General features: G+C 39.8%; 1 pseudogene; it reads right to left on the minus strand.

The window, feature by feature from the left end:
- Window positions 1-33,852: 33,852 nt before the first annotated feature.
- LOC126690182 (cellulose synthase-like protein G2) lies at window positions 33,853-50,733 on the minus strand (annotated as a pseudogene).
- Between the last annotated feature and the right edge of the window lie 21,356 nt (window positions 50,734-72,089).

A 72,089-nucleotide genomic window follows, 5' to 3' on the forward strand; every position in this document is an offset into this window, starting at 1 on the left:
GGTTCTTTATTCCTAACTGTGAGCAAAAATCCCGGAAATGGTCGTTGTCGAACTGCCTCCCGTTGTCCGAGACAAAGACTCTAGGAATGCCAAACCTGCATATGATGCATCTCCAGACGAAGCTCCGCACGTTCTTCTCTGTAATTGTGGCCAAAGTTTCAGCTTCCACCCATTTCGTGAAATAGTCGATGCCCACTATCAGGAATTTCAGCTGTCGTACGGCTGTAGGGAATGGTCCCATAATGTCTAATCCCCATTGTGCGAACGGCCACGAGGTTGTCATCGGGGTCAGCTCTTCGGTTGGTTGTCTAATAATGTTGCCGAACTTTTGGCATTTGTCACAGGCCCTGACGTAGGCTTCGGCGTCCTTCTGCATGGTGGGCCAATAGTAACCTGCTCGCACAAGCTTGTGTACCAACGATCTAGACCCTGAGTGGTTTCCGCAGATTCCTTCATGTACTTCTCTCATAACGTAGTCTGCCTCTTCCGTACCCAAGCATCTCAGATATGGTCGGGAGAAACCTCTTTTATACAGGACGTCTTTTATCAGAACGAACCTCGCCGCCTGGACTTTAAGTTTCCTTGCGGCTTCTTTCTCGTCCGGTAAGATCCCGTTTTTTAGGTATGAGACTAACGGCGCTGTCCAGCTGCTGTCGGAGCATATTTCTTGCATGTTACTGAGATCTATCAGCGGGGAAAGCTGTACGAAAGAGAGTACATTACCAGGAATGACCATTTGTTCCGCTGAAGCGGCCTTCGCGAGACGGTCTGCTCGCTCGTTTTCTTCTCTGGGAATCTGGACGACTTTGGCTTCCAGGTCACCCACTCTTGCCCTTACTTCATCAAGGTACCTCTTCATCTTTTCGCCCTTGCACTCGTAGTCTCCATTTATTTGGTTAGTGATGACCTGTGAATCGCAGTGGATGACTACCCTTGTGGCTCCTGCTGCTTTGGCGAGGTCGAGTCCTGCTATTAGAGCCTCATATTCTGATTCATTGTTGGTGGCGGGGAAGTTGAGACGGACCATACATTCAATGGTGTCTCCTTCGGGCGATAGCAGCACAATGCCGGCCCCTGCGGCTTGCCTGTTGGACGATCCGTCCGTATGTATACTCCATTGAGGGGACTCTGCTGCCCCCTTGTCTTCGTCATGGGTGAACTCAGCTATAAAGTCGGCGACAACCTGTCCCTTGATGGCGGTCCGCGGGCGATACTGTATGTCAAATTCGCTCAGCTCGATTGCCCATAATGCTAGTCGCCCCGCGGCCTCGGGGCTGCTTATTGCCCGTCGTAAAGGCTTGTCAGTCAGGACGTTTACCGTATGAGCTTGGAAGTACGGTTTGAGCTTTCGGGCTGCCGTAACCAATGCGAAGGCAAGTTTTTCCATCAGCGGGTATCTTTCTTCGGCACCGTGAAGCGCTCGGCTCGCGTAGTACACGGGCTTTTGCACTTTCTCTTCTTCTCTGACCAAGGCTGCGCTAACGGTTGCGGGGGAGATGGCCAGATAGAGGAAAAGCTCTTCTCCCGGCTGCGACGGGCTCAACAACGGTGGGGAGGAGAGGTAAATCTTCAATTCTTCGAATGCTTGCTGGCATTCGTTGGTCCATTCGAAGGATTTTTTCAACGTTCGGAAGAAGGGCAAACACTTGTCCGTTGCTCTTGACACGAACCTGTTTAGCGCTGCTATTTTTCCATTGAGGCTTTGTACCTCCTTTACACTTCTTGGTGGTGCCATTTCCATAATGGCCCGGATCTTGTCCGGGTTCGCCTCGATTCCCCTTTGAGACACCATGAATCCTAAGAATTTTCCAATCGTCACTCCAAAGGCGCATTTCCCTGGGTTGAGCTTCATATTGTAGGAGCGGAGTGTATCAAATGTTTCTTTGAGATCTCCTAGATGATCTTCCTCCCTCCGGCTCTTGACTAGCATATCGTCCACGTAGACCTGGACATTCCTCCCAATCTGTTGCGCGAACATTTTGTTCATGAGCCTTTGGTACGTTGCGCCTGCGTTCTTCAGGCCGAAGGGCATGACCTTGTAACAGAATAGGCCTTGGCTGGTTACAAACGACGTTTTCTCCTGGTCGGCTTCGTGCATTCGGATTTGGTTGTATCCCGAGAAAGCGCCATGAAGCTCAGCAACTGGTGTCGGGCCGTAGAGTCTACTAGGACATCGACCCTCGGGAGGGGGTAGTTATCCTTGGGGCAGGCCTTGTTAAGGTCGGTGAAGTCCACACACATCTGCCATTTCTCGCTCGCTTTCTTCACCATTACTACATTTGCTAACCAGTCGGGATAGTATACTTCCCTAATGAAGCTCGCTTCTTGTAGCTTTCTGACTTCCTCTGCTATGGCTCGGTCTCGCTCGGGGGCAAACACCCTCTTCTTTTGTCTGATAGGTGGAAAGGCGGGCGACACATTCAACCTGTGCACCATGACTGAAGGATCTATTCCCGACATATCTTCATGACCCCACGCGAATACGTCTCGATTGCGTCTGAGGAAGGTTATGAGCTCCTGACGGACCGTGGGGTTAGCGAGTGTTCCAATTTTGGTCGTCCGGGCAGGATCGAAACTGTCAAGGGGTATCTCTTCTAACTTCTCAACCGGCTCCGTTACCGTCCGGTGCTCTTCAATGCTTAAAGCCTGAACCTGATCCTCCATTTCCATCATGGCTATGTAGCATTCGCGTGCGGCCATCTGACTTCCGCGCAGCTCCCCTACTCCGTAGTCAGTTGGGAATTTTATCATCAAGTGGTAAGTGGAGGTCACCGCCTTCCATGAGTTGAGCGTGGGTCGCCCGAGGATAGCGTTGTAGGCTGACGAGCAATCAACTACCAAGAATGTCACGTCCCTGGCTATCTGTTGAGGGTAATCACCCACAATTACGGATAATGTGACTGCTCCCAATGGGAATACTCGGCTTCCGCCAAAGCCAACAAGCGGGGCGTTTGTTGGGATCAGTCGCTCCTTATCGATCCTCATCTGCTGGAACGCTGTGTAGTACAAGATATCTGCTGAACTACCATTGTCGATCAGCACCCGGTGCATATTGTAATCTCCTACACGCAAGCTGACGACGAGTGCGTCGTCATGTGGATGGTGAAGGCGTCGCGCGTATTCCTCCGAGAATCCGATTATGGGACCTTCTCTCCGTACTATCTTCGGTACGACTCCCGTCAGCTGAACATTTTGTACCATTCGAAGATAGGTCTTGCGGGCCTTCTTGGATGACCCAGCGGCAGCCGTTCCTCCTACGATCATCCTAATATCCCCGATAGGGGGTCTCGGTCGCTCATTGTCCCGTCGGGGGTGTTGGTCTTGTGCGGGGGGATCCGCTTTCTCCTTGCTAACGAACCTCTGCAGCTTTCCTTGTCTGATAAGGGCCTCAATCTGCTGCTTGAGGTCGTAGCAATCGGCCGTGTCGTGTCCGTGGTCGCGGTGGAATCGGCAATACTTGTCCCGGGAACGTTTGTTGGGGTCACTTTTCAGCTTTCCTGGGAACGTCAGAGCCTCTTCGTCCTTAATTTGCATAAGGACTTGATTTATCGGTGCTGTTAGCGGAGTGAAGCTCGTGAACCTTCCTCCCAGGGGCTTAGGACGCCTTTCGTCCCTTCGGTCTGCGGTTCTTGCCTTCTTTCGGCCTTGGTCCTGCCGATTGTCTTCCTGCCGTTCTCTCTTCCTGGCCTCTCTTCCCGAGCTAACAGCGCATCTTCAGCGTTCATATACTTTGTGGCGCGATAAAGTACTTCCGACATGGTCTTTGGGTCGTTTTTGTATAGGGAAAACAAAAACTTGCCCTTCTTCAAGCCATTCGTGAATGTTGCAACAAGTATCTTATCGTCAGCTTCGTCGATCGAGAGCGCCTCTTTGTTGAAGCGGGAGATGTAGGCTCTTAAAGTTTCATCTTCTCGCTGCTTCATACTCATCAAGCAAGCTGTAGACTTCTTGTATCGATGGCCTCCGATGAAGTGTGCGGTAAACTGAGCGCTGAGTTCTTTGAAGGTGCTGATGGAGTTTGGTGCCAGTCGACTGAACCAAATTCTCGCTGCGCCCTTCAGCGTTGTAGGGAAGGCCCTACACATGATGGTGTCCGCTACTCCTTGAAGGTGCATTAGGGTCTTGAAGGTCTCCAGGTGGTCCAGTGGGTCCTTGACCCCGTCATAACTGTCTATCTGCGGCATGCGGAACTTACTTGGTAAAGGGTAGGAGTTGACGGTGGCGGTGAACGGCGAATCAGTTCGATTGACAAGGTCGTCAAGGTCGCTTGATACTTGCCCCTTGAGAGCATTCATCATAACCTCCATTTGTTCCTTCATGGCTTGCATCTCTGCGATAACAAGTGGCGGAGTGGTTTCTGCGAGGGAGGGGATGCTTGTGTTCTGTCGCTCTGGTTTGCTTGGGGCGTTGCTGGCCTGGGGTCCTTCCTGGTTTCTTCTGTCGGCGCTGGTTCCTTCTTGATCTGCTCCTTGATTGTTGGGGGCTGCGTTTTTCTGTCTCAGTTGCTCTTCTAGGTCGTGGTTTTGTTTTGTGAGGCGCTCCACGGCAGCGACGAGTGTCCTCACCTGTCTTTCAAGCGCAGTCGTAGGGGATTCTTCTTCTTGAACGTCGTTGGTGGTCGCCATTGAGCGAGTGAGTACCATGTAACTCTTTTGTCTTGGAAACGAGAATGTGCTAAAACGGTTCCCACAGACGGCGCCAACTGATGATGCCGGAAATAATACCACCAGTGAGTCACACGTTACTCGTACGTCGCCAACGGTACCTGCACAACGAAAAGGAAGAACCTAGCGGGGGGTACAAGGCCTATTCTGTTACAAGGCCTATTCTGTTACAAGGTCATGCCCTTCGGCCTGAAGAACGCAGGCGCAACGTACCAAAGGCTCATGAACAAAATGTTCGCGCAACAGATTGGGAGGAATGTCCAGGTCTACGTGGACGACATGCTAGTCAAGAGCCGAAGGGAGGAAGATCATCTAGGAGATCTCAAAGAAACATTTGATACACTCCGCTCCTACAACATGAAACTCAACCCAGGGAAATGCGCCTTTGGAGTGACGGCAGGAAAATTCTTAGGATTCATGGTGTCTCAAAGGGGAATCGAGGCGAACCCGGACAAGATCCGGGCCATTATGGAAATGGCACCACCAAGAAGTGTAAAGGAGGTACAAAGCCTCAATGGAAAAATAGCAGCGCTAAACAGGTTCGTGTCAAGAGCAACGGACAAGTGTTTGCCCTTCTTCCGAACGTTGAAAAAATCCTTCGAATGGACCAACGAATGCCAGCAAGCATTCGAAGAATTGAGGATTTACCTCTCCTCCCCACCGTTGTTGAGCCCGTCGCAGCCGGGAGAAGAGCTTTTCCTCTATCTGGCCGTCTCCCCCGTAGCCGTTAGCGCAGCCTTGGTCAGAGAAGAAGAGAAAGTGCAAAAGCCCGTGTACTACGCGAGCCGAGCGCTTCACGGTGCCGAAGAAAGATACCCGCCGATGGAAAAACTTGCCTTCGCATTGGTTACGGTAGCCCGAAAGCTCAAACCGTACTTTCAAGCTCATACGGTAAACGTCCTGACTAACAAGCCTTTACGACGGGCAATGAGCAGCCCCGAGGCCGTGGGGCAACTGGCATTATGGGCAATCGAGCTGAGCGAATTTGACATACAGTATCGCCCGCGGACCGCCATCAAGGGACAGGTTGTCGCCGACTTTATAACTGAGTTCACCCATGACGAAGACAAGGGGGCAGCAGAGTCCCCTCAATGGAGTATACATACGGACGGATCGTCCAACAAGCAAGCCGCAGGGGCCAGCATTGTGCTGCTATCGCCCGAAGGAGACACCATTGAATGTATGGTCCGTCTCAACTTCCCCGCCACCAACAATGAATCAGAATATGAGGCTCTGATAGCAGGACTCGACCTCGCCAAAGCAGCAGGAGCCACAAGGGTAGTCATCCATTGCGATTCACAGGTCATCACTAACCAAATAAATGGAGACTACGAGTGCAAGGGCGAAAAGATGAAGAGGTACCTTGATGAAGTAAGGCCAAGAGTGGGTGACCTGGAAGCCAAAGTCGTCCAGATTCCCAGAGAAGAAAACGAGCAAGCAGACCGTCTCGCGAAGGCCGCTTCAGCGGAACAAATGGTCATCCCTGGTAATGTACTCTCTTTCGTACAGCTTTCCCCGCTGATAGATCTCAGTAACATGCAAGAAATATGCTCCGACAGCAGCTGGACAGCGCCGTTAGTGTCGTACCTAAAAAACGGGATCTTACCGGACGAGAAGGAAGCCGCAAGGAAACTTAAAGTCCAGGCGGCGAGGTTCGTCCTGATAAAAGACGTCCTGTATAAAAGAGGTTTCTCCCGACCATATCTGAGATGCTTGGGTACGGAAGAGGCAGACTACGTTATGAGAGAAGTACATGAAGGAATCTGCGGAAACCACTCAGGGTCCAGATCGTTGGTACACAAGCTTGTGCGAGCAGGTTACTATTGGCCCACCATGCAGAAGGACGCCGAAGCCTACGTCAGGGCCTGTGACAAATGCCAAAGGTTCGGCAACATTATTAGACAACCAACCGAAGAGCTGACCCCGATGACAGCCCCATGGCCGTTCGCACAATGGGGATTAGACATTATGGGAACATTCCCTACAGCCGTACGACAGCTGAAATTCCTGGTAGTGGGCATCGACTATTTCACGAAATGGGTGGAAGTTGAAGCTTTGGCCACAATTACAGAGAAGAACGTGCGGAGCTTCGTCTGGAGATGCATCATATGCAGGTTTGGCATTCCTAGAGTCTTTGTCTCGGACAACGGGAGGCAGTTCGACAACGACCATTTCCGGGATTTTTGCTCACAGTTAGGAATAAAGAACCACTACTCCTCCCCCGCCCACCCTCAAGCTAATGGACAGGTCGAAGTCACAAACCGATCCTTGCTCAAGATCATCAAGACTCGGCTCGAGGGGACAAAGGGTATATGGCCTGAAGAATTGCTGAGTATACTATGGGCATACAAGACAACGGCAAGAACACCCACAGGAGAGACACCGTTCCGCCTGACGTACGGAGGCGAAGCAGTCATCCCGGCCGAAGTCGGACTCGCAAGCTACAGGGTACACAACCATGATGAGAACAGAAACGACGAGGCTATGCGGCTACAGCTAGACCTAGTGGACGAGATCAGGGCAGCAGCAGAACAAAGGCTCGCTAGGTACCAGGACCGCATGGCCAAATACTACAACTCTCGGGTTCGATACAGAGACTTCCAAGTTGGAGACCTTGTTCTTAGAAAGGTCATGGGTGCCGCTAGGGACCCTACCCAAGGGAAACTCGGCCCCAATTGAGAAGGTCCTTACCGAGTTTCGTCGTGGCAGAGAAAAGGTACCTACCACCTAGAAACGTTGGAGGGACAGAAACTACCACACCCATGGAACACCGAGCACCTGCGAAAGTACTACCAATAGGAGCGGCAGCATGAAGACCAACCTCTTTTCTATTTTCAGCAAATTATAGTTTTACTCCTCAGATTTATCATTTACTTTAGTTTTTTCGCAACAATACTTTTTAGCCCAAGGGGCAGGATTTGGTTTTAATTACTTTTATTTATATGCATGGCAATAAGAGGAGTTTTATTCAGAAATTGCTGAAGTGTATTTTTTCGACGGTCCACTAAGTTTGCGGCCAAAACGACTAAGTCCGTAACACACGGACTAAAGAAAAAACTGACGGACCAACAAAGATGTCAAAAGACATCAAGGCTAATGGCCAAGAAAATAACGGTCCGAAAAGGCTAAAGCTAAAAAGCTGACGGTCCAATAGATGAAGCTATCATCATATGGACCAGGCCTTAAAAACTGACGGACTAATGAAGATGTCAAAAGACATCAAGGCTAATGGCCAAGAAAATAACGGTCCGAAAAGGTTAAAGCTAAAAAGCTGACGGTCCAATAGATGAAGCTATCATCATATGGACCAGGCCTTAAAAACTGACGGACTAATGAAGATGTCAAAAGACATCAAGGCTAATGGCCAAGAAAATAACGGTCCGGAAAGGCTAAAGCTAAAAGCTGACGGTCCAATAGATAAAGTTATCATCATATGGACCGGGCCTTCAAAACTAACGGACCAACGGAGGTGTCGAAAGACATCAAGGCTAATGACCAAGGAAAATAATGGCCCAGAAAAGCTAAAGCTAAAAAACTGACGATCATCAAATGGATCATGCCTAAAAAACTAACGGACCAATAAAACAAGGCCAAGGCCAAGTGCATGACGGTCCGAAAAAGCCAACGCTGCAGAGCTGACGGTCCAATGGATGAAAATATCATCGAACTAAAGGACTTATAAAGTCGACGGTCAAATTGATTGGCGGTCTGACCAAAAATGAGACTACTTACAAACGAGGTTCTCTAGCCAACAAGCCTGTAAAGATGACGAGCTAATCGAAAAAGGCTAAAAAAACAAAGAGATAACGGTCTCATTGAAATTAAGTCAACAAAGGAATAAAAAACATCAATATACGTGTTCAAAGTGACGGATAACAAGCACCATATAAAAAATAAAAAGCCCAACAAACATAAGGGCACTTAAAAACATTGTTCAAAAATTACAATTAATAGCAAGGATTAAGTGGCAGGAGCGTCTTTGGAGACCCCGTCAGCTTTATCCTTGGCAATTTGATCTGAAGACTCGACAGGGGTAGGGACAGCAGGCTGGGCTAAAACAACCCCAGCATCATTAAGCAAAAAATCCAAACTGAGGGGTTCGTCATCTTTGTTAGCAGCAGGAGTCATCGGCACGGAGGCATCCATGGTGATTCTAGACAGATCCAACTCCGGATAAGCTGACGCTACTTGCTTCAGACAATCATCGAAACCTGTGCCATAATAGTCAGCATAGGAATCAATGAAGGACTGGGTTGTCTTGAATTTTTCGACTGCGTCAGTCCCAGCCGTCACTACTTGCGCACGCAAAGACGAAACCTCCTCCTCAAGTTTCTTCTGCTGGCCCTCAGCTTCTCCTAACTTCTCCTTCACATCCTTCAGATCTGAGTTTAAGAGACGGACGGCCTCCTTGTATTGCACCTGCTGATCCATCAGGTTGGAATTATGCCTCCTCACTCGAGAAACGACGCCTTCTTTGGCCACGCACCGGTCTTGAAGTGCTTTAACACGAACCAAGGCCTAAAGGAAACACAACCGTCAGCTATTAAGCAAGGTAAAGATCAAATTGTTCAAAGTAGGAAGCATACCCGTGCAATATCAAAGAAGGCTGACGCTCCCAGGTCCTCCGTCCCTAGCTGAGCACAAGGATCCAAATCCGTATGTTTAATGAGAGATTCCACCCCCTCGACAACGTAATCCTTGTGGGTCAACAAGCAACAGGGCCCCTCAATGACGGGACCAGAGGAGGTCATCACTCCTTTCCCAGCACCGTGACCAGACTTGGGGGGCGACTTCTTGGAGGGCACGTCCATAGGAGTGACGGTCACCTTCTTAGAAGGAGGATCATCCTTTCCGTCAGCCTTCCTCTTGATTGAACCCTTGAAAGAAGAATGAGGGGTTGACGCTCCTTCTTTCCCCTTGGCTTTGTCTTCCTCCTTCTTACGGGCAGCAGCGGCCCTCACCCTTTACTTCGCAGCTTCCATCTCTACACAAAGTAAACTGACGGATAAGTAAGAGCAGACGGAACAAATAAGCTGACGGATTAAATAATGCATTTACTTACGCTTTCTAGAAAATTCTTCCAACTACCGAGCCTCGACCGTCGGCTCAGGACCCCCACAATACAAATGAAGAGTGTCTAGGGTTATCAAATCCCTACACTTACGTTGCTCGAGCGGGATGCTAAGTATCTGACGGATGAATTCCCTTTGTTCGTCAGATACCTCCGGACGAGCGATAGCTGAAACAAAAGGGAATAGACGGTGTTAAAAGAGACGGTGAAAACTCCCTGGAAAGTGGAAAGGGACGATAAAAAGAAAGAGACGGGGGCAACCTGACTCCCTAATATAAGCCCAAGTGTTATCAAAATAACCCCCGGGCAACGTATCCCACTCATCCGAACGGCACACCCAGTCCGTCCCCTTAACAAAGAAAAATCTATTCTTCCAATTCCTATTCGAGTCCGGCATATCAAACACTAATCTTAAGTTCTTTTCACGAGGTGCAAAATGGTATGTCCCCTTGGCGGATACTTTATGCTGGGGTCTGTAGCAGTAAAAGAACTCGTCTAGCGAAAGTTGACGGTTCCCCCCACTCAAGCGACCCCAAAGGACCTCAGCACCAATAAAGATCCTCCAGGCATTCGGCGCAATCTGGCTGACGGACAATCCCAAGAAATCCGCCAGCTGACGATGTAAAGCCGTCAGTGGTAATCTAAGGCCAGCTGCGAACATGGCATCGTACATCCCCACATCAGCAGTCCTCCCTGTATAACACTTCTCATTTTTTCTAGGGAGACGGAGGGGAATGTGATCTGGGATTTGGAAACGAATACGCAACTCATTAAAAACTCTGTTGCTCATCTTTGGGAGAAATTTATTGACGGCCCATTCCTCCGGAAGGATGAAGGGACGATTACCTCCAGAACTCCCTGAAGTTCCCTCACTGGACTCTTCGTCACCTTCATCCTCATTCCCGTCACTACTAACCTCGTTACCGTCATCCCTATCCCCGTCACTATCAATCTCCTCGTCGCCTTCCTCCCAGTTCCCGTCATCAACAATTTCCTCGTCGATCCCCTCGACCTCAACCTCACTTAACACCTTTTCCCTAACTCCCTCGACACGGTCTTCTACGTCAATACTAAGGGATTGGGCTGACGTTTCTTTTCCTGACGACTCAGAAAAGCCGTCGGACTCTTGACCTGAGCGAAAAACTTCGTCGTAGCCCGCTCCGTCGCGGACTGACGACTGATCACTCGACGCGTCACTTGACATCTAACTACCTACAAGTGACGGATACACTCTAAGTTCCTAGACTGACGTTCTCAATAAAAAAAAAAATTTTGGGCAAAAGTAAAAATAAAAAAGAAGCAAAGAGAAAGGAAGAGGAACTTACAGGTGAAATAGATCTTGAATAAGTGAAACAACCTTAAGAATGACGGTATTGATAAAAGTTGACGGAACGAATCGTTAGTAAGAGCGACGGTTTCTCTCTTGAAAGATCTGCAAGGTTGAAATGGCGAAATGAAACAATGAGGCGTGATATTTATATAAGGGGGAAAACGCACGGAATGCGAGGCGACGCCCGTGCCCAAGAACGAGGCCAACGACTGCGCCCCACGTGACCTCGCATTAAATAGCTCGCGGCTTGAGGAGTCATTCATAATTCATTTTCTTTTTCAGAAATAACTCCACATGCTGACGGTTTTAAGCGTCGAACATGTAAAGTAGGGGGCAACTGATGAGGATAAAAGGAGAGCCTCAGACCGACGGTTTTGTGCAATCTTCCATACGTAAACAGACGGTGCGATAGCTGACGGTCATAGCTGACGGCCTCCAAGACTGACGGTCTCAATAGGTGACGCCCAAAAAGCTGACGGAAATAAATGGAGGCTGACGGACCGAGCATAAAGTTGACTTGCTTCCCACGTTATGAGTTAGGAGTTGTCTTGTTTCCCACGCTAGAGAATATTCAAAAGGACTCCTATAAGGAAAGGATCCCGAAAAATACGCCCAAAAGGACTCCTATAAGGAAAGGACTTCTACTCCAAGGAAAAAAGGGATGACCCTTGCTACTATAAAAACCTTAGCACCATCGTGACCCAAGGTACGCATAATTTTTACCCTCTCTAGCACTCTAGAGCAGTGAGAATAGTTCTAACTTAACTTTCGGAGGGTATTTGGCCGGTACCACACCGGTACCCCCCGCTAGGTTCTTCCTTTTCGTTGTGCAGGTACCGTTGGCGACGTACAAGTAACGTGTGACTCATTGGTGGTATTATTTCCGGTGTCATCAGTTGGATTTGGTTGTATCCCGAGAAAGCGTCCATGAAGCTCAGCAACTGGTGTCGGGCCGTAGAGTCTACTAGGACATCGACCCTCGGGAGGGGGTAGCTATCCTTGGGGCAGGCCTTGTTAAGGTCGGTGAAGTCCACACACATCCGCCATTTCCCGCTCGCTTTCTTCACCATTACTACATTTGCTAACCAGTCGGGATAGTATACTTCCCTAATGAAGCTCGCTTCTTGTAGCTTTCTGACTTCCTCTGCTATGGCTCGGTCTCGCTCGGGGGCAAACACCCTCTTCTTTTGTCTGATAGGTGGAAAGGCGGGCGACACATTCAACCTGTGCACCATGACTAAAGGATCTATTCCCGGCATATCTTCATGACCCCACGCGAATACGTCTCGATTGCGTCTGAGGAAGGTTATGAGCTCCTGACGGACCGTGGGGTTAGCGAGTGTTCCAATTTTGGTCGTCCGGGCAGGATCAGAACTGTCAAGGGGTATCTCTTCTAACTTTTCAACCGGCTCCGTTACCGTCCGGTGCTCTTCAATGCTTAAAGCCTGAACCTGATCTTCCATTTCCATCATGGCTATGTAGCATTCGCGTGCGGCCATCTGACTTCCGCGCAGCTCCCCTACTCCGTAGTCAGTTGGGAATTTTATCATCAGGTGGTAAGTGGAGGTCACCGCCTTCCATGAGTTAAGCGTGGGTCGCCCGAGGATAGCGTTGTAGGCTGACGAGCAATCAACTACCAAGAATGTCACGTCCCTGGCTATCTATTGAGGGTAATCACCCACAATTACGGATAATGTGACTGCTCCCAATGGGAATACTCGGCTTCCGCCAAAGCCAACAAGCGGGGCGTTTGTTGGGATCAGTCGCTCCTTATCGATCCTCATCTGCTGGAACGCTGTATAGTACAAGATATCTGCTGAACTACCATTGTCGATCAGCACCCGGTGCATATTGTAATCTCCTACATGCAAGCTGACGACGAGTGCGTCGTCATGTGGAGGGTGAAGGCGTCGCGCGTCTTCCTCCAAGAATCCGATTATGGGACCTTCTCTCCGTACTATCTTCGGTACGACTCCCGTCAGCTGAACATTTTGTACCATTCGAAGATAGGTCTTGCGGGCCTTCTTGGATGACCCAGCGGCAGCCGTTCCTCCTACGATCATCCTAATATCCCCGATAGGGGGTCTCGGTCGCTCATTGTCCCGTCGGGGGTGTTGGTCTTGTGCGGGGGGATCCGCTTTCTCCTTGCTAACGAACCGCTGCAGCTTTCCTTGTCTGATAAGGGCCTCAATCTGCTGCTTGAGGTCGTAGCAATCGGCCGTGTCGTGTCCGTGGTCGCGGTGGAATCGGCAATACTTGTCCCGGGAACGTTTGTTGGGGTCACTTTTCAGCTTTCCCGGGAACGTCAGAGCCTCTTCGTCCTTAATTTGTATAAGGACTTGATATATCGGTGCTGTTAGCGGAGTGAAGCTCGTGAACCTTCCTCCCAGGGGCTTAGGGCGCCTTTCGTCCCTTCGGTCTGCGGTTCTTGCCTTCTTTCGGCCTTGGTCCTGCCGATTGTCTTCCTACCGTTCTCTCTTCCTGGGCCTCTCTTCCCGAGCTAACAGCGCATCTTCAGCGTTCATATACTTTGTGGCGCGATAAAGTACTTCCGACATGGTCTTTGGGTCGTTTTTGTATAGGGAAAACAAAAACTTGCCCTTCTTCAAGCCATTCGTGAATGTTGCAACAAGTATCTTATCGTCAGCTTCGTCGATCTAGAGCGCCTCTTTGTTGAAGCGGGAGATGTAGGCTCTTAAAGTTTCATCTTCTCACTGCTTCATACTCATCAAGCAAGCTGTAGACTTCTTGTATCGATGGCCTCCGATGAAGTGTGCGGTAAACTGAGCGCTGAGTTCTTTGAAGGTGCTGATGGAGTTTGATGCCAGTCGACTGAACCAAATTCTCGCTGCGCCCTTCAGCGTTGTAGGGAAGGCCCTACACATGATGGTGTCCGCTACTCCTTGAAGGTGCATTAGGGTCTTGAAGGTCTCCAGGTGGTCCAGTGGGTCCTTGACCCTGTCATAACTGTCTATCTGCGGCATGCGGAACTTACTTGGTAAAGGGTAGGAGTTGACGGTGGCGGTGAACGGCGAATCAGTTCGATTGACAAGGTCGTCAAGGTCGCTTGATACTCGCCCGTTGAGAGCATTCATCATAACCTCCATTTGTTCCTTCATGGCTTGCATCTCCGCGATAACAAGTGGCGGAGTGGTTTCCGCGAGGGAGGGGATGCTTGTGTTCTGTCACTCTGGTTTGCTTGGGGCGTTGCTGGCCTGGGGTCCTTCCTGGTTTCTTCTGTCGGCGCTGGTTCCTTCTTGATCTGCTCCTTGATTGTTGGGGGCTGCGTTTTTCTGTCTCAGTTGCTCTTCTAGGTCGTGGTTTTGTTTTGTGAGGCGCTCCACGGCAGCGGCGAGTGTCCTCACCTGTCTTTCAAGCGCAGTCGTAGGGGCTTCTTCTTCTTGAACGTCGTTGGTGGTCGCCATTGAGCGAGTGAGTACCATGTAACTCTTTTGTCTTGGAAACGAGAATGTGCTAAAACGGTTCCCACAGACGGCGCCAACTGATGATGCCGGAAATAATACCACCAGTGAGTCACACGTTACTCGTACGTCGCCAATGGTACCTGCACAACGAAAAGGAAGAACCTAGCGGGGGGTACCGGTGTGGTACCGGCCAAATACCCTCAGAAGGTTAAGTTAGAACTATTCTCACTGCTCTAGAGTGCTAGAGAGGGTAAAATTATGCGTACCTTGGGTCACGAGGGTGCTAAGGTTTTTATAGTAGCAAGGGTCATCCCTCTTTTCCTTGGAGTAGAAGTCCTTTCCTTATAGGAGTCCTTTTGGGCGTATTTTCCGGGATCCTTTCCTTATAGGAGTCCTTTTGAATATTCTCTAGCGTGGGAAACAAGACAACTCCTAACTCATAACGTGGGAAGCAAGTCAACTTTATGCTCGGTCCGTCAGCCTCCATTTATTTCCTTCAGCTTTTTGGGCGTCACCTAGTGAGACCGTCAATCTTGGAGGCCGTCAGCTATGACCGTCAGTTATCGCACCGTCTGTTTACGTATGGAAGATTGCACAAAACCGTCGGTCTGAGGCTCTCCTTTTATCCTCATTAGTTTTGAAACAAAGTTTTCGTCCTAATCAAATCGAGGATAAACTATTCAAATAACCATGCCATATTTTTATTGTTTTAAAATATAGAATCTATTACAACTTGACGTCTTTCTTGAACACAACATCAATTGCGTCTATCCAATTTTTTTAAGAACAAGGTAAGTTAATTTAAATGACCTTGTCCACAGAACCCAAAAAAGAAAAGAAAGATCATTCCTTTTGTATCCATCATTTTTTAGTAAAGGAAATGTTAACGAGTATCCTTAGGGTACTGATTAAAAATCTAATTAAAGAAAGTTTTTATGGGGAAAAAAAAAAAAAACAATTAATGCTTTGAAATTTTTTTCATTTCCCATAAAAGTGATGTCAAAACTTTCTTAAAATTGATTCTTAAGTTAAGAATCTTAACCAGTGCTCTTAGGGCACTCGTTAGAAAAGAAAAATCATTCCTTTTGTATCCATCATTTTTTAGTAAATCACACTCAGGTTAAAAATAAAGACCAAGTGTGCATTTGGGATTTACTTTTTTTTTTTTTTTTTACATTTTTGTCTCTATTTTTTTTTTTTTTGGTACAAATAATTCAACTTTTAGTTTTTTTTTTTAAAGCAAATAAATTAGCTTGGTTTTTGTAACACATTTAACATTAAAGATTTCAAAAATCTTCCTCCAATTCACTATTTGGCAATTAAAGAGACTGTTCTTATATAATTTTAGTCACATAACTTTTTTTAATGAGCCACGTGACTTGTTTAAAAATACACATAAATAGTTTTATAAATTTCCACGTAGTGGTTGGAATTAAACTTTACTCGAGATTGAATAAATTTTGGAAAAATTAAGCTTCAAACTAGTTTGGAGTTATCTTCCTCTAACTCATTATGTAGTGATCAAAGAGATCATCCATGATTAGAATTAGTCACATAACTTTTTTAATGAATCATGTGACGTGTTTAAATAATATAATTAAATAGTCTCATAAATCACCATGTATATTTTGAAGAAGATTCCTCCAAGCTAGTTTGGAGCTAATCTTTGTCCTAAAATTTTTCTCTAAACCAAGCTAGAGGAGTGGCAGTTCAAATCATCATGCACATCTATTTTGTTTAGAGGAGAGCAGTTCTAATATCAATTGTGATATATTATGTGTTTAATTTTTTTTAAATTTTGATTATTTAGTAATAAAAATAAAAAGAATATGTAACAAGTTATAATTAAGATTTAAGAATATGAGACCAAAAAACAAAAAATTGTATAGTTGATGATAGCACAAAATGAGGCTCCATTATTAAGTCTTCTCAATATCCAAGACTTTTCTAGGACACAACCTATGTCCAGTGTCTAGTTCCACTGGTGACTGAAAATGAGCTCTTCCCTTTCTAGAAAGTTTTTAAATTTTCAACCCCTACCGGGAGTAAGAAAAGGTTATATGAGGATACTAATACACTTGTGTGGTGTAACGGTGTTTAGTAACGTAAATTAGAATATGGGCGGAAGAGAGAGGGGTAAGAACTTGATTATGAAATATTAATTCATAATTCAGGCTTTCCTCACCCAAAAAAAAAAAAAAAACATAATTCAGACACTCAAATAGCATTCAGTCCAAATACTTTTTCCATTAAGCAAGAAACTAAAATTGGATTTCATCTGACAGTGGGAACAATACAAATCTCTTATCATTTGCAATATGCACCCACAGCAGCCCAAAGTAACACAAATCTTGCACCAGTTTAGGCTGAGCTAATAGGAAGTGATTAAACAAGGTCTATAATTCCTATACTGTGCAAAGCATTTCTGGTTGACTCCGCCATTTTGCTAAACACTAAGCCAGATCTAATAAGAAGCTTATATCAGGTAGATCCAAATCTTTCATCGGAACTTTCAACCTTACGTGTAACGGTGTAAGCATTTTAAAACAAGTCCCACATGGATTTCGTATGAAGTTGTTTTAACTTTTAACTTCTTATATAGAATAACCTGAAGAGGATCTTGCATGTTTGCTTTAGATTATGTTGCCGATAGTCAAAGATATTTCAATCAATTATTATTGATTTCCTTTTCCTATTACTGAAAACTAGAGGATATATAATTCAGCTACAATGTCTGGTAAGCTTAAAAATTTTAGTGTCACTTATTGGTAAAGTTAATCGGGTGGTTTTAGAAATCAGTGATACAAACTGGACTGCTGGAGATCATAATAGGCCAGGCCCATATGAGAGAGTCCGTGTATAGCCTCAAATGGAATATTTTGGAAGCGTCAGGTATCTTTAGGGCAATTGTTAATAAGCTATATTAAAAAAGTTTTGACATTATTTTTATAAAAATATATTAAAAGTTGATAACAAAATTATTATTTTTCCATTTTTTATAAAATATTTCTAAAAATAGTTTCTAAACTAATGTCTTTAGAGCATTTTTTTAACATTTCCCATCAACTCGTTATTCAAGTAAAACATGATGCGTGATAAGGATAAAATTGTAAATATGAACACTCACGGATTGGAAAGGTGTAGAGCGACGTTCCAGTCAAACCCGTCAGTCCTGTATCCATTGACACTGTCGGGGGCGAAAAAGTTTTCCTTCCGGCAAATAAGATTTATATTGGGTTGGAGGTCTAAACCGAAACTCGACGATAGACTTGATGCACAGCCCAATGGCTATCGGGTAAAGATCCAAGAAATCCACTATATTTTATGCCTTGGGCTTAGATTGGAATTGACAAGAGTGGCCCATGAACAATCCCTACAATGGACATGTCAGCACGGTTAAAAAAAAAGCATACTGTAAGAAATGACCTAGCAGTAAAATGTTTCTGCAGGAAATGACCCAACCGTAAGGTTTTTCTACAGAAAATAGCCCAGCAGTAAAGTAGGATAAAACATAATAAACTTCCAGCTGTTAGCTACTTCACAGATTAAGGAAAATATCTACACTTTCAAACTCATCATCTGTTAGCTCTAGAAAGGAGTCTTCTAATACAACAATATGAGGGAAAAATTCTATAGTAACAGTTATACCTTAACCATTAATAGTAAATGAATAAGTAAAAATCATGGGTTCCATAATAACAAATAATGGAGAAAACTTAGTGTGAGATGAAGGGAGAGAGAGAGATCCCAACTAGCGCAGCAAGATCATTATGGTGCCATGGCATGCTCGTGAATATAATATATGTAGTGAGTGGAGAGAGTCATTTGTGAGTAGTATGAGTAATGAGTGAGAGTATATAGTAAGGCTGTTGGAGCTTTCTACTGGGGGTAGATAAATGTTTATGAGTAGAGCTATGAGAAGTGTGTTTGAGCTAGGAGCTCGGGAACTTAGTTCCTAAACTTGAAACTAAGAACTCAGTGACTTTTTCAGAGTTTAGGGAAAGCTTAAGCAAAGAGGTTAAGGAAGAATCTCTTCTGGTGTATGTCTGAGTGTATCTTGGTGTGTTAGTGTGTTGTTGAAGCATTAATGGAGAGTTCCATTTATATCAGGGTTTTTAGGGGGTGATTAGCAAATAATCTTTGCTAAATCTTTCTTAATCTTCAGAAAATCCTTAGAGAATCGTTCTTAGGATTTTAGCTAAGAGTAGTAAGTTCAACTTTCAAAAGGTTCTTGCTGTACTGGGCAATAATAGCTAGGATTCTGGCTTAGCATTGAATGCTGATTAGCCTTGGCTGATGGGATTAGAGTATGCTTTTAGGCTCATGATCTTGGTTATGCTGCTGCTAGAATCAGAGTTTTCTAAGGCAAATTGGACCACCCAAGCCAGGTGTCAACCTTGGAGCCCTTCTTGGAAACTCTGCTAGAATCCCCTTGATGCCCTCCAAACCACATTTCCCTAAGTTTTCCCATTTGGGGTTCATGTGCTTCGTCCATGAACCAGAGAATACACATTTTTTGTATGAGAATGAACTGATTTCATGTTACTTCAGGAGCTTTAAGGGCCTTGTCATGGCTGCTCTTGACTGGATGGGTTGGAGAAGAAAGAAAGGACAGCTGGCTGAAGCTTCCCAGCTTTCTGTCACATCAGTTTCAACTTTATGTCACATAAAAGATGATGGGATTTTAGCTTGTGGAGGAAGGGTTTAATCCTTGATGGACACGTGTCCTCTTCTGATCTGATTGGACAAGTTGGGACTTGATGGAAAGGGGCTCCAACTATTTAAGTTGTGTTGAAATTTGGCTGGTCAGCTCACGTGAGCTTCAATTGCTGGAACTTTGGGCTTGGTCATCCCTACAAAAATGAATGGTTTTTGTAACACCCCGACCCAATTTTATAATTAAACTATGTGTTTGAGTGGTTAATTATTATTTTTAAGCCACTTACTTTCTAAAATTAATATAAGAGTATTTAATAAGCATATTATTTTATAATACCTTTGAATAAGAATTGTAAAGATTATAAATAATTGAATGGCTATCGGTATTTTAAATATATACTAAGTATGTACAAAATTATATTAAGTGGTTTGAGTTATTAGATACATAATTGGTGTTTTAATTAAGCATGATGCATGAGATGTTATAGTGGAAATTCCACCCACCTGCAACCAATTGAAATCCAACACATGTAAAGCCAAAGAACCATGCATGTTGATAAGCCCCAAAGACCAAGACTTGGCCATGCAATGAACAAGCTCCACCTTACCTCTTGCTTGACTTTCTCAAGCAACTAGAGCATCCAAGAAGCTCCTTACCTCTCCATTTCCCACGGGTACACAAATCAGAATTTCTCACCCACTTTACACTCTTTTCTCTTAATGAAAGTGCTAGGAACTCTCTTATGTCCTTTTTTTCAAACCCATAGGTCCACACTTTGAAAGAAAGACAAGACTCCATCTTATTTCTTCTTCACACTCTCTCAAAGAAACTGAAAACTCAAGAAGCTCTCTCCCTCTTTCATGCCTACGGGTCCAACACCAAAAAGAAAGAAAACTCTCTCAAGCTCTCTACCTCTCATACTTTTGGGTGTAGCCACTAGAAAAGGGAAATCCTTTCATGCAAGAGAGATTCTATTCCTATTTTCCCCTTAAGAACCATAAACTTATTAAGGGTTCTAGCTACTCTCACCTTAGAATCCATGAATTCTTTGAAGAATTTTTAGTAATGGTATTTGTGGTTTATAAAATTAGGGTTTTTACTAATTAATGATTGTATATGATTAAGTAAGATAAAGTTAGAATGAGTACTTTTGATGCTGCTGTTGGGATTTTTGTTGTGTGTATTTTTGCTATAAATGGTTAAATGACTGTATATAAGTGTTTTCTAACATTTCTAATGAGTGTATAAAAATCCCCATATGAAAATACCATCGTTTGATAATTTTTTGTAAATTTACAAGAAAACATTGCAAAGCTGTCACTGTGACAGATTCTGTGTTCATGTATGGTAAATTATGTATTAAATTTTATACTGTGAATTTGGATGTTAGGGATATTTCCTATGGAATCTAAGACACATTATTGTTATGGAAGTGGTCTCACAGCATTTGAATCAATATAAAAATAATGGTTTAATTTCTAAGTTGTGCGAAACTCTGTCAAGACAGATTTGAGCACATTGTCTTGTATAATTTTTAATAAATCATGATTTTATTCTTTGACTCCGAAACTTTTATGGTATATACTGGCCATATAGGGGAGTGGTTTTGTAAAATTTCATGACATTTGGATGTGTATAGACAGCCCATTTGTATTTTACAAATGAGGCATATGCTACTGAAATGAGCAGTAAACAGTAAATGATAACTCTGACTTTGAAGATTTAATTCTAAAGTTAGGGTGAATGTTTTGAGTTATAATTTAATATGCTTATCTTTTGGTATGTCTAGATCATAGATTAATTTTGTGTAACTTAGTTTGAGGTTTAACACTCAAAGGAGGGGTTCTAAACCATGTGACGGTTATAATTTAATATGCTTATCTTTTGGTATGTCTAGAGATATGTTATTAATATGAGAATGATGTTTTTCTTTAGTTTGGTACATTATTTGTTGATGTGTGCATAATATGTTGTGGAAACCTCGTTGAGGTGGGATTAGGACTTCCTTGATTTTAAGAGATAGGTTTTGAGATGAATGTGTAAGTTTATAACAAGGAAATTATGGATAGTAATAAGTTTTGTTATTTGGCTTAGGTGTTACCAGTTCCCTATGTCTAAGTTCCTTTGACTGTAGGCTCTCAGTTCCTCTGCTTTCAAGTAAGGAATAAGTTATATGAGCATTTGGTAAGTCATAAGGTTATTTTAAAGTATATGAGCATTAAAAGGATTTTTGATTAGATGTATGGCATATAAGCATGTTTCAAATAAAGATATGTTCATGAGTTCTCGAAACCCTTTGTATATAATTTAAGCATATTGATGCCATTACTAATTTCCACGAACATGATGTTTAATGAAAAGAATGGAAATGTTATTATTATGAAATGTTATGCAAAATAAGAAATTTCAGTATGATGTAAAGTATGAAATGTTTTTGGGTTATGTCCTTTGGTGATCTGAACTCAGCTAGTAGGGGTTAATTACTGGCTTTCCATGGAAAATGTTATCTGTTTAGCCATTTAATGTAGAGGAAATAGGATTTTCCGTAATCTAGACCATTTAAAGTAGAGGAAATGGGGTTGCCCATAACTCTGATCTGAATAAGGCCTTCTCTCCAATGTGTACGAACGGCAGAGAAGGACAAAACCTTGAGGGGATGTGCCATCAGGCCTCCCAAAAAGGACAATATCATGCACATGAGGGTACCCAAATGTGATGAGGCCTTCTCTGTACAGACATATCAGATATGAACTAACCAATATGTTATGAACAGATATATTATTTTATTAATCATGAGAGAATGATTATGTTTAAATGCATGATGAAAAGTTAAAAGCTCTCATGAAAAGAAGAAGTTTCTAATGAAAAGAAAAACTGTTCTTTAAAGATAAGTGTTTCTGAAGTTCTGTTGTGCTATAAAGATAAAACTTCTGATGAAAGTACAAGTTTATGTTTAAAAGTTATTAAATATCTGTTCTTATGAAATGTTAAGTTTTATGACCATGAAAGTTATAATATTTTATGAGAAGAAGTTATAAAGAAAAGTTTTCTTATTCGACAAGTTGTTTCTAGTTTAAGACAAAGTTATCAATTATCTGATTTAAGCTAAAATGATTATTTTGTAATGAGAATACATTTATATTGATGTTAAACTATCAATATTATATTTGGTTACTTTGTAAGAAATGAAAAAAGTTCAATCTAAAAGGTTTTGGTAATATTATTCTAATAAGAAAAGGGAGAATAATTATTTTTCTATGAAGAGCGTATAATTTATTATTATGAGTAGTATAAAATACTATGCATGAAAAGATGTTCTCCTATTTGAATATTTATAGAATGAAATGATTGGATTTACATGCATCCTTATTAAATTCTCATATATCTTACCTTTATTAAGCTGTGTAGCTCACCCCTTCCACTCTTTTAGTCAACAGGTTTTATTTTGGAGCAGAGGGAACCTTAGTCGAGTTTTGGAAGGAGCTAGTTTTAGTTTTAAATGTATAGAACCCAAATTTGTATATGATGTTTAGTTTTGCAGTATTGTGTATTTTAGGATCTAATGAAAGTTATGTACCTTAAAGCATTAAGAGATGTATTATGTGAAATTCTAAATTTGAATAACTAGTGGATTATGTCAATCTTTGAGTACAGTGTAAATGCTCTGAATGTCAAGTGATAGGTTATATCAAGAAGTAAAGAAACAAGGATGTAAAATAAGAAAGAGGGAAGCTCTTGTAAAATTTAAGTTGGTTCTTGTTAATATCAGGTTTAAGCTTGATATTAACATGCTAGTCATAGTCATAAATTCGGGTATCGGGATTGGGGCGTGACAGTTTTGCCATGGGTAACATACATGGGCTTTTGTAGTTAGTTGATTATGGGAAACTAAGCATAATTCCCATGAGTTTTGTAAAAGAAATATTTTTTGAAAAATGAGTAATTATATTTCCCATGAGTGAGGGATTTAGTATATGTAAAACAAGTGTTAAGAATAATATTTGAGTTTTGTAAGCATGTGCCAAAATAGCATTTGGGCTTTTGTAGTTAGTTAATTATGGGAAACTAAGCATAATTCCCACGAGTTCTGTAAAAGAAATATTTTTTGATAGATGAGTAATTATATTTCCCATAAGTGAGGGATTTAGTATATGTAAAACAAGAGTTAAGAATAATATTTGAGTTTTGTAAGCATGTGCCAAAATAGCATTTGGGCTTTTAGAGATGGTTGCCAAATTATTATTTTAGGCTTTATGAAAATAGTGCCAAATTATCATTTGGGCTTTGTAAAAATAGTGCCAAATTAGCATTTGGGATCTTAGAGATGGTTGCCAAATTATTATTTGGGTTTTATGAAAACAGTGCCAAATTATCATTTGGGCTTTGTAAAAATAGTGTCAAATTAGCATTTGGGCTTTGTAGGATTTTGTAAAAATATTGCCATGTAGCAATGGGCTTAGTAGAGATGCCGCATCGTAGCAGGCTTTAGAGATGCCACATCGTAGTGGGCCTTGTATTTGCCATGTCGTAGTGGGCTTTGAAGTTGCCACATCGTAGTGGGCTTTGAGGTTGCCACATCGTAGTGAGCTTTGAGCTTTGAAGTTGCCACATCGTAGTGGGCTTTGAAGTTGCCGCATCGTAGTGGGTTTTGAATTTGCCACGTCGTAGTGAGCTTTGAATTTGCCACGTCGTAGTGGGCTTTAGAGAGTTTGGGCTTTCTTTAAGTTTTGCCCACAAGCTAAATGATGTTGGGCTTTTTATAGAGGTGGCATAATTTTGTGGCTTAATGTGGTGATGGTATGGTGAGTATTTTGTGTGAAAATCCAAGTTGGATAATATGTGGGATATAATGGGTAATATTTGTGAAAAGGCCCAAGGCAATTTATAGGCTTATGTGTGGAGTATTTGTCAAGGCCCAATAACGTGGAGAATATTTGGGTAATATATATAGGGAATATTTATGTGGGTTTAGAATAATGTGTGGGCCCATATGGGTATTTTTGTGAGTGGGCTAATAAAATTAAGGCCCGAAAATTTGTACCTCAACAGACACATGACAACAGTAGGGAGTCTACAGCTCCAAGCTGACGGGGTCAACTTGGGGCGAAGATGGAAAGCTGATGCCACTAAGCTAAAGGGGGCGCACAAGACTGACGGTTCTGGCTTGACCCTAACTTGGTCTCCACGCATACGTGTATAAGGAAATATCTTGTGCCCCACGCTCAGTGTTAATCAAAAAAGAATCCTACAAGGAAAGGATTCCAAATACATTCATGAAGGCTCCTATATGGAAAAGACTTCTAAACCAAGGAAGAAAATTCAACCCTCTGCTACTATAAAAGCCCCAAAACTCTCACTAACCAAAGTACACATAATTCACCCCAGCTTTAGTACTCTAGAGTTGTAAGAAGTTCTAACTTGACCTTCGAAGGGTATTTGGCTGGCACTACACCAATGCTGTCTATTAGGTCTTTTCTTTTTGTTGTGTAGATATTGTTTCAAGTACGTGAGGACTATGTGACTTACTATTGATTTTTTGGCATCATTAGTTGGCGTCATCTATGGGAAACATCGATTTGTAAGCCATATTATCGCCTCCCAGACAAAAAAGTTGCATGGTACTTACTCGTTTGATGGCAACCACCACCAACAATCAAGGCAACGAACCACGACCCACTGCTCTAGAGAGGCAAGTCCAAACCCTCACAGCAGCAGTGGAACATCTCACCAAATAGAATCATGACCTAGAGAAACGGCTAGGCCAGAAGAACGCAGCAATGGATACCCAAGAAGAAGACCAAGAAGGCACCTGCGCTAAGAGAAGGAACCAAGAAGGTCTGAAAGGGAGCAACACCCCAAGCAGGCCAGAACGATAAGACACGAGCTGGCCATCCGTCACTGATACGGTTCCACTTCACATAGTCGCCAAGATGCAAATGATGAAGGAATGGATGGACTTTATGATGAACGCCCTCAGAGGGTGGGTGTCTAGCAACCTCGATGACTTAGTCCACCGAACTGATTCGCCATTCACAGCCTCCATCACTTCATTCCCCCTTCTGCCGATGTTTCATATGCCGCAGGTGGAAAAATACGATGAATCCAAGGACCCCTTAGATCACTTGGAGTCTTTCAAGACCCTGATGCACCTACAGGGGATACTAAATGAGATCATGTGCAGAGGCTTCCCCACCATGCTGAAGGGATCCACAAGGATCTGGTTCAGTAGGCTGACGCCCAATTCCATTAGTACCTTCAAAGAGTTAAGCGCCTAATTCGCCTCACACTTCATCAGGGGACACAGGTATAAGAAGTCTATTGCATGCCTGATGAACATTAAGCAACGAGAGGACAAGACGTTGAGATCCTACATCACCCGCTTTAACAAAGAGGCTCTCTCGATCGATGAAACCGACGACAAGATACTCGTGGCTGCCTTTACAAACAAACTACAGAAGGGTAAGTTCCTATTTTTCCTATAAAAGAATTACCCGAAAATTATGTCAGATGTGTTGTACAAGGCAACAAAATACATGAATGCGGAGGATACATTGTTAGCCCAAGAAAAGAGGCCTAAGAAGAGGGAAAGACAAAAAGACATACAGATGGACAGGGGGTATAAGATGGCTAGGAGTGGAGAACAGGGGGAGGACAGACGCTCCAAACCCCCCATGAGGAAGTTCACGAGTTTCACCCCGCTAATCGCCCGATCGATCAAGTCTTAATACAAATCAAAAACAAAGGAGCCTTAGCATTCCCCGGGAAGCTGAAGGGAGATCCCAATAAAAGATCAAGTACTGCCGCTTTCACCGTGACTATGGCCATGACACTGCCGACTACTATGACTTGAAGCAGCAAATTGAAACTCTTATAAGGTAAGGAAAGCTGAAAAGGTTCATCAGTAAGGGGAGAGCAGACCTGCCTTAAAAGCATGCCCCTCGATGGAATAATGAGCGTCCTAGATCACCCATAGGAGATATAAGAATGATCATAAAGGGTACAACTACTGGGTCGTCCAAAAAAACCATAAGACTTACCTCATGATGGTTCAAAGCATCCAACTAACGGGTTCCGTACCAAAGATGGCACGGATTGACAACCCCACTCTCGGGTTCTCGGAAGAAGGTGCTCAACGTCTTCACCACCCGCATGACAACGCACTTATCATTAGCATACGGGTAAGGGATTACAATACGCACCGGGTTTTGGTTGACAACGGCAGTTCAGCCGAAATCCTTTACTATCCAGCATTCTAGCAGATGAGGATTGACAAAGAGCAACTAGTTCTAACAAACACTCCGCTCATTGGCTTTGGAGGAACAAGGGTATTCCCCTTGGGCGCGGTCACGTTGTCCGTTACGGTTGGCGACTACCCCCAACAGGTCACTAAGGACGTAACATTCCTGGTGGTCAACTATTCGTCCCCTTACAATGCCCTAGGACAACCTACCCTCAATTCATGAAAGGCGGTAACCTTAACCTACCACCTAATGATCAAATTCCATACAGATTATGGGGTAGGGGAGCTACGTGGAAATCAGGTAGCTAAACGTGAATGCTACATAGCTACAATGGAGATGAACGACCACCTTTAGGCCATGAATATAAAAGAACACCGGATGGTGACAGAACCCGTTGAAAGGCTTGAAGAGATAGTTCTTGACGACTCCAAGCCTGACCAAACAACAAAGATAGGTACCCTCGCCAGCCTGACAGTCCACTAAGCACTTACGAATTTTCTCAGAGATAATCGGGATGTATTTGCCTAGAGCCATTAAGATATGCTGGGAATAGACCCTTCAGTCATGGTACATAGACTAAATGTGTTGCCCTTCTTTCCATCCATCCGTCAAAAGAAATGAGTATTCGCCCCAGAACGAGATCAAGCAACAACAGAAGAAGTTCACAAACTACAAGAAGCAAACTTAATTAGGGAGGTTTACTACCCCGACTGGCTGGCAAATGTGGTGATGGTCAAGAAAGCCAGCGAGAAATGGAGGATATGCATAGACTTCACCGACCTAAACAAAGCATGCCCCAAAGATAGTTACCCCCTCCCGCAGGTTAACATCCTGGTTGACTTTATGGCTCAACACCAATTATTAAGCTTCATGGACGCTTTTTTGGGTTACAACCAAATCAGAATGCAAGAAACCGATCAGGAGAAGACTTCGTTCGTAACCAGCCAGGGCCTCTTCTGCTATAAAGTGATGTCATTTGGCCTCAAAAACACAGGCGCAACATATCAAAGGCTCATGAACAAGATGTTCGCACAATAGATTAGGAGAAAAGTTCTAGTCTATGTTGACAACATACTGGTAAAAAGCCGAAGGGAGAAAAATCACTTGGAACACCTCAGGGAAACATTGGACTCCCTACGTTCCTACAACATGAAGCTCAATCCCAGAAAGTGTGCCTTCAAAGTAACAATAGGAAAGTTCATAGGATTCATGGTGTCTCAGAGGGGTATCGAGGCCAACCCAGACAAGATCTGGGCCAAAATGGAGATGGCACCCCCGAGGAACGTAAAAGAAGTACAAAGCCTCAACGGCAAAATAGAAACCCTAAATAGGTTCGTGTCACGGGCAACGGACAAGTGTCTACCTTTCTTCCATACATTGAAAAATCTTTTGAATGGACAACCGAGTGTCAGTAGGCATTCGAAGACCTTAAGACCTACCTCTCGTCTCCCCCGTTGCTAAGCCCTTCCCAGCCTGGGGAAGAGCCATTCCTCTACTTAGCGGTATCCTCGACAGCCGTCAGTGCAGCCTTAGTCAGGGAAGAAGAAAAGGTGCAAAAGCCCATGTACTATGTAAGCCAAGCACTCCGAGGTGCAGAAGAAAGATACCCACCAATGGAGAAGCTCGCCTTCGCTTTAGTTACAGCAGCCCGTAAGCTCAAGCCATACTTCCAAGCCCACACGGTGATTGTCTTGACTGACAAACCTCTACAACGAGCAATGAGTAATCTCGAAGCTACTGGACGGATGGCATTATAGGCGATAAAGTTGAGTGAATTTAACATATAGTACCGCCCATGTACTACCATCAAAGGCCAGGTGGTTGCTAACTTCATCATGGAATTCACTAATATAGAATACTAGGTGGCAGGAAAGTATCCTCAGTGGAGCGTACACACGGACGGATCGTCCAATAGACGGGCTGGTAAAGCAAGCATCATACTTCACTCTCTAAAAGGTGACGAGATTGAATGCAAGGTTCTTCTTAACTTCCCTACGACCAACAATGAGGCGGAATATGAAGCACTAGTAGCAGGTCTAGATCTCGCCAAAGCAGCAGGAGCCACGAGTGTGGTTATTTATTATGACTCCCAGGTCATCACAAACCAAGTAAACGACAACTACGAGTGCAAGAACGAGAGGATGAAGAAATACTTGGAGCAAGCAAAGAAAAGGGTAAACGACCTACAGGCCAAGATTGTTCAAATCCCCAGAGAAGAGAACGAGCGAGCCGACCGTCTTGCCAGGGCCGCATCAATAGGGCACGTGGTCATTCTCGACAAGGTACTCTCCTTTATTCAGCTTATGCCATTGATAGATGTCATCAATGTGCAGGAAATAGGTTCCAAGAACGATTGGACCACCCCTGTAGTCTCCTATTTGAAAGACGGCACATTACCCGACGGTAAGGAAGCCACAAGGAAGCTGAAGGTCCAAACAGCATGATTCATTCTAATAAAGGACATATTGTACAAGAGAAGCTTCTCCCGCCCATACCTAAGGTGTTTGAGTCCTGAGGAAGCAAATTATGTCATGAGAGAAGTCCACGAAGGAATCTGCGGGAACCACTCAAGATCACGGTCATTAGTACACAAACTGATTCAGGTTAGATACTACTAGCCCACCATGCAAAAGGACACCCAAGCTTATGTCAAAGCCTGTGACAAATACCAGAGGTTCAGCAATGCCATCAAACAGCCGTCGGAAGAATTAATTTTGTTTGTTTTTAGACCCCTTAAAACACAACCAAATTAACCTAAGTAATTAGTCAAATGATTACTTAGTCAAATTATCAGATCTAGGTTAACACAAATATAATCATATCAATGTAAAGTGCAGAAAATAAATAATACAAAGATATGATGACCCAAGAAACCACACCAATAAAAACCTAAGGAGAATTTAACCTAGCTATCCTCAAGGTAAAAAGCAAATCCACTATGAAAGAATTGAAGTTTGCACAATAGCAACTTAGACCACTAACATCCTATTGCTACCTCGAGTAGAAAACTTACTACCATGACCCCATGATAGCTCTGAGTCCATGGACTACTTCTTTCTTTGGCATTTGCAAAACACAAATACCCACGTATGTGACTTTGAGATCCCACTCAAAGGTTTAGCAAACAATTGAAAGAATTAAATCAGGGACAAGTAAATAACACTTACCTTAGAAAATCTTTTCTCACCCATATAGCATGAGTCTTTGGCTTTGTAGGTGAAAATCCATGAAAGGCAGAGTGTATTTGAGGGATTACACCAATCTTTTGAGAGAGACTGAAATCCTACAAATTCCTTTCACAAGCGAACAAGCTCAAATTTTTCAAAAGAATATGAAACAATTTATATGGACTTCTGGCAGGAGAAATATCATCACATATCCAAGACTAAAACACAGAATGATTAAATTTCAATTTATGACAATTAGAATGAATGTGACCAGAGGCACCACAAAAGTGACAAACAGGAACAAATTTAGGAACATCAGTATTCCTAATAGCAAATCTAGTCTCAAATTTCGGTTTTTGCCTCAACAAAAAACAATTTGGTCTAGTATGACCAACAACACCACAAAGGTGACAAGTAGGCACAAAAACAGATTTATCATGCTCTCTAATAGTAGGTTTAGACATAGGTTTAGACATAGGTTTAGAAACTTCAATGTCTACATTAGAACTTTTACCTTTGTCTAATCTAGTAAAATAAGCCTTTTCTTTATTATTCCTCTTAAAAGGAGGGATATAAACTTTCTCAGTTTTAGGCTTAAGAGAAACAAAAACACTTCTATTATCAACAGCGGGCTTGGTACTAGTCAAATTTTCAATTTTAGCTTTAGATTCAACTAACTCTTGTTCCAAGCTTTTCATATTCTTATCTTGAGAGGAAATTTGATTTCTCAAAAATTCATTCTTTTTATTAGATTCATCTAATCTAACAACCAATTCCTCTTTTTCAAGATTAGCCAATTTTAACTCTTCCTAGAATTTCTTAGCAATTTTCATAGATTTCAATAATTCCTTACAGAGAGTTTCACAGGCATCAATAAGATCAACAGAAGCATGAGCAAAAACATAATCAGAAAGACACTTCAAATTATCCATGACAACAGGGGTCAATGATCAACTTTTATATCAAAAGATCTAAAACAAAAGAGCTACCTGCTCTGATACCACTTATTTGTTTTTAGACCCCTTAAAACACAATCAGATTAACCTAGGTAATTAGCCAAGTGATTACTTAGTCAAATTATCAGATATAGGTTAACACAAATATAAACATATCAATGTAAAATGCAGAAAATAAAGAACACAAAGAATTGAAGTTTACAAAATAGCAAACCCACTATGAAAGAATTGAAGTTTACAAAATAGCAACTTAGACCACTAACATTCTATTGCTACCTCAATTAGAAAACTTACTACCATGACCCCCATGATAGCTCTGAGTCCACGGACCAGTTCTTTCTTTGGCCTTTGCAAAACACAAACACCCACGTTTGTGACTTTGAGATCCCACTCAAAGGTTTAGCAACACAAACTCTCCTATTTGTGACTCCAAGACCACCCTTGAAAGCTTAGATCATCAACACCTTTGATGACTAGAGAAGGCAACAATTTCTACAATATCAAATCTTGAGATTTTTCAAGGAATAACACCGGTAGAAGACATGTGAGAGCTTTTTGGGTACAAAACCCTAAAAATACAAAAGAGGCACACTCTTCTCTCTCTAAAAAGCCTTATAAAACGTGCTTAGGGTTTTCTTTATATACTGGGAAAAGTAGATTAGAAACTCTAATCCTTAATGGGCTTGAACTGCTGTTTGGGCTTAATTAAAATCCTACAAATACGACTTTCGATTGGTCAAGCTTGTCTTTCGACCGATCGAACCAGGCAGATTATGAAATCTTCTTCCTGCAGCTTGTATGTTCTTGAATCGTGACTTGAATCACCTTAAGCATTGTCTAATAATACCTATAAACTCTAGGATCTATATCTAGACAAGTTTGTGTTCACTACTTGCCAATTTTTCTAATACTTTTAGAACCTAACAAATTCCACTGATGACTCAATGGCCATTTGCTCAGTAGGGATTAGACATCATGGGCCCATTTCCAATAGCAGCACGACAATTGAAATTCCTCATAGTAGGTATAGACTACTTCACGAAGTGGGTAGAAGCCAAATCCTTGGCCACCATCATAGAGAAGAACATGTGGAGCTTCATTTGGAGGTACATCATCTGTAGATACGGGATCCCTAGAGTCCTAGTCTTAGATAACGGATGCAATTCGAAAACAACTCCTTTTGGGACTTTTACTCGTAGTTGGGAATTAAGAACCACTACTCCTCTCCTGCCCACCCTCAAGCCAACAGACAGGTTGAAGTCACAAACTGATCCTTGCTTAAAATTATCAAGACTCGACTCGAGGGGGCAAAGGGTATATGGCGTAAAGAGCTTCCAAGCGTACTATGGACATACAAGATAACGGCCAAAACACCTACAGGGGAAACACTGTTTCAGCTAGCATATGGGAGCGAAATGATTATTCCAGCAGAGGTCAAGCTCATAAGCTACAAGGTGGATAATCACGATGAAAAGAAAAATGACAAAGCAAGGCGTCTATAGCTTAACCTACTGGACGAAATCAGGGCAATGGCAAAGCAGAGACTCGCACGATACCAGGACCTCATGGCCAAGCACTACAACTCTCGGGTCAAACAAAGAGACTTCAAGGTGGGAGACCTTGTCTTGAGAAGGGCAATGGGTGCCGCTAGAGACTCCGCCCAAGGAAAGTTCGGCCCTAATTAGGAGGGACCTTACAAAATCACGTCATGGTAGAGGAAAGGCACCTACAATCTAGAGACACTAGACGAACAGATGTTGCACCATCCGTGGAACACCAAGCACCTACGAAAGTACTACCAGTAGAGATGATAACATGGAGAGCAACACTTTTCGTCTTCGGTTTACTTTAATTAATTTTAGCTACACTCCTCAGTTTTATGGTTTACCTTAGTTAATTTTTGCTACAAATACTTTTTAAGCCCAAAGGGCGGGTTTTTTTTTTAGAGAACTACTTTTCTACAAATGCATGGTTTATCATAATAAGAGGAGTTTTATTCAGATATGACTAATGTGTTATTCTACAAAATATTATAAAGTCCATAAAGTGGACGAGTTCATCAGTCCATAAATTGGACAAGTTTAGTATCAAGTCCATAAAATGGACAAGTTTATAAAGTGGACGAGTTTATTACTAAGTCCCTAAAGTGGACAAGTTTAAAAGTCCATAAAGTGGATGAGTTTATTACTAAGTCCATAAAGTGGACGAGTTCATCACTCCATAAATTGGAAAAGTTAAGTATCAAGTCCATAAAATGGACGAGTTCATAAAGTGGACGAGTTTATTACTAAGTCCCTAAAGTGGATGAGTTCATTAGTCCATAAAATGGACGAGTTTATGACTAAGTCTATAAAGTGGAAGAGTTCATCAGTCCATAAATTGGACAAGTTTAGTATCAAGTCCATAAAATGGATGAGTTCATAAAGTGGACGAGTTCATTAGCCCATAAAATGGATGAGTTTATTACTAAGTCCATAAAGTGGATGAGTGCATCAATCCATAAGGTGGACAAGTTTATTATCAAGTCCATAAAATGGATGAGTTCATCAAATCCATAAAGTGGACAAGCTTGATGGCCCATAAAGTGGACGAGTTTATAAAATAGATGAGTTCATTCCAAAAGGATGAATTATTATTAGTCCGTGAAGAGGACAAGTTCTCTAGTAAGTCCATATAATAGACAAGCTCATCCCATAATTATAAGTTATTATCATAAAGTCCACTAATATAAGAAATCGTAAGTGGACGGGTTCATTCCACATATAGATAGGTTCAGGAGTTTATCCACAAGGTTGACGAATCCATAATTGATGTAAACGGACTTATAAAGTCCAAAAAAGAAGACAAATTCATTCCACAAAGATGGCTTAATCCATAATTAAGGTGGACAGGCCCACAAAGAAGGGTTCATAACTCAGTCAACAAAGCTGACGAGGTAATCCCCCAGTTTACAAATTCATCTTATTAAAGTTGACATGATCAATAGAGTAGACGGATTCATAAGAGCAAGAAGATGAACATACACACAACAATAAACATACTGAAAGAGACGGATATGAAATACCATAAATAAAATGAAGTTTTTACAAACAGAGCCTAAGAAAAAATAAAAAGGGCACTATCCGAAATTAGACTACATTTACAATAAAAAGGAAAGAAAAATGCTAAGTTCATGAAGCAGGGGGGTCTTGTGGGGCCTCGTCACCCTGTGGAGGAAGATCTGGGGCATCCCGAGCTAAAGGGTCGTCAGCAACTGGAGGATTGGCCGATGGAGTTATAGGAACGACAGGAGGATTCAAGGCAGGCTGAGCAAGGACAACGCTGTCATCTTAAGTATCCTACTCTGACTCAGTGGAGTCGTCGGTCTCTTCAGGAATAGCGTCGCCCACAAGTGTTGTTGGCAAGGGGTCAACCATTAAGACCTTCGCCAAGCCTAGGTGAGGGTAATTGGATTTGACCTGTTTAAGGCAATCCTTAAACCCCACACCATAATATTCAGTCCAGGAATCAATGAATGTCTGTGACTCCTTAAACTCTTTTACAGCGTTGGCCTTAACTGTTTCCACCTGGCCCAAGAGAGTTGCCAACTCCTTCTCTGCCGTCTCCTTGGCTTCTTGATCTTCTTTTCGCTGATAACCCTCCTCCTTCAACAGGCAATCACCCCTTCGTTGGCAACGCCCTTGACCTATAAAGCCTTCATACAAACCAATGCCTACAAGACAGAGCAACCGTTAACTGGTTAGCATGAAAATGAATGAGTAAAAGAAGGAATGGAAGAAACTTACCCGAGCAAGGTCAAAGAGGCCTGAATCCCCCAGCTCCCCTGTCGCCTGGCTAACACAAGGATCCTCGTCATTATCTTTGATAATGGATTCAAACATCTCGATAGCATAATCCTTGTGGGTAAGGAGACGACGCTCAGAATCTTAAGTGACGAGGTCGGGCGTCTTCATCAGCCCCTTGCCAGCCCGGTGCTTTGGAGGTGACGGCTTCTTAGGAAGCTTCTCTCCAAGAGTGACGGACGCCTTTTTTGACGAACGGTCGTCCTTCCCGTCACCTTTCCTCTCAATCGCCCCTTACTGACAGCCTTAAGGGCTAATGAGGACTCCCCCACCTTAGCTTTCTTCTCTTCCTCTTTCTTACGAGCAACAGCTGCCCTCACCCTCTATCTAGCTGCCTCCATTTCTACAAAGACAAATGAAGAGTATTTGCACAAGTGACGACCAAAAAGAAAACGAGTACAAAGACGACGGGAGAAATTAAGGGATACTTACGCCGCCGGGAATAGGTGTTTAGCTTACAAGCTACCGGCATCAACTCCGGACCTCCGTAGTAAAGGTGTAAAGTGTTAAGTGTAATAAGATCCCAACACTTTCGCTCCTCCAATGGGATCTCTGTTACTCGACGGATGAAGGCTTCTTACTCCTCTGTGATACGTGGACAAATGCTAGCTGAAAATAAGGGAAGGAGACGATGTTAGAAGTTTGAAACAAACAAACAAAGGAAAAGAACAGACAGGATTAACCTAAATCCTTGGTAAAAGCCCAAGTGTTGTCAAAACCGTAGGGCATCGCCTCCCATTCTTCTTGACGACACATCTAGTTCGTCCCTTTTACAAAGAAATACCTACCCTTCCAATTCCTATTAGAGTCAAGCATATCAGATACCAACTTCAACCCCTTCTTCCTCGCTGCAAAGTGGTATATCCCCTGAGACGAGACTATATGTTGGGGTCAATGGCACCAAAAGAACTTGTCAATGGTTAACTAACGGTTCCCACCACTTAGACAACCACACAAAATCTCAACCCCAATGAATATCCTCCAAGCGTTGGGGGCAATTTGGCTAACGAATAAACCAAAAAAATTGGCCAGCTAATGGTGAAGCGCCATCAACGGCAACCTCAATCCTACCACAAACATGGCATCATACATGCCAACGTCCACGGTCTTCCCCAAGTAGCATTTCTCAAACTTCCCAGGGAGATAGATTGGGATGTCGTCCGAAATCTGGTAACAGTCTCATAAGGTTTTGAAGACTTTGTCCAACATCGTCGACAAAAAGTCATTAACAGTCCATATCTTGGGAAGGATGAAAGGATGGTCATCTTCGGGGGCTCCCGAGGTGCTATCTAAAGCCTCCTCATCACCGTCATTATTATCCCCGTGACTCTCTCTCTCTCTCTCTTCCCCCTCATCTTCCTCATCACTCATCACTCCCTCATCTTCTCCTTTATAACTTTCCACTTCCTCATCAAAAGATTGGGCTGACATTTCCCTCTCTGATGACTAAGAGAAGCCCTCCTCGAGCTTGTGACCTGATGGGAAGACCTCGTCATAGCCAGCTCCATCGCGAACTAACAACTGTTCATTCGTCACTTCTCTAGACATCTGACTACCTACAAGCGACGAAAGTATTCAAAGAATCTAAGTTGACGGCCATTCTAAAAAATATATTTTTTCACAATCAAAAGAGAAGGATAAAAGTAAAAAACAAGAGGTAATAAGAGCAACGGTGACTTACCGAGTAAAATTGATGGACTCATGAAAGATGACGGTCTTAGCCAAAGCAAGATGACGTGGGCAAAGTTCCCAAAATGACAAGTTCGCTCTAATAATCAATAGCAGTAAAATAGAGGAAAATGAGGGGGGAGGTGAGGTATATATAAGGGAATATATGCACAGAAGATGAGGCGACGCCCTCGTCCAGATGCAAAGCCAATTGAGTTATGCCACGTGTCCAAGCATTAAATAAAGGCTACTCGAGGAGTTGCCCATAAATGATTTTCCCTTTCTCCTGAGCAAAAGAAAATTAGTAAATAAAGTTCATCTCCATAACCTGTCAGCTTAAGCTGACGAAGCTATAGAGTGGGGGTAGCTAATAAGGATAAAATTGTAAATACAAACACTCACTGATGGAAAGGCGTAGACCGACGTTCCAAACAAACCCGTCAATCCTGTATCCATTAACACATGACAACAGTAGGGGATGCACAAGATTGATGATTTTGGCTTGACAATCACTTTCTCCACACATGCATGTATAAGGAAATATATTGTGCCCCACACTCAGTGTTAATCAAAAAAGAATCCTATAAGGAAAGAATTCCGCAAAATACGCTCATGAGGGCTCCTATAAGGAAAAGACTTCTAAACCAAGGAAGTGATGTCAACCCTCTACTACTATAAAAGCCTCAAAACCCTCACTAACCAAGGTACGCATAATTCGACCTAGTTCTGGCACTCTAGAGTTGTGAGAAGTTCTAACTTGACCTTCGGAGGGTATTTGGCCAACATCACACCGGTACTCTCTATTAGGTCTTTTCTTTTTGTTGTGCAGGTATTATTTCAAGAACATGAAAGCCATGTGACTTATTGTTGATTTTTCAGCATCATCAATCCGCAACATCATTTGACCAAGAAAAGGGGATAGAACTAGAAATATAAAATTTTACATGATAATTCATCGGTGTATATCTTGTATACATCCTATGTATTAGGGTTGTTCCCCTATTTTCCTTTTTAGTGGCCGTTTGGATACAAACGTGTTAGCGTTTGTGCTTGTGCTAGCGTTTTTTGTGTAGGTCCTGTGCACTGTTCACAGGACCCGTAAGTATGGATTTCAACAAATTTTTATTTAAAACTAGGTCCCACAGCACTATTCATATATTTAAAAATTATTTTGCTACAATGTTTTCAATTTTTAGTTTTCAGCAATAAGCGGTATATAAACAGACTCTTAGTATAAAATTTTATTTATCAAAATGAACTGAAATGTATAAATTGGTACTTCTCTTCAGTCAACAGGAACTGTGGCTTATGAAGAGCACACATGGTCTTATTGCGTACACTTTGGTTTTAGTTTAAAAAGCATAGGCTAGCAGTTTTGGAGTTAGCGTGTTATTGTATGTTTGTGTATTATCAAAAAAAAAAAAAAAAGTTTAAAAAGCATAAGGATTTTGATGCGAGGGTATATTTCCCCTGTGCTGTATCAATAAAGAAATGTCGATGCACCACATGTGAACTCTTCCCACATTGACATAAATAATGGCCATGAGAGGTTTTGTAGGTATTACTGCCTACACCTGACAGGTGTCTCATAGCTATTAGTTATCCCTCACCTCTCAACCACCCCCAATTTTTTCTCTTAGGTCATGGATTTCTGGATTTTATTTATTTATTTTCTCCTCAAGTTAAGTCTTCAATAAAAAATTTTAAAAATACTGGATAAACAACACTTTTTTTTACATCTCATTCTTTTCTTCTTCTTTTTTCTGGAAATACATCTCATTCTTGAATCTAATAAAAATTTAGAATGGAATGATTATTTAGTGATTTCAATGCAAAGTGTGCAATAAACTGTGTGTATTAGTATTTATCCTATAAAGTAACGGGTAAGGTTTATATTCAAGTACAAGTACTTGATGCAACACTGGATTAACACATGATTATTTTAGCACAGATGTCATACCTTTGTTGATACTCAAAGGGTAGCTCAAGGCTTAGGCAAGTTAGGCTCCAATTTTTAAAATATTTTTCCCTAAAAAAAGGCTCCATTTTATTATAAAAATGCCTAAAATTATAGAATGATGTTAAAGATATTACAAATTTTTTGCGCCACCAATCAAAGAAAAAACAATTAAACATTCGTTATTAAGTGGTTGAAACTCACCAATAACATCCATTACCACATCAAATCACATTTATTATTACATCTATTTATGTGTTTTATGTAGTAATTTTTTTTTTTAGAAAAATTTTTATGTAGTAAGGTTTGTATTAATTTTAGCATTTTTCAAGATTATATGATAATAAGTGGTTTAAAAAAAAATGGTCGTTTACTATTTTTCTTAACTCCAAAATATTATACCAACAAAAACTCAACTCAATTGAAAATCATAAACATTTTGGGGAAATACAATTATAGTGATGGTATAATTTTTGTAAGCCAATGTTTATTTAATTGATATTTAAATACAAAGGCCCAAATAAAATTATTGCCTTTGGCCCCCAATTAGCTGGATTGAGCCGGCCTTGTTGATATCGTATTTTGTTCAGCCTTGATTGACATGTCAAAATACTGATTTAAGCCCTATAAAGAAAAAAAAAAAATGTGTTTTTAAACTTGAAAATATACACACACACACACACACACACACATATATATAAGAAATTACATAGAAAAATTTTATTTATCCCAATCAGAGATTGTATAAATTATTTTAATAATCCAAGAGTTCAAAATCTCGAATTTGCCATTTTTGCTAAGTTTGACCAACATCGACTAACCCTAACCAGGACTAGTAAAATATTTGACAAAAAAATCCAATCTTTCGATCAAGATAAATTTTTTTCATTTTAAAGATCATGAAATTCTATTTAAAATAACAGTTCACAAAACAAAATCATAGTTAAAATAGATAAGATGTCATGAAAATATCAAAATTCTAATTAAAAATACTATTTCATTATTTTTCAAGTTAAAAGTCTTTTTTTTTTTTGGGCGTTTTGCCAAATAAATTATACAAATCCATCCACAACGGGTGCAAAGGGCCTAAAACACATTAATGTATGACGGATTAGCTACACTACAAAAAAGGGGCTTGACGATATCCCCTTCAAATTAGGAGGAACTAATTTTGCAAGATAAGTGCTACACGATTTTCCCCTCCCTTTCAAGTGCAATATCTCAGTGATACTCTCATGTATTGGACCTCACTTATTAAGGAGGGGTTTTAGCCCCATACGTGAAGGCAGTGTTAGAATTATAATTAAATGAAGAGATTCATCATTTCCTAACATCTTAAACTTTTTGGACAATAGGTAATCTATCAATTATTACCGTCACACATGTCAGAGGGGTTATGCCTTTGCACTTGTTTGTACAACTATATTTTGGAAATCTTCTAAACAAGCATGTATTGCCAAGTTCACAACGGAATTAAAATTTATCTTATTGGATAAAGCAAGTAAAGATGTAGAGTGGCTTCATCATTTTTTGGATGATATGCCAATGTGGATGAAACTTGCGTCTCACATTTGTATACATTGTTATAGCAAATCAGCAATTGGTAGATCACAAAGTTGTACGTACAATGGTAAGTCTCAACATATATTTCATAGACATAAATCATGAGACAATTGCTCTCAAATGGAATTGTCTCCATTAACTAAATAAAGTCAAAAGATAATATAGAGGATCATCCTTTAACCAAAGATTTGAGTAGAGAACAAGTAAATATGCTCATCAAAAGGAATGGGTTTAAAGCCTATGACCTAAAAGTTCCATGATGGCAACCCTATCTAACTGATTAGAGATCCCAAGATCTAGGTTCAAAGGAACTGTAGAGACTAGTTTTATCACTATGGAGATAGCATCTCCTATCCATTGTCCATTGATTTTAATGATTCTTATATCTTGGAAATCCAAGTGGAGTATAGTAAAATACTCTTAATAAGAATTCACCTATATAAGTGCGAATTTGGCCAATTCTATCAAAGTTTCACAACTAAATCCTCTATAGCACTTCATGAAAAATCAAAAGTTGGTCAAGGTCAAATTGAACACAATCATAAAGAATGAACTGTGTTAAAAAAAGTTGTGTGAATTTTATTATCTTAGTATACACAAATGATTGAACACTTCAAGACATCATGTTCACTTATTAGCCAATATATTTGATTATCTTTCATGGAGGAAGGTTCAAGGCTAAAAGCTATATATCTTGATACAATGACCTTTCTTCTACTCTTTCTGTCTGCATAAACATTTGTATTGTGTTTTCTCAATTTTCATTCAATGTGGAGGATTGTTAGATAAATGTGGTTTGCAAGTGTTTAGGTGGCTAACTTTGAGCTAAGGTAAAACTGGGACCCACATGTTTTTTGCAGCGAGTACTCCTTTGTCAGGAAATTAAGGTCATGTGGTCACTTGGCCAAATTGACTACTATATATATAATTCCCATTTGAACATGATTTTAATTGGTGAAATCCTTAAGTACCACATTGAAGAGGAATTAGACATTTTATGAGTTTATATGCTTTCCGCCTACCCACACCAAGTCAAGTCAGATTGGGTTGAGCTACTTGTGTGTCTATAAATATTTCGTCTCTCATTCATTCTAGATTTTTTTTTTTTTTTTCCGTCGTTAATTTTCATTCTAGATAGTTTTTTTCTTCCTATAATTAATTCTCAAGCATAGAGTCTATGAGAAATAAAGATACACAATTTTGTTTGCTAAGCATTTAGATTAATATTGTTTGTGTTTCTTTTTGTTTATTGCTGTAGGATCCCAAATAATATTATCGACAATATTAGCAATCCAAAATAACAATCACACACAAGAACAAAAAATTTACGTGAAAAACCCTTTCTCTTTAAAGGGAAAAATCACAAGACAAATTCCAAATAATTTCACTATTATCAAATCAATTACAATAATTTTTTGTGTATGTCTCATGGCTAAGAAAAAAATCTCTCTTGTTTTCTTTGCTCTCACACACACTGATTATCTTTCTCAAATGTGACAACACTTTACTCTCTCCTTTTTTATTTTTCTTCTCCCTGCACAGCTCTCTCTTGACTGTCTTCTTTCTCTAAGCGGCTTGCTTTTGGCTGCTCTCTCAATCTAGTTGTGTGTACCACATTTTAGCGCCACACGCATGCCTTTTATATAAAAGCATGCCCTCACACTCTTAAATCAATACGTATGGTACTTGCAAGGAATTAGGACTCCTTGCTATTCTAGCCTATCGCAAACTCATTAAAGAGTAGTGATTAGATGCTGTCGGACTCCTAGAAACACACAAAGTACAAACTGACCATGATCTCTTATTTCAACTTGATATAGGAGTCTAAATCACTTGGGCTTTTATTCTTCATGGGCTGGACTATGGTGCATGTGCACCCAACAATTGCTAATGTATCAAGATAGACAGAAGACTAAAAGATTTGAAGACCCAATTTTGAGGGAAAAAATCTATCTTAATGAGATAGTATCGAATACTAGCATTGTTGTAGTCAGTGAGTATTTTTATTTGTTTTACAGAAATCCATTTGTTGAACTTGTATAAAAAATCTATTTATAAGTATTGTTTTTAAATATTTTTATGTTCCTATTTACTTAATCACAAAATTAAATTATTTCCTACAATTATTTCCAACATGGAATACAGATTTTACATTGTAAAATGGTTTGTACCAGAGACCTTGAACTACTTTTCTCCACATTCTAAAATCTCCCGAAGAAAGTGTTTCGAATAACTTACTATTTCCCCTTACATTTCGACACCATCCCTTCCAGAATCGGATAACTGAGAATTAGAAAGAAGAATGAAAGGAAAACTTGTCCAAACATCTCCTCCAAATTCTTCTCAATTGTCACTCTTCTTACTCCACAGAAGAAGCAAACAATATTTAATATGACCAATATAAACAGGGGACCATGAACATGGCAGCCCCTTCGAAATCAAATTTACCTTTTTCATATTTCTCAAGCTTTTCTTTGTCAACAGCTTTATTTGTTAAGCTTAAATTCACATTCTTTTTGCTTAAACACTTCATGATGGCGTCCAAAAATCCAAATAAGCACCCCGAAATTGACCTTATTATGTATATTCTTTGCTCATTCCACCAATCCTTAATTGAGCCATCACTTGAGAGGACCTCATATAAGTGCTGGAAAAGGCAGGACATGTAAATTGTTACAAACACAGCAAACCATGGGTCTGAAACCTGTAATAACAATTAAAAAAAGTATGTTAGATTCAAGAGGCACACTTGATGACTCATACCGTACGGGACAAGATTAAACAATTTATCCCTTCTGGATAATCATAGAGATAGTGGCTATTGCCTACTGGTCTTTTTTTTTTTTTTTTTTTTTAATAAAAAAATGTGGTCTCCAGTATGGCCTCATCGACCCTGCACCACATGACGACAATGAATAATATCATGTGTACCACATAGTCCTTGCTAAGGCTATTGTTCGATCCGCTCCTCTTTTAGTGCTGGAACAATAACTTCTACCATCAAGCCACATCCATGTGTGGTAGTGGCTATTGGTCTCTAGTCTAAAGGCCTATCACTTATGGTATAGGTATATTAAAAAATTTCAACTTACCAGATTAGTGTTTCTTTGGAGGCACCATAAAATCATTGCAAATTATTTATTTTTTACAGCATTAGGGTTTCTTTGGAGGCGCTATAAATTCATTGTAAGCACTTCAAAAATAATAATCCATTGGCAACCCTAGTTACCATTACTATTAGGATGTTTTTGGTGTGACAGATATACTTGTAAAATTACATCACAAGCCCTAATAATATAATTTTAAAACAACCATTAATGTGTCAAAGGACTTATATATATAGATTAGAACTTTGTTACGATATATAGTTTACCTTAGGGTACAAAGGAATGCCATTCAAGAGACACACTTGAGGAACTATGCCATATATGAGAAGAGCTATAGACGCAAGGGATGAGAATGTAAAGTATCCATAACACATGCTTTGAAGAACGGACATTCTTGACACCCCATATGTAAGAGGATTGAATTTCGAGAGCCCAACTTGTAACAAATTGGAGCTCCACTTCATAAGTTGGACCATACCATCCTTCATATCAATAGCGGTGCAGCCCAAAAAACTGTAAAGCCAGAGGAGTCTAAGGAGTCCAAGGCAGAGTCTAAACGACCTGTAGCAGTATAGCAGAACTATGAACTACATGTAGTATTAGTTAGTCCAGTCAGTTACTGACAAGAGTCCAAGTGTCAACATCCTATGCATCTGTCCACATGTCATCATCAAAGGAATTTCAGCTATAGGTTGTTAGGGCAGTTCCACAATCTTCGGCAGTAGTAAATATATATATCGAAAGTCTGTAACTATAATCAATGCTATTGAATTGAATGAATCAAGAACTGAGAATTTCACAAACTCTTTCTTCCTTCTTGGTTCTCTCTGTATTTCCTTTTCCTTGTTAGTACTGCTCTTCGTTTTCTTTTCATGGTATCAGAGCTCCATTAATGGCTTCAGCTCCAAGCTCTACTTCTTCAACCACTCCTTCCACTACAACTACTTCCATAGCTCCTATAGTGAATCCTTCGTTGCTACTCCTATCAAACATGGCGAGCATGATGACAATCAAGCTTGACTTTACCAACTATATGGTGTGCAAGCATCAGATTGTTGTGATTCTTGAAGCTTACTCCATGATTGGTTTTGTGGATGAGTCATGTGAAGCTCCTGCTCCATTTCTGAGAGATAGTTCTGGAAGTTTTACGAGGGAACCTAATCCTGAGTTTGTCAATTGGAAAAACAGAGAGCAGGCCTTATTCACCTTTATCTACTGTACTCTATCTCCTTCAGCTCTTGCCATCATTGTGGGTCAAAAATCTGCTAAAGGAGTTTGGCAAGTGCGTGAAAAGAGGTTTGCTTTTGTTTCTTGATCTCATGTTTTGAGTTTAAGGAATGAATTGCTTAGCATAAAGAAAGGTCCTGAGAGTATTGATACCTTCTTTCAAAGATTTAAAGAAGCTAGGGATAAACGAAGTTTTGTAGCTTTTTTCATTGATGAAGAAGAACTTATACATTTAGTTTTAGAAGTTTTACCTCGTGAATATGATGCTTTTTGCTCTGCCATAAGAAGTCGTAATGATGTGTTTACATTAGAAGAATGAAATACCTTATTGAATGCTGAAGAGAGAGCTATTAGGAAAAAGTCTGAATCTAGAGATACAACTATGGTGATAGGCCAAACACATATTGACCCCTTGTAATGAATTAATTGATTAATCAGCCAAGTTTATTAATTAATCAAATTAACATGCAATATACGTGGCAGCACAAACAAATCACCAATTAAACTAAGTGTGCAGCGGAAATTAAATTGACACAGTCATTTGTTTACGAATAGGAAAAACCTACACGACAAAAAACCCAACTGAGTGATTTTAAGGTCACCACTCCCAAGAATCCACTAGTATCAAAATAAGCGATTACAAGTAAATTATTAAAACAAGCGATTACAAGTAAAGGAATCTCAGTACCTTATACCAACCTACAGTTGAACTCTTACCCCAATACCCAATTGGATTTGTTTTGTAGTGACAATCTCTCCTTTCAATGCACGACTCCCAGTAGGTGACTAACCAATTGCGTGGATCCCAATACGCTACTTGATCACCAACTTGAGAAGGATGTTAGCTGCAAAATTCTTCAGTTCATCATATAATGAAGATCATGAAGTTACTTGGTCACAAAACTCTACGGTGTACAAAACATAGCAGCTTCTTAAAGAGAATGAAGAACTAGGGCAAACTAGGTTTCCAGTTACACTTTTCTTCACACTTGTGCAATTGTGCTCTTGTGCAACTTTTGTCACCCTTTTACGGCCCTTAAAATAATCCTTATATATGTTTAAAGTTGTGAGAAAAGAAAGCCCAAACATACATTCACGGATTAGATGGGAAACAATCCTAAAAAACTAAGTTTTATAAACCTCGATAGATAGTCATCTATCGAGTTAGCTATCAAGCCACGGGCTTCAGCAACTTTTAAACCTCGATATATGCTAGCTACCTAGTTTTAATGAAAAATTCTTTCTTCACTTAATTCTTGGACAAACTTGCATGGTTTTTACACTTGAACTTGAAACCTTATTTCTTGAAGCATCAAACACATCCTAGATCTACCCAATTACAAATAAAGTGTGTTTTGTCAAAGGATTAGCCATTTACATAAAAGATTGACATATGTTCCTATCATTGAATCACATATGTCCTAACATATGGCTATGCTGCTTCAAAGTGGGTTTAATCAGAACAACAATAGGGGTAGAGGTAGAAATGGCAATCCAAGAGGTCATGGAAAAGGATTTAACAATTTTGGTCCCAATTTTGGGTTCAATAATGGTAAATCTTCTAGTCATCCTACCTTTGGGTTTCATAATGGTTCTTTCTCTAGAAATGCCTCTAATCCTTCTCAATTTTCTGGACCTCAATCCAATTTTCAAGTCAAGCATGGTTCTGGTACTCCTACTACTCAAGTTCCAGGGCAGAATTTTCCTAATTCCAGGCCTTCTTATCAAATTTGTGGCAAGAATGGTCACATTTCCTTGGATTGTTATCATCGCATGGACTTTGCTTATTAAGGCAAACATGCTCCAACCAAGTTAGCCTCTATGGCAGCTAGCTCAATGGTAGCAGCTGCAAATTCTGCTTCAACATCTACATCTAATTGGCTCATTGATACAGGGTGTTCTGACCATGTAACTCCTTACCTCTCTCAACTTTCTTTGCTCTCTCAAGCTACAAATGGTAATGAGACTGAAACTATTGTAAATGGGCAAGAATTTCCTGTGACACATGTTGGAAATGGTAAGCTTATCACTCCTTCTCATCATTTTTGCTTAGATAACATTCTTAGGGTTCCTACTTTAGCTTCCAACTTGTTATCTGTCCATAAATTGTGTTTACGAAACAATGTCTTCTGTTATTTTGATGCCAATCAGTTCTTAATTATGGATTTACCTATGGTGAAGGTTCTTTATCAAGGCCTGAGTGAAGATGAAGTCTATCCAATCCCTCTTTCTTCTTCACTTACAACAGATCCTGGTTTCCCTTCATCTCTTGCTTTCAACTCCAACTCTTCAATCAAGCATGCTATCTCCAGTCAAGTAATACTGTGGCATCAAAGGCTTGGTCATCCTTGTTCCAAGCTTCTTCAATCTGCTTTAGCTTCTTTTCAATGTTACTATTTCTGTTAATAATGACATTTGTTCTCAATGTAAATACTACATAAGTGCTATAATGCACAGAATTCCTTTTCCAAAACATGACATGGCAAGTACCTCTCCTTTACAACTTGTTCATTTGATGTATGGGGTCCTGCCCTTGTGACTTTTGTACTTGGCTATAGAATCTATGTCATTTTTGTTAATGATTTCACTAGATTTACCTAGTTGTTTCATCTTAAACATAGATCTGAAGTGTTTATAGTTTTTCTGCACTTTAAAGCTCTTGTTGAAACTCAATTTGGATCTAAAATTAAAACTCTTAGGACTAATGGTGGTGATGAATACACCAATAATCATTTTAAGTCCTTTTGTTTGGACCATGGCATCTAACACCAATTGTCTTGTCCTTATACACCTCAGCAGAATGGTGTAGTTGAGAGGAAACATAGACAAATTGTTAAGAGTGGCCTTTCTAAGCTTCAACAATCTAGACTTCCCTCTTCCTATTGGTGCTATGCTTTTAGCACTACCACTTATCTAATAAATAGGGTTACCTCCTCTGTCCTTCAATTTCAATCTCCTTGGGAAAGGCTGTTTCACTCTCCCCCTTCTCTACAGTCCTTGAAAACTTTTGGGCGTGCTTGCTTCCCTTTCCTTAGGCCTTATACTAATCATAAACTTCAACCTAAGTCCACTCAGTGTATCTTCTTAGGATACCCTCCTTTAACCAAAGTATAGACCTGTCTTGACCCTCACACACAGAAGGTTTATATCACATCACATGTTATCTTTCATGAATCTGATTTTCTAGGTTTACCTGCTACTTTACCCTCTTCTTCCATCACTTCTGAGGTTCCTTGTCCTTCCTTTGATCTTTGGTTATCCACTCTTTTACCCAGTTCCTCCTCTAATTCTTTATCTGTTGTGTCAGCTGTTTTTCCTCCCTTGTAGCCTTCTGTTGTTGTGTCTGATGTACCTTCTAATGCTCTTTCTGATGTGTCCAGTCTTGTCACTTCTCCCAGTCCTGTTACTCCTACTAAACCTATGCCTCAGTCTTCCCTTCCTCCTACTCAGTCTGTGTCTACTTCTAATCCTAATACACACCCCATGCTTACCAAATCCAAACATGGTATTTTTAAGCCCAAAGCTTCCACAGTTGTGAAGGACTATTCTCAAGTTGAACCTCCTATTTTCAATGTTACTTCACTGCATTCCCAATGGGTTGAAGCTATGGATTCTAAGTATGCTTCTCTGTTAAAACAAAAAACTTAGTCTTTGGTACCTCTTCCAGCTGGTAAAAATGTAGTCTCTTGTAAATGGGTCTATAAGATTAAGAGAGGCAGTGATGGAGCTATTGCTAGGTACAAAGCTAGACTAGTGGCCAAAGGGTTCTTGCAACAATATGGGTTGGACTATGAGGAGACATTTAGTCCTGTTGTGAAACCTACAACTGTGAGGATTATTTTAGCTTTGGTTGTGCAGCACCATTGGTCATTGAAGCAATTAGATGTTTCTAATGCTTTCCTTCATAGGGTGCTTCATGAAGAGGTTTTTATGTCTCAACCTCCTGGATATGTTGATCCAGCCAATCCTTCTCTTGTTTGCTTTTTTCATAAGGCCATTTATGGACTGAAACAAGCACCGAGGGCCTAGTTTGAAAGATTCACCACCCAATTGTTTCATCTTGGCTATCTTGCATCATGGTTCCTGTGTGGTCTACCTCCTTCTTTATGTGGATGATATCATTGTCACTGGGAATGAGCCTTCTTTAATTGATTAGCTTATCACTAAACTTAGTGCTGTTTTTTATTTAAAGGATCTTGGTCCACTTGGATTCTTCCTTGGACTTCAGATTGAATACACTCCTCAGGGTTTGTTTGTGCATCAATCTAAGTATGCCACAAATTTGCTTACCAAGTTTAACATGATGGATTGCAAGCCTTGTCTCACACCTTGTTCACCCACTATGCATGTGAACTCTTAAAATAGTTTTGTCCTTGTTGATCCTACTTCCTATAAGAGCATGGTTGGTGCATTGCAGTACTTAACTTTCACTAGGCCTGATCTATCCTATTCAGTTCAACAAGCATGTCAATTCATGAGTCAGCCTACTCAACATCATTTGATTGCAACTAAAAGGATTCTTAGGTATCTTGGTATTCATTTTCAGCCTGGTTCTTTGGCCCTTTCAGCTTAATGTGATGCTGATTGGGCTAGTGATCCACTTGATAGAAAATCCATCACTGGTATGGTGGTCTTTTTGGGTAATTCTCCTATCACATGGTCAACTAACAATTGACAGTGGCTAGGTCCTCTATTGAGGCTGAATATAGGGCTTTAGCTGCAACAGCTACTGAGTTGTCTTGGATTAGGCAAATTCTTAAGGATTTGGGTGTTTATTTATCTATGCCTCTTAAGTTGTGGTGTGATAATGTGTCTGCTTTGGCTTTGGCTTCAAATCCTGTCTTCCATGCTTGTACAAAGCATATTGAGGTGGATTATCATTACATTCGAGAGAAGGTTATGGCTAAGGACTTGTAGGTTCACTTTATCTCTACTCAGGATCAGCTAGCTGACATATTTACCAAGGCTCTTTATTCTCCTAAGTTCCAAGCTCTTGTCTTCAACCTGATGGGAGTTCCTCCCTTCAGTTTGAGGAGGGATGTAAAGCCAAAGGAGTCTAAGGAGTCCAAGGCAGAGTCTAAATGACCTGTAGTAGTATAGTAGAACTATGAACTACTTGTAGTATTAGTTAGTTCAGTCTGTTATTGATAAGAGTCCAAGTGTCAGCATCCTATGCATTTGTCCACGTGTCAGCAGCAGAGGAATTTTAGCTATAGATTGTTAGGGCAGTTCCACAATCTTTGGCAGTAGTTAATATATATATCCAAAGTCTGCAATTGTAATCAATGCTATTGAATTGAATGAATCAAGAACTGAGAATTTCACAAACTCTTTCTTCCTTCTTGGTTCTCTCTATATTTCCTTTTCCTTCTTAGTACTACTCTTCGTTTTCTTTTCAAAAACATGGTCTCTTGGGGTAAAGATACACTGATATCCATCCTTTGCAATTCAAAAGATACCCAGTGAATGTACCGTGACTACCGTCCAATAAACAAGCATACGAGAATCCTATCTGTATCCAATTAAGGAATAACAAATTAAAAACATTAATGTCATATATGTACAACTTGAATAACAGACTTTCAAAATGAGTTTCATTCTCACATTCAATACAACTAAGCTACTTCATGAAAAATCTACAATACCTTCATGATTAGGTTTCCCATATAATGCCTTCCTTTTCAAGTAAAAGCCCGTTCCTAAGAGTAATGGCCCTCTTAGCCCATCCATGCCTTTGAACTTGGTCTAAGTTGGATCGAGAACATGTAATATATATGTTAGCATGAAGAGTAATGCTAGGGATACTATATTTTTTTTTTTTAGTAGAGGGATATACTACAAATTTTAGATGTGTCATTGGTCAAAAAAAAGTAATGTAGATATTTATTTAAGATATTATTGAGATCCATTGATCACATTTATTGTAACATTGTCTGATTGTGAAACAATAAGTATAATCACAATAAATTTCAAATATTTTTAACAAAGATTGAGGTAGTAAGTTGTGATTGGTATATAATATTGATGTCATATAGGTGGTCTCATGTGAATAGGTTGTTGCACTAATTGTAGTTTGCCACCTCAACATGTGGAAAAAAAAATTGTGAAATTTGTTGAGTTTATAATATTTTTGAATATAAAAACCAATATCTCAACAATATAAATATATATATATATATATATATATGTATATATATTACTCACTATATTTCAACAATCTAAATTGGCTTAAGAACACGTGCACGCATGCAAAACATTTTGCTTTTTCATTTACCGCGAAAGCTGATCTTGCTTGGCCATCATATTTGTCTTTCTTGTTAATATTGTAGAAAATTTGTGGGTATTGAACGAAGGCAAGTGAGTGAGATAACTGGGAGTCAAGATGGAAGCATATTGCCTGGCGAGCAGATGTAGGATCATTGCAGTACATGTCACAGTCTAGCACCAATAAGTAAGGGCAATTGCTGATTACTCCCGAAACTCGAAGCTGCAGTTGTACTGTTTTTTAGTGCTACTATTTGTGTTTAACTAAATGCTTTCATGCCAAAGAAATAGAGATAGTTTACTTACTAAGGTGTTGAGGGCTCCAGCTTTAAAACTATGAGGCCATGATGGTCTTCTTTCCCGAGAGATATAGACAAGAAGAGGCATCTTAGTTTGGTCTTCAACGTTCTCTTCGTTGCTTTTATTGTCATGTGTTGAACTTTTCAGTGCAATGCATGGTTTCTCACTAATTTATAATTTAAATGCATTCATGAACCTTATTACTTTTTTATTTAATAATTTCTTTGTTGGCCTTTTTAATGACTATTTTCTTGGATGGTTATTGAAATATGACAACTTGGTAATATCCATATATGATATATAGTGAGTGAGTCATTCATTTTCCACCTACTCAGGTAAATAAATCAAGGGAGTTAATTTCATACTAAATGCCATATTGGTTTAGCCATGAAAAAATATATTTTGGTGGACCGGTTAATACTAGTATGTTTCAAAATTATCTTTAATTCTATATTAATAATAATATCAATAATAAGAATACAATTTTTTTTTAAAGTTAATACTATTGTACTAGTACAATATATATAGTTTATTATAATATAATATTTATATATAGAAAAGTGATTAAAAATTGTCATAAAAATATTGATTAAGAAATTATTTTTAAAAATATTTTTATGTGAAATTGTTATATATACTCTATTGTACTTTCATCATCATCTTCTTCTTCTTCTTCTTCTTCTTCTTCTTCTTTTTGAATTATAAAGATCATAATTGTACTATTACCAAGTTAAAGGAAAAAAAATTTGGGTAAAATGCAAAAATGGCCCTCTAAGTTTCTTCAAATTTCATTTCAGTCGTCTAACTTTACTTTTGTTCATTTCAATCCTCTAATTTTCAAGTTTATTCAATTAAGACTTTTCCATCAATTTTTATTATATGTTGTGGTTAATTTTTTTTAATATTATAAATTTTTCTTCAAATTTTTTTAATTAAAAAAATTCAGTTAATGATTGAAAAATATTTTCTAGATTTTTTTTTTCAAAAAATTTTAATAAAAGTTAACAGAAAGGCCTTAATTGAATAAATCTGAAACTTAGAGGATTGAAATGAATGAAAACAAAGTTAGAAGACTGAAATGAAATTTGAGAAAGTTAGAGGATCAGCTTCTCCTTTTTGTTTATAAGGGGCTAATATATTATTAAGAGGACCAAAGTTTAAGCACAAATTTTAACTACAAATTTAGCATAAGGCTACAATTCTCACTAAACAAATTCCTATGGCTACTGTAGGGTCACGTCCGCGACGAACCGCAGTAGCATTGGGTTCGCGCATGAATGGGCCCATACAATATCATTTGTAGAGAGTGGGTTCGAAAGGCTAGGCCTTGGTTACCCAGCGGTGGGTTTTTGGTGTTCATATGTGATTAAAGTGTCTTCAACCTTGGAGTCTTTCTCCTGAAAGTGGACTGGAAGCCCTTCCTTTTTGGCCAGTCTTCCCCGCCCCCTTTTTCCATATTACTTATTTTTTCTTTTATACTAGCCTGCGTTCACTTTCCTTCGTCCACGTGTAGGGTCGACCTTTCCAACGCTGATACTTGTCCCGTCAGTCCAAGACCAAATTCGTTGGGAGTGGTTGATAAAGCTAAAGCATACGGCTCTGTTAGGTGCAGAGCTAGGGATGGGGAAGGTAGTAAGGGCAGCCTTTCCTAGATATTTTAGATTTTCTTTCAAGTTTGTCCTTATACCGTTTTTGCCCCTCTTCTTGGTGGAGCTCTGGGCCAGCCGAGGACTGCACTGTCCTCGGCTGCTTCTCCGGGCCAATTTGTGCTTTACGTTATTGAGTTTGGACTATAACCTTCTTTGGCTTGGGCCTTAGGGCTCCCCATGAATAAGTGGGCCCGGCCCATAAATTGCTGGGCCCCACAGCTACATATTTTACAAATAAACATGTTGAATTGCATGTTTTTTATGTTTTTAAAAAAACATTATATCAAATTTCATACTAATCGGATGTTATTTACTATTCAATTTATAAACTAATTTTTTATGTCCAATTTTAGACTACAAAAACTCGAAATTTAAATATTTGACTGATGACATAGCTATTGATTTTTTTATCTTATTGAAATTTTGCAAGCATGAAGGATATAAGAAAAAAAAAATGTAATCTAATGGTGGATTTGTCAAAATTCACATCCAATTTTAAAAAAAAAAATTAAGTGGAGTTATAGTCTTAGTCTACAACCAAGTCTACAATTAAGTTTATTGTCAAATTTTGTCCAAATTTTAATTATGTTGGACCTAAAAAAATTTAGAGTGGTCACAAATTTTTTTTTAAGGTAAGAAAATCATACAATTTTTAAAATTTATATATAATAATTATTTCTTTTCTAGGTCAGATGGGTCCTATGACCATCCTAACTTCAATGTGAAATTGACTCCATTAAAACAAATACTTTGTTTTGTGTATATATGGTCCTAATTGGTAGGACATATGTGGATATTGTTAGAAACATATGTTATGTAAATTGGATAATCCTTTGACAAAACGCACTTTAATTGTAATTGGGTAGACTTAGAATGAGTTCAATACTTCAAGGAACAAGAGTTCAAGTTTAGTATTGAAGCCATGCAAATTTTTCCAAGAAACAATTGAAGAAGTTTTGTTCATTAAAACTTGACAGATATCTCGATAGATCCACATCCATCGAGGTTTAATGTTAATGATCGACAGCAACTCAACAGAAGCTATATCTATCAAGAATTATGAAATTCAGATTTCCAGATTTGATTTCACGCATATCCATGTGTATTTTCGTAGGGTTTCTTTTTCACAACCCTAGACATATATAAGGATTATTTTAAGGGTCGTCAAAGGTGATGCAAAATGATGCAACTCAATGCAAATTGATTGTGCATGCAAATTGTGACCGAGGAAAGAATTTGTCTTAGTTCATCATATTCTTTGTAGAAGCTGCTACGTCTTTGCGCCAATGGTTTTGTAACCAAGGAGCTTCTTGATCTTCATCGTTGGATGAACTGAAGAACTTTGCAGCCAACATCTTCCTCAAGTTGGTGTTTTAGTCAAGTAGTTGGATCCATGCATCAATTGGTTAGTCACGTACTAGGAGCCGTGCATTGAAAGGAGAGATTGTCACTATATTACAAGTCCAATTTGATATTGGGGTAAGATTTCAACTGTAGGTTGATATTAGGTATTGGGATTCCTTTTACTTGTAACCGCTTGTTTTGATAATAGTGAATTCTCAAGAGTGGTGACCTTAAATTCACACGGTGGGGTTTTGTCTCGGTGGTTTTTCCTATTCGTAAATAAATTACCTGTGTCAAATTTATTTTTCGCTGCATTTATCTTAGTTGGTGATCTGCTTGTGCTACCACACTTATTGCATGCAATTGAATCTAATTAACTCACTTGGCTAATTAATTGATTAATTTACCAAAAAGGTCAATACATTCTTAGCCTATCAAGTGATATTAGAGCGGGCACACTCTGATTAGGGTTAATCTTTGCTATGTAATCCATTGACCCCTGTTTGTCATGGATAGAGGATAATCACTTATTATACTTCTACTTAATGGCACTAACTATGCATACTAAAAAGTACGCATGAGAGTTTTCTTGTAGTCTTTAGATGAGAAGGTGTGGCAAGCTATGGAGATTGGCTAGACTAAGCCAAAGAAAGAGTCGGCTAATTGGGATGATGCCAAGATCAAAGTGGCAAACTTCAATAGTAGAGCATTGAATACTCTATTCAGTGTGGTCACCAATAAGGAGTTCAAAAAGATATCCTCTATCAAAACTGCTAAGGAAGCATGGATTATCCTCCAAACAACCTATGAAGGGACTAAGGTTGTAAAGGATTCAAAGTTTCAAAGGCTTACCACGAAATTTGAAGAGATTAAGATGGAGGAGGATGAGTCGTTTGATGAGTTCTATGCCAAACTAAAAGACATAGTTAACTTTGACTTTAATCTTGGGGAAACTATTCCTAAACCCAAGGTTATAAGAAAGGTGCTCAGATCTCTGCCTAAGAGATTCCATGCCAAGATCACTGCTATTAAAGAATCCAAGGACATTGACAAAATTCCTTTGACAAAGCTAGTTGGCAACTTACAGACCTATAAATTGGGTTTGACTAGAATCGGGAAATCGAGCAAAAGTAAGAGCACGTCACTAAAGGCCAAAAGCAATGAGACTGATAAGTCTTCTGATGATAAAGAATGCAAGATGAAATCCTACATCACTAGGCAATTCAAGAATTTTATGAAGAATGCCAAGGCAAAAGGATTCAACAAGGACTGAAAGTAATCCAGTTATTCTCAATTCAAGAGCCAAGATAGAAGATAGAAGGATGCTAAGGAAGGCGGTCAGTACACTGTTCCCTCCAGACCAAAGTGTTTTGGATGTCAAGGTATTAGATATATGAAACAAGAATGTCTAACATATCTCAAGACTATTGGAAAAAGCAAGGTCCTTGCTACTACCTTAAGTGACACTAAGCCTGAAGATAATTCAGATGACAATGATGACAAGGGAATCTTGAAAGCCTTCACTACTACAATGAATCCTACTGAAGGGATTGTTGAAGAGGTAGATAAAGAAGAGGACTTGGTGGAGTCTAAGTTTAAGAAAATGGATGAACAAGATGACATCCATACAGCTTATGCTAAGTTGTACAAGGTTTCTGAGAAGCATGAGAAACTTTATAGGCTGGCCACCAAGAGAATGAGTGATGTGGAGCTAGATCGAAGAGAACTCTCTACAAAAATTGATGAAGTCAATCAAACCATTGGAGTTTTGCGGTTCGAGAACAACTTCCTTACTAAAAAACTAAGAAACTTGAAGCAGAACTATTACAAGTTAAAGCTCAACTGGAGAGGACTTCTAGTACAAAGCTCAATGAGATGCTTAGCTTTCAAAAATCTACTTCTGATAGAACCGGTTTGGGGTATGATTTTTCTTTTCCTAATATTACCTCTTCTAGTAGTACTATGTTTGTCACACCTGCTAATAATGTTAATTCTGAGAACAATGAATGTAAAATTGATATAGCTAGTAAGAACGTAGACAATGGCAAATCTATTCTATGAGCATCCTCTAAGGTTGAAATGAAAGAAATTAAAAACCCTAGGACTAAGAAGGTTAACAACAAAAAGTCTCAACCGAAAAAGTTGCATCTCTGTCATCACTGTGGAGCTTCAGGGCATACTCGTCCAAATTGCTACAAGTGGTTAGTCACTCAACAAAACGATAGTATGCTCTCGTCCGGAAACCAGAATCAGTTTCCATCCTTTTTTGCTACTCTTGGAGATCTTCTTAAGGCCCCCATGTTCCTTTCGAACTTACAATTTCTCCCTCCCCACCAGATCAAAGGTTCACTCAAAGGAAAAGTTCTTCCAAGGTGTGGAAGGAAAAAGGCTCTAAGTGATTTAGTCAATTTCTCTATCTCTCTCTCTCTCCCTTTATGGTTTTTGCATTACTTGTGTGTTTTGCTTTCTTGTTTTTGAGTCAGTCTAGTTTTATGCTTTGCTTTGTTTAAACACGTTTTTGTTTGTTTATTTTCAGTTTTTGCTTTATTTTGTTTTTCTTAAAAAAAAAATTGAAAAAAAAATCAAAAAAATACAAAAACAGTGTGAATGTGTACAGTGGTACCTTGGATGGCCATTGAAACAAATTTTTCTAAATTTTGTATCTTTTATAGCTTAGATTAGCATCTCTATGTACAACTAAGCAAGTGAGCTTTGTGGTTCGTGTTTGTGATGAGTATAGAGGTGTCAAATGGGTGAGTTTAGGGTGGACATAATTGGGTTGGGTACATAAAACTCATTTACCCATTAAAACCCATTTAACTAATTGCTTCTAACCCAAATTCAACTCAACCCAATTATCATGGGTAAACCCCAACTCACCTAATTACTCAATTATCAAAATTACCAAAATGCCATTAAAGTGAAAACCACAATACTTTCTTGGATTCCCTTTTCCACTCTCTCTAGTCCCCACTCTACTTTCCCGGGAAAAAGAAAAAACTTTTCTTGGATCAAAAATTTCTTTTTCCTTTCTCCTCCATTGCCACCCCGCTTCAATTCTGACAAAAAAACTCTCACTTCTGCTCTCTCTTTCTATCTCTCTGTTTGATTTCCGAGAAACTTTCATTTCATTCATTTTACCTTTCTAACTTTCCTGAGAAAATTCCAATCTCTAGTGCTTCCCTCTCTCTCTCTCTCTCTCTCTCTCTCTAAAGATTGAATGGTGGGGATGTTGGGATCGGAGGGCAAATTGCACTCTGCATTGGATTTGGAGGTGGATTTAGAGCGTTTGGAGAGAGATCTGGGAAGGAGGTTTTGAATGGAAGAGGCAGATATGGTTCCTAAGATTTGGCGGTGGCGAAAAGGGAATGGACAGTGGGATGTTAGGATCGGAGGGCGGGGTGTTCTCTGCATTGGATTTAGAGGTGGATTTTGAGTGTTTGGAGAGAGATCTGGGAAGGAGGTTTCGAATGGAGGAGGCGAATATGATTCCTAAAAAGCAAGACTCGGTGGTCTCTGTGCTATGTTTGTTGTGCCTAAGAAACAAGTGAAGAAGTGTTGTTCATCAAAGCTCGACAGATATCTCGACAAATCCATATCCATTGAGGTTTAATACTAATGCTCGACAACAGCTCGACAAAAGCTGTATCTATCGAGAATTACAAAATTCAGATTTCCATATATGATTTTACGCATATCCATGTGTATTTTTGTAGAATTTTGACAGTTTTTAGACCCCTTAAACAATTGATTTAATCTAGGTAATTAGCCAAGTTGTTACTTAGTCCAATTAAACAAGTCTAGGTTATCACAATATAAAAGATCAAATCGTGCAAAGCAACGGAAAATAAATAACACAAAATATAATCACCCAGGAAACCAAACTGGTAAAAACCTGGGGAGGATTTGACCTAATCATCCTCAAGGTAAACTTGAATCCACTATCTTGAAAGAATCGAAGTTCATACAATAAGACTTACAAGCCCCTACGCTTAACTTCTTATTGCTACCAACCAGTAGAACTTACTGACACGACCACGTGCAAACTCCGAATCCACGGACTCCTTCTTTCTTGGATTCACCTCCAGATACAAGCACACCCGCTTGTGTTTTCTTTAAACTTCAATGGCAGCAACTGAATTAATCATCAAGGCGTAGATAAATCTTCTCCTTGAAAACCCTAAGTTTGTGTAAAGGAAAGCTCCTCTAGATCTCACAAGTGGAGGAAAATGTGAATTCTGTTAATGGTTGCATCGGGCTGCTGAACTTTGCAAGTGTGGAGAGAAAGGGTAGCCATTTTCTTAGTTCTTGTTCAGCACTTTTGCATTAGTATACAAAGGCATAAACTGGTTGCTACTTATTGGCACGTTGACAATTATTGTTTTTTTTTTTTTAATGCCAGGATGGAGAAGGGAGATTTATACCTAAATGTTGTCTGTATTACTCTCTCCATCCACTTTTTTTGTCTTTTATTCCATTTTAAGATGTCCCAAAATATTGTCATGTTTCTAAAAATAAAAGTCATTAATTTGCTAATGTTCTTATTATACCCCTATTAATTTACTAATTCAATTTTTTGATAAATTTTTTTAAAGGTAGTTTTGGAAACTTATACATTTTTAAAAGGTAAACAAGACAATAAATGATGTTCTCTTAAAAAGTTTGACTTTTCAAACAGGACAAAAAAAGTGGGATGGAGGGAGTATTATTTTATTATAGATTTTTTTTTGCTACACAAAAATAGCTTGGGTTCATACAAATTATCAACAACAACAAAATGTTTTAAATTATTGGACAAATTACACATTTTCATCATAATTTTCATCCCAATTGCAATGTCTGCCAAACTTTAAAAATGCACGATTGATCCTCCAATTTTAAAACATTGTTTTAATATCTCTATTGTTAGGCTATGTGAAGCCTAGTATATGCTATTTGGATTATAACTCAACTTTACATAAAAGTATTACGGTTTTTAATGAAACTTTTCTGAGACTTAGTCCAAACTGAATCCGCTATGTGGAAAATAAATATTATTACTCCGTATTACGGTTTGGCGTGTTGATTTAGAGAGAAAAATTGTACTATTGTAATTTGTATAATTTCCTTGAAATTAATGAAATCACTATAATTTCATAAATGTAGGCAAACCGTTAAACTACGTAATTTTTATATGTCATGTGTTTACCTTTGTGTGTGTTATTTCGTTCTGTTTTTTAAATCTTATATATTTAGCAATTCGTGTCTATTCTTAACAACCATGCCATCTATGTTGATGTTAAGTAACAGAAAAGTCTTGCATGTGCAAGGACGAGTGACTTCTAGATAGTTAGACTCCCTAAATGTTGTTTCAAGTTTCAACTATATCCTAGGAAGGGCTAAGATCAAGTCAGATTGGGTTTACAACCACCCCCAAACTTTGACCGGATAAAAATCAGGTTTGATAGGAAGGAAATTGACCCAACTCTCTCTCTCTCTCTCTCTCTCTCTCTCTCTCTCTCTCTCTCTCTCTCTCTCTCTCTCTCAATTTAAATTTAAGTATATTCGGGTCTTTGTTTTGAAACTTGCCCTTTAAAATCTGTCATCAATAGCCTTTGGGCCATGTTCCAAGCCTAAAGTCTAGTCTCAGTCTTGACTCCCCTAACGTCATGTGGGCGACGAAAAAACGCCCCCAACACACATTAACTTAGCAAAGAAAAATTCATTAATATTTCTTACCATAATGGGTGGAGATCCTTCCAAGAAATGGAAGTTTGAAAATAATAATAAAAGAATGACATATTTTAAAGGGAAAGTTTGAAAATAAATACCTGAATATACTTTAATTTAAATTTTTAGAGAGAGAGAGAGAGAAGACCTGACCGATACCCAATGGCTTGACCTAACCCAATACCTGAATATTCGAGTTGGATTGATTTCCTTCCTGTCAAACATGATTTTTATCAGGTCAGAGTTGGGTAACTATAAACCCAACCCGACCCGACCCAACCCAATCTCAACCCTAGTTAATAGCATCTAAAAGTTCCTTCCATCTCTACTATATAACTCATGAATTTTTAAAATCTCCATCTAAAAGAAATTGTAAAATTTAATTCAAAACTCAGATTTCCATCCACTTGTCTATCTAATTTCCATTTTTATATATAAATTCTATAATATATTATTATCTAAGTGAATGAAAATTTACTTTTCTAGGACATGAACCTTGTAACCGAATCACGTAAAATTCTTATATTTTCTCTATCGTAAATTTCTACACATATTGATGATTATCAAATTACTCTTTCATTCCATCATTGATCTTGTTTTAAGCTGTGTTTGCACAAATTTTTTTTGTCAAATAATTTTGGACCCATCAATTTTCATCAATTGCTAAGAGCCTTGTACTTCATTTAATTTGTCCTTTATGATGTCTTAAAGACATTCAAATTCAAATTCTCTATCCCCATTATAACTATTAAATTATAAAAAATAAAATTGTATACTTTATTAATAATCACAAATGTGCATATCATATAAAGTCAAGGCACAATGAATGTTAGGAAAATTTAGGGAAACTCCAATTGAATTATTAATATAATATATAATGACACTACTTAACTCAAAAGTTTAAGTCTATATATATATATATATATATATATATATATATATATATATATATATTAGTTTGATTATTTTATATTAACTACTTCCTCATATCATTTCTCCAACAACAACCCAAAAAAAAAAAAAACTACTTCCTCTGTATCATTCTTACTTAATATAAAGTCATTCTTATTCAAATGTGTGATTTTACTAACACATTTATACTAACAATGAGGCAATTCATGAAATCATGTCTTTTTTAATTCTTTATCGTTTTTATTCCTCATATCTTGATTCGCAAAAATGAATGGCTTAAATATTTTTTCTTCTTCTCCTTCCATCCTCTTTTTTTTTTGTTTTTTTTCCCCTAATTCTATTTTTACAATTATGAATGACGAACGTGCATTTGTTTTGCAAACTGCAATCCCCACACGAGGTTTCATCGAAGATACGATATAATAGTAAAATCTTCCACAAGTGGAATCTCGTCAAGTCTTAGTTCAAAAACTTCTCCTGGCAAGTAGTTTTGCTGCTCTTCTTGAACTCGAAGTTGTTTCCAAGAAAGCGGTGGTTATTTGTCTCATCCTCATAAATGGCTCCTTGTTGACCGCGTCATTCAGAGAATTGCTGACACAGCTTAACCAAAAATGGCATAGTTCCAAAATGGCTATTAATTTGCTAATTCAATTTTTTATAAATTTATTTTAGAGTAATTTTGAAAATTTATACATTTTTAAAAAGTAGATAAAACAATAAATAATGTTCTCTTAACAAGTTTAACTTTTCAAACAGGACAAATAAAATAGGACGGAAGGAGTAACTTATTGGATGCTTTTTCAAAAAAGATTAATTAATCTCTTAATTCCCATTTAACCACTCAACCCCTAAAGAAATTACCTTTTCTTGTAATAATGATATAGATATGACAAATTTCATTAGTGTTTAAAGTGGACAAAATGGGCTTCTACCCTTTTCAAGCAAATTAATTAACTATATACCCTCTTTCCCAAACTAAATAGGGAAATGTCTCTCTTTTAAAACTCAATTTATGATAAATCGAGTTAGAAAAAAAAAATTCTGAAACCCTATAGTGGCGTTTTAATAAGCCTATAGAGACGTTTTTTAACTCAACTTCAATAAAATCGAGTTATAGGCAATTTTTTTTACCTATAACTCAATTACATTGAGGTCGAGTTAAAAAACGTCACTATAAGTCTTAAAAAAGTCACTATAGGGCCTAACTCGATTTATCATAAATCGAGTTTTAAAATAGGAGTATTTCTCTATTTAGTTTGGGAAAGAGGGTATAAAACTAATTAATTTGCACGAAAATGGCAAAAGCTCATTTTGTCCGTGTTTAAAGTAACATGTAATTAGCGTAATATTAATTTCATGTAAAGTCACACATCACTCTTGTTACACACGGATAACAATTTGTTACCTCTAATTTTCAAAAAAGAAAAACATATCACCTCAACGTGAAATTTATTAGCATTAGAGTTATTGTTCTTTTTTACATCGTTTAATATTTTTAATCATGCTTAAGTTGAAAGTGGGAAGTGCATTACCTAAACATGAGAAGTTATTTTATGCATTATATATATATATATATATATATATATATATGTATATTATCCTTTTCACAGTATGTGAACTCTGCACAATTATAGAAATCTACGTACTGTGACAAAAAAAAAATGTTTTGAAACAAAGTTTTCGTCCTAATCAAATCGAGGATAAACTATTCAAATAACCATGCCATATTTTTATTGTTTTAAAATATAGAATCTATTACAACTTGACGTCTTTCTTGAACAAAACATCAATTGCGTCTATCCAATTTTTTAAGAACAAGATAAGTTACTTTAAATGACCTTGTCCGCAGAACCCAAAAAAGAAAAGAAAGATAATTCCTTTTGTATCCATCATTTTTTAGTAAATCACACTCAAGTTAAAAATAAAGACCAAGTGTGCATTTGGGATTTACTTTTTTTTTTTTTTTTTTTGTACAAATAATTCAACTTTTAGTTTTTTTTAAAAGAAATAAATTAGCTTGTTTTTTGTAACACATTTAACATAAAAGATTTCAAAAATCTTCCTCCAATTCACTATTTGGCAATTAAAGAGACCGTTCTTATATAATTTTAGTCACATAACTTTTTTTAATGAGTCACATGAGTTGTTTAAAAATACACATAGTTTTATAAATTTCCACGTAGTGGTTGGAATTAAACTTTGCTCAAGATTGAATAAAATTTAATTGGAAAAATTTAGCTTCAAACTGGTTTGGCGTTATCTTCCTCTAATTCATTATGTAGTCATCAAAGAGATCATCCATGAGTAGAATTAGTCACATAACTTTTTTAATGAATCATGTGACATGTTTAAATAATATAATTAAATAGTCTCATAAATCACCATGTATATTTTGAAGAAGATTCCTCCAAGCTATGGAGCTAATCTTTGTCCTAAAATTTTTCTCTAAACCAAGCTAGAGTAGTGGTAGTTCAAATCATAATGCACATCTATTTTGTTTAGAGGAGAGCAATTCTAATATCAATTGTGATATATTATGTGTTTAATTTTTTTTTAATTTTGATTATTTAATAATAAAAATAAAAAGAATACGTGACAAGTTATAACTAAGATGTAAAAATATGAGACAAAAAAAAAAAAAAAAAAAATTGTATAGTTGATGATAGCACAAAATGAAGCTCCATTATTAAGTCTTCTCAATATCCAAGACTTTCTAGGACACAACCTATGTCCAGTGTCTAGTTCCACTAGTGACTGAAAACGAGCTCTTCCCTTTCTAGAAAGTTCTTAAAATTTCCAACCCCTATCAGGAGCGAGAAAAGGTTATATGAGGATACTGATACACTTGTGTGGTATAACGGTGTTTAGTAACGTAAATTAGAATATGGGGGGAAGAGAAAGGGGTAAGAACTTGATTATGAAATATTAATTCATAATTCTGGCTTTCCTCACCCAAAAAAAAAAAACATAATTCAGACACTCAAATAGCATTCAGTCCAACTACTTTTTCCATTAAGCAAGAAACTAAAATTGGATTTCATCTGACAGTGGGAACAATACAAATCTCTTATCATTTGCAATATGCACCCACAGCAGCCCAAAGTAACACAAATCTTGCACCAGTTTAGGCTGAGCAAATAGGAAGTGATTAAACAAGGTCTACAATTCCTATACTGTGCAAAGCATTTCTGGTTGACTCTGCCATTTTGCTAAACACTAAGCCAGATCTAATAAGAAGCTTATATAAGGTAGATCCAAATCTTTCATCGGAACTTTCAACCTTACGTGCAACGGTGTAAGCATTTTAAAACGAGTCCCACATGGATTTCGTATGAAGTTGTTTAACTTCTTATATAGAATAACCTGAAGAGGATCTTGCATGTTTGCTTTAGATTATGTTGCCGATAGTCAAAGATATTTCAATCAATTATTATTGATTTCCTTTTCCTATTACTGAAAACGAGAGGATATATAATTCAGCTACAATGTCTGGTAAGTTTAAATATTTTATTGTCACTTATTGGTAAAGTTAATCGGGTGTTTTTAGAAATCAGTGATACAAACTGGACTAATGGAGATCATAATAGGCCAGGCCCATATGAGAGAAAGTCCATGTATAGCCTCAAATGGAATATTTTGAAAGCGTCAGGTATCTTTAGGACAATTGTTAATAAGTCATATTAAAAAAGTTTTGATATTATTTTTATAAAAATATATAAAAAGCTGATAACAAATTTTTTTTTTCCTTTTTTTATAAAATATTTTTAAAAATAGTTTCTAAACTAATGTCTTTAGAGCATTTTTTAACATTTCCCATCAACTCGTTATTCAAGTAAAACATGATCCGTGATAAGGATAAAATTGTAAATATGAACACTCACTGATGGAAAGGCATAGAGTGACACTCCAGACAAACCCATCAGTCCTGTATCCATTGACAAATGACAACAGTAGGGAGACTACAACTCCAAGCTGACGGGGTCAACTTGGGGCAAAGATGGAAAGCTGACACCACTAAGCTGAAGGGGGCGCACAAGACTAATGGTTCTAGCTTGACCCTAACTTGGTCTCCACGCATGCGTGTATAAGGAAATATCTTGTGCCCCACGCTCAGTGTTAATCAAAAAAAAATCCTACAAGGAAAGGATTCCGCAAAATACGCTCATGAGGGCTCCTATAAAAAAAGACTTCTAAACTAAGGAAGAGATGTCAACCCTCTACTACTATAAAAGCCCCAAAACCCTCACTAGCCAAAGTACGCATAATTCACCCTAACTCTGGCACTCTAGAGTTGTGAGAAGTTCTAACTTGACCTTCGGAGAGTATTTGGCCAATACCACACCGGTGCTCTCTGTTAGGTCTTTTCTTTTTGTTGTGCAGATATTGTTTCGAGCACGTGAGAACCGTGTGACTTACTGTTGATTTTTCGACATCATCAGTTAGCGTCGTCTATGGGAAATGTCGATTTGTAAGCCATATATTATCGCCTCCCGGAAAAAAAAGTGGCATGATACTTACTCGCTCGATGGCAACCACCACCAACAATCAAGGCGACGAACCACGACCCACTGTCCTGGAAAGGCAAGTCCAAACCCTCACAGCAGCAGTGGAATGTCTCAACAAACAGAAACATGACTTAGAGGAACAACTGCACTAGAAGAACGCAGCAATGGATACCTAAAAGGAAGACCAAGAACACACCAGCGCTAAAAGGGGAACCAAGAAGGTCCAAAAGGGAGCAACGCCCCAAGCAAGCTAAAACGACAAGACACTAGCTGGCCATCCGTCATTGATACGGTTCCACCTCACATAGTCGCCAAGATGCAAATGATGAAGGAATGGATGGACTTTATGATGAACGCCCTCAAAGGGCGGGTGTCTAGCAACCTCGATGACTTAGTCCACCGAACTGATTCACCATTCATAGCCTCCGTCACTTCATTCCCCCTTCCGCCGATGTTTCGTATGCTGCAGGTGGAAAATTACAATGGATCCAAGGACCCCTTAGATCACCTAGAATCTTTCAAGACCCTGATGCACCTACAAGGGATACCAGATGAGATCATGTGCAGAGCCTTTCCCACCACACTGAAGGGATCCGCAAGGATCTGGTTTAGCAGGCCGACGCCCAACTTTATTGGTACCTTCAAAGAGTTAAGCGCCCAATTCACCTCACACTTCATCGGGGGACACAGGTATAAGAAGTCTACTGCATGCCTGATGAACATTAAGCAGCAAGAGGACGAGACGCTGAGATCCTACATCACCCACTTTAACAAAGAGGATTTCTCAATCGATGAAGCCAACGACAAGATACTTGTGGCTGCCTTCACGAACGGACTACGGAAGGGTAAGTTCCTGTTTATCCTATACAAGAATGACCCGAAAACTATGTCAGATGTGCTGTACAGGGCAACAAAATACATGAATGCGGAGGATGTGTTGTTGGCCCAAGAAAAAAAGGCCTAAGAAGAGGGAAAGACAAGAAGACATACGAACAAACAGGAGGCGTAAGATGGCTAGGACCGGAGAACAGCGGGAGGACAGACACTCCAAACCCTTCGCAGGGAAGTTCACGAGTTTCACCCCGCTAACCACCCCGATCGATCAAGTGTTAATGCAAATCAAAAACAAAGGAGCCTTGACATTCCCCGGGAAGCTGAAGGGAGATCCCAATAAATGATCTAGGGACAAGTACTACCGCTTTCACCATGACCATGGCCATGACACTACCAACTGCTATGACTTAAAGCACTGAAATTCTTATAAGGCAAGGAAAGCAACAAAGGTTCGTCAGCAAGGAGAGAGTGGACCCGTGTCAAGAGCATGCCCCTCAATGGAATAATGAGCACCCTAGACCACCCATAGGAGATATAAGAATGATTGTAGGGGGCACGACTACTAGGTCGTCCAAAAAAGCCCGTAAGACTTACCTCAGGATGGTTCAGAGCGTCCAACTGACAGGTTCCGTACCAAAGATGGCATGGATTGACAACCCCATTATCGGGTTCTCAGAAGAAGATGCTCGACGTCTTCACCGCCCACATGACGACACACTTGTTGTTGCATACGAGTAAGGGATTACAATACGCACCAGATTCTAGTTGACAACGACAGTTCAGCTGACATCCTTTACTATCCAGCATTCCAATAGATAAGGATTGACAGAGAGCAACTGTTTTTAACAAACGCTCCGCTCATTGGCTTTGGAGGAACAAGGGTATTCCCCTTGGGCGTGTTGTCCATCACGGTTGGCAACTACCCCCGGAAGATCACTAAGGACGTAACATTCCTGGTGGTCGACTATTCATCCGCTTACAATGCCATCCTAGGACAACCTACCCTCAATTCATGAAAGGTGGTAACCTCAACCTACCACCTAATAATCAAATTTCCTACAGATTTTGAGGTAGGGGAGCTACGTGGAAATCAGGTGGTTGCAAGTGAATGCAACATAGCTATGATGGAGATGGACGACCACCTCTAGGCCATGAATATAGAAGAACACCGGATGGTGACTGAGCCTGTTGAAAGGCTTGAAGAGATAGTTCTTGATGACTCCAAGCCTGACCAAACGACAAAGATCAATACCCTCACCAGCCTGACAGTCCGCTAAGCACTTACAACTTTTCTCAGAGATAACCGGGATGTATTTGCCTAGAGCCATGAAGGTTTGTCGGAAATAGACCCTTCAGTCATGGTGCATAGATTGAATGTGTCGCCCTCCTTTCCACCCATCCATCAGAAGAAGCAGGTATTCACCCTAGAATGAGATCAAACAATAGTGGAAAAAGTTCACAAGCTACAAGAAGCAAACTTAATTGAAGAGGTTTACTACCTCGACTGGTTGGCAAACGTGGTGATGGTCAAGAAAGCCAGCGGGAAATGAAGGATGTGCATAGACTTCACCGACCTGAACAAAGCATGCCCCAAAGATAGTTACCCCCTCCCGCAGGTTGACATCCTGGTTGACTCTACGGCTCAACACCAATTATTAAGTTTCATGGACGCTTTTTCAGGTTACAACCAAATCAGAATGCACGAAGCCGATCAAGAGAAGACTTTATTCGTAACTAGCCAGGGCCTCTTCTACTATAAAGTGATGCCATTTGGCCTCAAAAACGTAGGCGCAACATATCAAAGGCTCATGAACAAGATGTTCGCACAGCAGATTGGGAGAAACGTCCAGGTCTATGTTAACGACATGCTGGTAAAAAGTCGAAAGGAGGAAGGTCACTTGGAAGACCTCAGGGAAACATTTGACACCCTACATTCCTACAACATGAAGCTCAATCCCAGAAAGTATGCCTTCAGAGTAACAGCAAAAAAGTTCATGGGATTCATGGTGTCTCAGAAGGGTATCGAGGCCAACCCAAACAAGATCCTATAATGAAGACGGCACTCCCGAGGAATGTGAAAGAAATACAAAGCCTCAACGGCAAAATAGCACCCTAAACAGGTTCGTGTCTAGGGCAACAGACAAGTGTCTACCTTTCTTCCGCACGCTGAAAAATCTTTTAAATGGACAACCGAGTGTCAGTAGGCATTCGAAGACCTTAAGACCTACCTCTTGTCTCCCCCATTGCTAAGCCCTTCCCAGCCTGGGGAAGAGTTGTTCCTCTACTTAGCGGTATCCTCGACAGCCGTCAGCACAGCCTTAGTCAGAGAGAAAGAGAAGGTGCAGAAGCCCGTGTATTACGTAAGTCGAGCACTCCGAGGTACAAAAGAAAGATACCCACCAATGGAGAAGCTCACCTTCGCTTTAGTTACAACAACCCGTAAGCTCAAGTCATACTTCCAAGCCCACACAGTGATTGTCCTGACTGACAAACCTTTACAGCGAGCGATAAGTAATCCCGAAGTTACTGGACAGATGGCATTATGGGCGATAAAGTTAAGTGAATTCAACATATAGTACCACCCGCGTACTGCCATCAAAGGCCAGGTGGTCGCTAACTTCATCACGGAATTCACTAATGTAGAATACCAGGTGGCAGGGGAGTATCCTCAGTGGAGCGTACACACAGAAGGATCATCCAATAGATGGGCTAGCGAGGAAGGCATCATACTTCGCTCTCTAGAAGGTAACGAGATTGAATGCATGGTTCATCTTGACTTCCCTACGACCAACAATGAAGCGAAATATGAAGCACTAGGAGCAGGGTCTAGATCTCGCCAAAGCAGCAGGAGTCGCGAGTGTGGTTATTTGTTGTGACTCCCAGGTCATCACAAACCAAGTAAATGACAATTACGAGTGCAAGAGCGAGAAGATGAAGAAATACTTGGAGCAAACAAAGAAAATGGTAGATGACCTACAGGCCAAGATTGTTCAAATCCCTAAAGAAGAGAACAAGCGAGCCGACCGTCTTGCCAGGGCCGCATCAGTAAAGCACGTGGTCATTCCCGACAAGGTACTCTCCTTTATTCAATTTACGCCATTGATAGATTTCATCAATGTGCAGGAAATAGGTTCCAAGAACGATTGGACCACCCCTGTAGTCTCCTATTTGAAAGACAGCGCGTTACCCGATGGTAAGGAAGCCGTAAGGAAGTTGAAGGTCCAACCAGCACGATTCGTTCTGATAAAGGACGTATTGTACAAGAGAGGCTTCTCCCGCCTATACCTAAGGTGTTTGAGTCCTAAGGAAGCAAATTATGTCATGAGAGAAGTCCACGAAGGAATCTGCGGGAACCACTCAAGATAACGGTCATTAGTACACAAACTGATTCGAGCCAGATACAACTAGCCCACCATGCAGAAGGACGCCCAGGCTTATGTCAAAGCCTGCGACAAATTCCAGAGGTTTAGCAACACCATCAGACATCGTCGGAAGAATTAATTCCATTGATGACTCCATGGCCATTTACTCAATTTGGATTAGACATCATGGGCCCATTCCCGATAGCAGCACGGCAGCTGAAATTCCTTATAGTAAGTATAGACTACTTCACGAAGTGGGTAGAAGCTGAAGCCTTGGCCACCATCACAGAGAAGAACGTGCGGAGCTTCATTTGGAGGTACATCATCTATAGATACGGGATCCTTAGAGTCCTGGTCTCAGATAACGGAAAACAATTCGACAACGACTCCTTTAGGGGATTTTGCTCGCAGCTGGGAATTAAGAACCACCACTCCTCTCCCGCCCAACCTCAAGCCAATGGACAGGTTGAAGTCACAAACCAATCCTTGCTCAAAATTATCAAGACTCGGCTCCAATGGGCAAAGGGTATATGGCCTAAAGAGCTTCCAAGCGTACTATGGGCATACAAGACAACGGCTAGAACACCTACAAGGGAAACACCGTTTCGGCTAGCATATGGGAGCGAAGCGGTTATTCCAACAGAAGTCGAGCTCACAAGTTACAAGGTGGACAATCACAATGAAAAGAAAAACGACGAAGCAACGCGTCTACAGCTTGACTTACTGGACGAAATCAGGGCAACGGCAGAGTAAAGACTCACACGATACCAAGACCTCATAGCCAAGCACTACAACTCTCAAGTCAAACACAAAGACTTCAAGGTGGGAGACCTCGTCTTGAGAAAGGTAATGGGTGCTGCTAAAGACTCCACCCAAGGAAAGCTCGGCCCTAATTAGAAGGGACCTTACAAAATCACGTCATGGCAAAGGAAAGGCACCTACCACTTAGAGACACTAAATAGACGGAAGTTGCACCATCCGTGAAACACCGAGCACCTACAAAAGTACTACCAGTAGAGATGATAACGTGGAGAGCAACACTTTTTATTTTCAGTTTACTTTAGTTAATTTTAGCTACACTCCTCAATTTTCTAGTTTACCTTAGTTAATTTTTGCTGCAAATACTTTTTAAGCCCAAAGGGCGGGTTTTTTTTTAGAGAACTACTTTTCTACAAATGCATGGTTTATCATAATAATAGGAGTTTTATTCAGATATGACTAAGTTGTTTTTCTACAAAATATTATAAAGTCCATAAAGTGGACGAGTTCATCAGTCCATAAATTGGACAAGTTTAGTATCATGTCCATAAAATGGACGAGTTCATAAAGTGGACAAGTTTATTACTAAGTCCCTAAAGTGTACGAGTTCAAAAGTCCATAAAGTGGACAAGTTTATTAATAAGTCCATAAAGTGGACAAGTTCATCAGTCCATAAATTGGACAAGTTTAGTATCAAGTCCATAAAATGGACGAGTTCATTAAGTGGACAAGTTTATTACTAAGTCCCTAAAGTGGACGAGTTCAAAAGTCCATAAAGTGGACAAGTTTATTACTAAGTCCATAAAGTGGACGAGTTCATCAGTCCATAAATTGGACAAGTTTAGTATCAAGTCCATAAAATGGACAAGTTCATAAAATGGACGAGTTTATTACTAAGTCCCTAAAGTGGACAAGTTCATTAGCCCATAAAGTGAACGAGTTTATTACTAAGTCCATAAAGCGGACGAGTTCATCAGTCCATAAGGTGGACACGTTTATTATCAAGTCTATAAAATGGATGAGTTCATCAAATCCATAAAGTGGACGAGCTTGGTGGCCCATAAAGTGGACGAGTTTATAAAATAGACGAGTTCATTCCAAAAGGATGAATTATTATTAGTCCGTGAAGAGGACGAGTTCACAAGTAAGTCCATAGAATGGACAAGCTCATCCCATAATTATAAGTTATTATCATAAAGTCCACTAATATAAGAACTTGTAAGTGGATGGGTTCATTCCAGATATAGACGGGTTCAGGAGTTTATCCACAAGGTTGATGAATCCATAATTGATGTAAACGGATTTATAAAGTCCAAAAAGAAGACAAATTCATTCCACAAATATGGCTTAATCCATAATTAAGGTGGACAAGCCCACAAAGAAGGGTTCATAACTTAGTCAACAAAGCTGACGAGGTAATCCCACAGTTTACAAATTCATCTTATTAAAGTTAACGGGATCAATAGAGTAGACGAATTCATAAGAGCAAGAAGATGAACATACACACAATAATAAACATTTTGAAAGAGACAGATATGAAATACCATAAATAAAATGAAGTTTTTACAAACACAGCCCAAGAAAAAACAAAAAGGGCATTGTCCGAAAATTAGACTACATTTACAATAAAAAGGAAAGAAAAATGCTAAGTTCATGAAGCAGGGGGGTCTTGTGGGGCCTCGTCACCCTGTGGAGGAAGGTTTGGGGCATCCCGAGCTAAAGGGTCATCAGCAACTGGAGGATTAGCCCGACGAAGTTAGAGGAACGACAGGAGGATTCAAGGCAGGCTAAGCAAGGACGATGATGTCATCTTGAGTATCTTGCTTCAACTCAGTGGAGTCGTCGGTCTCTTCAGGAATAGCGTCGCCCGCAGGTGTTGTTGGCAAGGGGTCAACCATTGAGACCTTCGCCAAGTCTAGGTGAGGGTAATTGGATTTGACCTGTCTAAGGAAATCCTCAAACCCCACACCATAATATTCGGCACAGGAATCAATGAATGCCTATGACTCCTTAAACTCTTTTACAGCATTGGCCTTGGCTGTCTCCACCTAGCCCAACAGAGTTACCAACTCCTTCTCTGCCATCTCCTTGGCTTCTTGATCTTTTTTCCGCTGACGACCATCCTCTTTCAGCTTTTCTTTCAACTCCTTCACCCCTTGGTTGAGGTTACAGAGGGCGCTCTTGTATTATTCTTGCCCGTCAGTCAGGTTCTTAATACGCTTTTGCTGACGGGCAATCACCCCTTCGTTGGCAATGCCCTTAACTTATAAAGCCTTTATACGAACCAGTGCCTACAAGACAGAGCAACCGTCAACTAGTTAGCATGAAAATGAATGAATAAGGAATGGAAGAAACTTACCCGAGCAAGGTCAAAGAGGCCTAAATCCCCCAGCTCCCCCATCGCTTGGCCAACATAAGGATCCGCGTCTTTATCTTTGATAATGGACTCAAAAATCTCGACAGCATAATCCTTGTGGGTAAGGAGACGACACTCAGAATCTTGAGTGACGGGGCCGGGCATCGTCATCAGCCCCTTGCCAACCCTGTGCTTTGAAGGTGACGGCTTCTTAGGA

Source organism: Quercus robur, chromosome 6, assembly GCF_932294415.1.
Source record: "Quercus robur chromosome 6, dhQueRobu3.1, whole genome shotgun sequence".
Classification (NCBI taxonomy): domain Eukaryota; kingdom Viridiplantae; phylum Streptophyta; class Magnoliopsida; order Fagales; family Fagaceae; genus Quercus; species Quercus robur.